General features: G+C 57.8%; 1 protein-coding gene across 4 annotated transcripts; it reads left to right on the top strand.

The window, feature by feature from the left end:
* Nucleotides 1-23,554: 23,554 nt before the first annotated feature.
* SLX9 (SLX9 ribosome biogenesis factor) lies at nt 23,555-57,609 on the top strand. Of its 4 annotated transcripts, XM_044913270.1 has the most exons (7): nt 23,555-23,739; nt 25,987-26,103; nt 42,591-42,598; nt 42,865-42,968; nt 49,922-50,072; nt 54,724-54,789; nt 56,192-57,609. In XM_044913270.1, the coding sequence occupies exons 1-7, from the start codon at nt 23,602-23,604 to the stop codon at nt 56,313-56,315; spliced, it is 708 nt and encodes a 235-aa protein (XP_044769205.1). In that variant the 5' UTR covers nt 23,555-23,601; the 3' UTR covers nt 56,316-57,609. The 4 variants fall into 4 exon arrangements, with proteins under 4 accessions (XP_044769205.1, XP_021534812.1, XP_044769212.1 ...); XM_021679137.1 differs by lacking the exon at nt 42,591-42,598 and having other exon boundaries at nt 25,987-26,095; nt 42,900-42,968; XM_044913277.1 differs by lacking the exon at nt 54,724-54,789.
* Nucleotides 57,610-67,809: the final 10,200 nt, after the last annotated feature.

Here is a 67,809-nt window from a genome sequence, read left to right as displayed (position 1 = left end):
GAGGAGGAGGAAGAGGAGGAAGGGGAGGGGGAAGGGGAGGAGGAGGAAAGGGAGGAGGAGGAGGAAGGGGAGGAGGAGGAGGAGGAAGAGGAGGGGAGGAGGAAGGTGAGGGGGAGGAGGAGGAAGCGGAGGAAGGGGAGGAGGAGGAGGAGGAAAGGGAGGAAGGGGAGGAGCGCAAGCTCCAGGGTTCGGCCGGCCCCTGGCCCAGCCTGTGGGGCTCGGGCACTCCCCGCCGCCCTGCCACCTGAGGGATGGTACCCCGCTCCACCACGGGCCCTTCGGCCTCACTTCCCCCCGAGAGAAGGGCGGGCCCCTCACAGGCCAAGGTGCTTGAGAAACCCAAGGCCATCGGCTGTGAGGACTTTGCGACAGTCACCCTCGCACACCCCTGCCCGCCAAGGGGATGCTAGTGCAACCTGAGGGCAACTGCGGGAAGTCGTGGGTCTGGGAGTGCCCCACGGGGTGGCTTCCTGGAGACCCCTGCAACCCGGGCCTGGCGCTCTCCCCGCCCCAGCCCCAAGCGCCCCCAAATGAATGCAGTGAACCAGGGTCACCTGCAGAAGGAGAAAGCTCTGAGCAGCCAGGTTCTCTGAGCGGAGGGAGTCTTAGAAGAACAATGTAACACATTCCTTCCAAATCTCACACACACACACCCCATATTTGGTAAAAGACAAGAAAAAGCGGAAACATTAGAAAACACATGGGGCAGCAGGCAGAGGGAGGGCAGAGCGTCTGAGTCAGGACAGCAAGCTGATGTCAGATCAGGCTTCCTGTCAAAGACGAGGAAGGGAACAAAGACAAAAGAAATGCAGATAAAATGAAATCTTACTACCTGGCAGGCAGCTGGGGGACAAACAGGGACAAACAGCTGAGACAGGAACTCACAACTACATGGATGCTCATGCTTTGCTGGAGACAAGAAGCAGCCCCAGCTTCCAATAGCCTGACCTCCAGGATCCTCTAAGTCTTTTATGAAAATCCCTTTAGAGACTTCCTTTATCTCTACGCCCCCACTGTAAAAGTTTATACCAACAGCTCCTCACAATCCCAGTGCGGCTCTTCTGCCTACGGGTCCCGTCCCCGGGCTTTCATAAACCCACCTTTTTGCGTGGAAAACGTCTCAAGAATTCTTTCTTGGCCATCAGCTCACGTCGCATCAAAAGAAGAAGGTTTTGCAAAAGTGCAAACCCTCAGACCAGGCCACTCTCGATCCCAAGGGCTCATTGCACCTGCAGGCTGGTGGGGTCAAAGAACCAATCCACCCACCGAGGCTTACAAGGGGCACGCCCCAAATCGGGTGACAGGGGCGGGGTGGGGGGAGGCGCAGGTGGCAAAGTTCAAAGATTGGGGGCAGAGCAGGGAGGCAGGTGGGCGGTTGGGGTAAGTGGGTGATGGGCACGAGGGAGGGCATGTGATGTGATGAGCACTGGGTGTTGTATGCAAGTGGTTAATCACTGAATTTCAGAACCTCTGAAATTGAAAAAAAAAAGGAAAAAGATGGGAGGCAGGGGACCCCTTCTGTACTCACTCCAGTAGCTGCAGGACTCAAAGCGTTTTCATGGAAAAAAAAAAAGCCAATGTCTACAATGGATCTGAACTAGGCATCAGCCTTTTTAAACCAGAAGACAAAATGTGGAGCTTCTGGTTCCTACAAAAACACCCAGAATTGGGCAGAAGCTGCATGCCGCAGGGAGGCTGGAACCAGCGCGCTCAGAGCTCGGAGGCTCCGGACAGACCCAGGGGACAGAAGGGGCAGAGGCCGGAGGAGGCGAGACCTGCGTGTCCTCTGAACCCAGCCCCACAAGTGTCTGAGGGACCTGTCCACGGTGTGGAGTCTGAGAGCAGACCACAGTTTGTGACCGCAGGGAACATGATGAGATTCTCCCACGTATTCACTAGAAAAGGAATATCTCGTGAGCCAAAGAGGAGTCAACATTGTATTTACAGGGAAAAGCATGTGTCCGCAATGAGGACGTGAAGCCGATGCCCTGTGGGCCCTGGCCGTGGACAAGGACAGAGGGGACCGGACAGCACACAGATTCAGAAGTGGCGGAAAGAGCAGGAAAGCTTTGGTGAGGGAGGCAGGAAACACGCAGAGAAGGGTGCCCATCGTGAGTTGGAAAACAAACAAAAAAGCTAAAATCGACAAACGCATCAGAACCTGTTCCCTTGAAAAAGGCAACAGAGTTGGTCTGAGGATGGTCAAGCAGCTTTGGGAAAAGCCGCCTAGAGGGCGGCTGTGCGACCGTGGGGGGCTGGGCAGCGTGGCCGTGGCTGAGTCAGAGACCGTGAGTGGGCTGCGCCCCAGCCTTCAAAGGGGACGAGCAGAAGTGGGGGTTCCCCAGGAAGGGGCCCCTTCACACCGGAGGCCCACGTAGACTCCGTGTGGGGAAACAGGATGATGAAAGAGCCAGAAGAATGTGCATCTCCAAATCGGGAAAACTGAGCGTAAAAACTAAGGAAGAAAATGTCAAGACAGATGGACTCTAAAAGAACGAATCTGCATAAAACAGAGGACATGTAGTAACTGTAATGCAAAAGGGCAGGGGTCATTGCGTGGCAAGGAGGTGTTAGAAGTCTGGAACAGAGGCAGATGCCCCGGCAGGGGGCGGGACGGGAGGGTCATCACAGCGGCTGGTGCGGCGTCTCTGGCTGGCTGCCCGCTCCGTCTACCCAGCCGACGCGGCCGCCTGCCCAGCTGTCCGGCTGGAAAATATTTCTCCCACTTGGGAGGCCCTCCCAGGGGGCCCCCCAGCAGAGAAAGTGTGGGAGCGCCTGTTAGGGCAACTCAAGTTTCCTGGAAAAAAGTAAAAGCGAATGTGCCCCAGGGGCCTACGTTTCTGCCTGGGCGGTGGCCCGGGGATGTCTGTGCTGAGCGGGGGACCCGCGCCAGGGGCTCCCGTGGAAGCCGGGGTCTGCTGGCTGCCCGACCCCCCAGGGAAGGGGGCAATCACGTATTTGATTACAGAGTCAGGGGGTGTTTGAGCTATGGGTCGCCCCCTGTTGCAGGGGGAGGCCTTCCTCCCGGGTGCAGACAGGTCCCTCCCATCCCCAGAGAGCGGGCAGCGCCCTCCGCAGGACAGTCTGCAAGGTCCTTGCTGGTCTCAGCGCTCCATCCCTCACGAAATCTCTAGGCAATGCCCGTATTTGCCCTGGGCCTGCGCCCCTGTGTTGCACCCAGATTTCGTGAGGGCCCAAGGCCGAGCCTTCGGGAGATGGCCTCACGGACTCCCTTCCCAGGGCGAAGCCCAGCGGCCATGCTGAGCCCCCTCCCCATGCTTGCACACAGGCGCCTCTGCTCCTCGCTCAGGGATCCACCTACTGGCGGCTCCGCGGAGAAGCAGGCGTGAGCCCCATTGCAGCGACACCGGCCAGAGCTGGTCCCCCACCCTCACAGGAGCCCTGCCTGGGCCACTCGCAGCCAGCCCAGCCCGCGGTTACCTGGACGGCAGGCGTCCACAGAGGGAGGCCCTGTGCCTGCACAGGATGCGGAACTGAGCGAGGGCTCGGCCACTGACACCGGAACCTTCCGCGAGGACCACGGGGCGAGCTCCACCCTCACCCCTGGCTGCCCCTCCTCCTCGTCCACTCGGGGTCCCAGGTGCCCTCCACCTCCAGCAGGTGTGGAGAGCCCAGCTGGGGACAGCAGGGCAGGATCCCAGCCCTGGGTCGGGGGAAGAGGACAGGGCGCCAGGAGGACGTGAGACCAGGGGACGGGGCGGGGTGTGCAGTGTCGGCTGGAATCCAGGGGGACCCCAGGGTCCTGACCCCCCACTCCCAGGAGACTGGCTGTGGGACGTTTAGTCACGTACCTAACATCTGTCCCCTAAAACCCAGCTGTCACGTGACACCTTCACAGCATTAGGCCGCCGACCCTCTGAGAGTCTGGGAGGTGGACCCAGCAGCAGGAGAATGCACGCGCACACACACCTGCACACCTACACAAAGCTCACACAGAACACTCAGCTGCGCACCTCACATACTCAGATACTTCAGTGAACACGCTTACAGCTCCGTGCACACATGCTCACACACAGTCTCACATCACACGCTTACACACAGTACGTGCATCCTCTCACACCTGCACACACACTCACACACACACACTCTGTGGGAGGACAGACCACCACAGCCAACCTTGGAGAGCATGGAGAGGACGGGGTCTCAAACAGGAAGAGGAAGGCGGGCTGGGGCCCCCAGACTCCCCGTACGGCCCTGGCTCCACGCACTCTGGCCCCTCCGGGAGGGTCTTGCCTCCGGGCTCTGCAGGGCCTCACGGCCCCCACGTCGGGGGCTCAGTAAGTGTCTGGGGCTTGTCCAGAGACCCTAGACCCCGTGGCCAAGGCCTGAGCCCATGCCCCGTCCTCCTGCCACGCTGGGTCCTGCCCCCAGTTGCAGACGCTCACACTGCTCTGTGTGGCCCTGCCCGCGGTGGGCACAGCACTCCCCCTTGCTGGATCTTGGTCAAAGGGGGCCTGGAGCGACAAGCCCAGGGCGGGTAACGGGGACCAGGGCTGCCGGGCCCTCTCCAGGGCTGGGCCACTCCCGGGTGAAGAGCCGCAGGGCCCACCTGTTCCCGCTAGAAAACAAGCCTGGACACAGAGGACCCCCTGTCCACTCACCCCGCTGATGCCCTGGCGACCTCGGTGGGTGTCCTGGCCGGGCAGGGAGGGGGCGGCAGCTCCGTTGGTATCCAGCAGAGCTGCTGCCCGGGCGAGCCGACGGGCCAGTGAGCCCCGATGCTGAGGGCACAGTGCTTCCTGTTCCAAGCTGCTTTGGAGGAAGTACTTACATGTGGCTGATTGCACCACGGGTGGCCCGTCAGACAGCAGCCCTGCGCGCTGCCCGGGCTCCCCGCCCGGGGGTACCCGAGGGAGACCCCACAAGCACACGAGGGACTTGCCTTTCCTTACACACCTCCCAGTGAGGAGCAGAGCAGCACGAAAGGAGGGATCAGTACGGCGGACCAGGTACGCTGGTGGCAACAAGGACTCACCCCTGTGTGAGGAGGTGGCCGTGCCCTGCAGGGACGGAGGACCACGGACTTGCACCCTGGGACAGGCGCCCAGCCTGCAGACTGCACCCAGTGAAGATTTTGGTCATGGAAATAAAAAGCAGAATGACACCGTGAGCTGGTGAGCAGGCAGGATCGGCCCCAGCACAGAGGCAGGAAGACGCAAGATGGATGCAGATGCACGATGCCCACACCCATCTGGCCAGCAGAGCCTGGGAGCAGAGACCCGTGGACAGAGAGGAGCAGACACCCAGTGACGGGAGAGGCTCCAGATCCCGAAGAGGGGACGGAACAGGCCGATGCATGCCCCCTGGAGGCTTCCGATGCTCTGGCAGGACAGAACAGATAGCAAGAAAATACCACGAGGTGGGGGGGATTCGGGTGGGGGATGGGGACGGAGGAGAGGAGACATGGATTGATTAGGTCCACAAAGAAACAAAACCAGACATCTCCAGATGAACCAGGACGCAGACACCTAGCTCCCTACACTCTGTGTGAAAGATGCTCTCCAGAAATAGGCAGACAGACAGAAAAATAGATCCAACAGGGACACGAGGGTGGGTGACACAAAGGTGAGCAAGGGAATAAGCAGAAGTGAGGAAGCCTAAGTAACTACAGGTTTTAAAAACAGAGATAAAAATACTAAGAATCTGAAACAAAAATCCCACAGGCCTGGAACAGGAGATCAGGGGAGCATGTTGTTGTTTCTGATACTCATCAGTGGACATTTTGATAGGAAGTATTTAATATTATATGTAAGAACAATCAAAAAGCCTTCTTAAGGATACAAATAGGATGTATACATCTAAAAAAAATATGACAATTCTTGTTTTAAAAAAGGCAAGAGAAATGGAACAAATAAGAAAGGATTACAAGTTAAAAACATACAATATCAGGAATGATTTTTTTTTAATCTAAAGCTTTTATTTATTTATGAGAGAGGGAGAGACAGACAGAGCATGAATGGGGGGAGGGGCAGAGGGAGAGGGAGAGGAAGAGAGAGAATCCCAAGCAGACTCCCACTGAGCACAGAGCCTGGCTTGGGGCTTGATCCCACGACCCTGAGATCATGACCTGAGCTGAAACCAAGAGCCTGATGCTTAACCGACTGAGCCACTCAGACGACCCAGCAATGATTTCAAATGTTCTAGAATATTCCAGAATTTCAGGAATCACAGCACCTAGGAGTGAGTTACAGTCTCCCTCTTTGAATAAACAAATTATTGCATTGGGTTTTAAAAATAAAGAGACAGATAAGTTCCAATTAAATGTTCTCTATCAAGGGAATCTGCTCTTTATAGAATGATTCCAGAGAATAACAAAGAAGGGTAGACTGAGAATGTCCCCATATCACACCAACTGCTGGCTCACTAGATAAAGCAATGGCTATCACCGGCCACCACACCACGGAGACAGATACCCCATACTGGGCACATGACTTTTATGGAGCAGTCTGGGTGAAAGAGCAGTACAAATTTAGATACTATTAAAATAAACATAACAATTGTTGCTACTGAACCCAGTTCGACCAAGACTTTAGATCTAACTACCAGGTTATAGGAAGAACAGAGGACAGAGGGATGTGTTAAATGACACCACAGGGATGCAACCAACAAAACCCCACAAGAGTAACAACAATCAGCAAGGGACAGAGGGAGAGGAAGAAGACATGTCCCAGGAACCCATAGATTAGAGATCTAGGAGAAAACCAAACAATCACAACACATGGACTGGGTGATATTAAGAAACTACCATTGGGGCACCTGACGGGCTCAGTTGGTTAAGCCTCCAACTCTTGGTCTCAGCTCAGGTCGTGATCTCAGAGTCCTGGGGTCGAGCCCCCCGTTGGGCTCTGCGCTCAGCACAGAGTCTGCTTGAGATTCTCTCTCCCTCTGTCCCACCACCCCCTGTGCTCACTCTCTCTCTCTCAAATAAATAAATAAATCTTAAACGAAAAAGAAGAAATTACTGTTAATTTTTTTAGGTGTGATAAAGATTTTGTGATTATATTAAAGAGTTGTCAGCTTTAAGAGTTATACATTGAAATATCTACAGATGACATGATATGATGCTCTGGATTTGCTGCCAAATAATAAGGGGTGGGGAGGGATGATGGAGGAAGGGTGGGAAAATTAAGGAGATGTTCACCTTTTCATGCATGTGGGCCCTGCTTCTGGGCTCCCAGGGAAGCTGTACCTTAACATTTACCCAAGGTCAAAATGACTCAGCAAAATCTCAAAGCATGGGCTCTATTTCTGCCCTGAGCACATATGGTATATCTGCTTTGTTGAAAAATAATAATAATAATAACCGGGGGCGCCTGGGTGGCTCAGTCGGTTGGGCGCCTGCCTTCGGCTCAGGTCATGATCTCAGGGTCCCGGGATCAAGCCCTGCATCGGGCTCCCTGCTCGGCGGGAACCCTGCTTCTCCCTCTTCTTCTGCCGCTCCCCCTGCCTGTGCACGCGCTCTCTGTCAAATAAATAAATAAAATCTAAAAAAAAAAAAAAAAAAAAACAACCAAAAAGGAGCATTCTAAGCATAAAGAGAAGAAAAACAAAAAAAACCTCCTTGGCTCCCATAAGATTAAACTTATATAGCCTCGCACATACTAAGAACATAAGATGAAGTCTGTAGTTTTCTGGAATGCACTTTGTCATGGTGATTGGTAACTCTCTGTAAAAACATACACAACTCTGCACCAAATGCTCCTTCCCTGAGCACAGTCTTCCTTGTGAGCACTGTGGAGCCTGGACAGCTGTCCTCACTTGGGCCCCAGTAAAACTCTTTTCTTTTCTCTTTAAACTTTTTAAAAAGTTTTGTTCATTTTGCATCAGCAGTGGGTAAGGGTACAAATAAAACAAGATTGGCCAGGAGTTGAAGATTGTTGAAGCAGATGTTGAGGACATATGGATTCATGAAACTATTCTGTCTACTTTTGTAACTGTGTAAAATTTTCTGTAGTAAAAAAATTTTTTAACTTTAAAAAGAAGTGTAAATTTGCTTAAGGAGGGTACTTTCAGTTTTGCAAGATGAGAAAGTTCTGGAGATTGTACACAATGTGGACATAACATCTGAACTGCACACTTAAAAATAGGAAAGATGGTTGGTTATATGGTTAAATTTATGTGCTTTTTTAAAGATATTTAAAATATTTATTTATTTGAGAGAGAGAGCGAGCATGAGCAAGGAGCAGAGGGAGAGGGAGAAGCAGACTCCTCACTAAACAGGGAACCCAACTCAGGGCTCAATCCCAGGACCCTGGGATCATGACCTGAGCCAAAAGCAGAAGCTTAACCAACTAAGTCACCCAGGTGCCCTTGTTATGTGTTGTTGTTGTTTTTTTTATCCACAGTTAAAAAGGAAAAAGTGCAAAAAAATGCTGTCTATCAGATAAACTGTTAAAACAGACACTGAAGGTCAAAAATAAAGGACTGGAAGACAGATGTATTATGTGCTGGGAAATACTAACAATTATGTAGAAATGATGTTGAAAGGTATACCTCAAGGGGCGCCTGGGGGGCTCTGTTGGTGAAGCCTCCGACTCTTGATTTCAGCTCAGGTCATGATCTCAGGGTCCTGGGGTGGAGCTCTGCACTGGGCATGGAGCCTGCTTAAGATTCTCTCTCTCCCTCTGCCCCTCCCCTCTCCTCTCCCTCTCTTAAAAAAAAAAAAAAAAGGTATAACTCAAGGCAAAAAGCATTAAATGCTTAAGGAACGATAGAGGTAATGGAATTTATAATCCACAAAGAAAGCTGAGCCTGTCACGGGTATTTCTGTGCTGAACAAAATAGCTACAAAATACATAGAACAAAAACTGACAAATTCGTAAGCCAACGGACACAGCCACAAATGCGGTGAACATCTTTAATGTACTTCTCTCAGAAATGAACACATCAAACAGAAATGCAGATGAGGCCCATGGAGAATTTGAGGAATATGACCTCTTCTCTCTAACTGACAAACAGATCATGTATTAAGCCACAAAGGAAATCTCAAATGTTCTAAAGCACAAAAGTCACAAGGAGGCCAAATTCACGGACACAGTATAAGAAAATTAGATGTTAACCAAAGGGTGACGTTAAAGAAAAAAACCAGCATCCTGAGACACTGGCAGCAAAGCTAATGTAGAATTGGTGGACACACCAAAGAACGTTAATACAGTGGGATAATACGCAGCAACTTAAGTATTTATCTGGGGTTGGATGTATCCGCAGGACACATCTCAAAACCTTGACACTGAGGTTCTCTAATGCACAAGTCACAGAAGGATGTATGGTGTGACACCACACAGCCTGCTTGATGCAGGCGACACCCACGTGCTCATGAGTCCTGAGTTCAGGACAGTGGTCACCTCTGAAGGCAGAGGGGACGGTGGTCCTGGGAGAGGAGTGCAGAGGCCTTCAATTTTATAATTTTAAGAAGAAGAAATTCTGGGCAAAGTAAGGCGAAATGTTAAGATCTGACAGACTAGGATGGTGGGTATGTGGGTGTTGATGATGCTGGTCTTCACACTTTTCTGTAGTCTTGAGATATTTTATTTTTTTAAAAAAGGAACTGACAGGGAGTGACTACAAATGAGCAAGAGGAGTGTGTGGGGTGATGGAAATGTGCTAAAATTGGGCTGTGGTGATGATTTCACAGCTCTGTAAATTTGCTAAAATCATTAAATGGTACACTTAAAGTTAGTGAATATTGGCATGTAAATTCTACCTTAATGAAGTTGTAACAAATGAAACAAAATAAAGAATATTTAGGAGAAAAAAAGATGCCACCAGCAGCTTCCAGTCCTAGCTGAGACCAAGCAAGCACACTGCACTCCATCTCTACCACTGATCACAACTAAAAATATCACACAGAATGAAACAGAGCAATTTTCTGAAAGATCGGGGTGAGAGATCAAAACTTGATGAGAGGCTGATATGGGGGTGTCCTGCCCCCTCAAGACCCCTGACTTAGTTCAAGGTAGCCTTCACTCCAGGAGAGCAGGTGCACATGGCCAAGAGAAGCCCTCCTTTCTGGACCCTGAGCTGGGAGGGACGCCCCAGTGTGTGGAGAGAGAGGGAGAAGTGCCTGCTTCGTCTTCTTTGTCTTAGTCTTGTCCCAGAGGCAATTCTTGCCCCAACCTGTGCTCCCAAGAGGCTGGTAGCAGTAGCTATAGCAGCAGAAGCTCCTGCGATCCTCACTGGGGCCCAGGGTGCACAGTCACAGGAGGTACTCAGGAGTGTGTGGGGGACTACAACTCCACTTCACAGCCAGAGGAGCAGGGACGGAGACCTCTGGGCTTAAAAAGTATAGGGGATAAGAAGGAGGTCAAGAAAAAGATCTCATAAGCTTAGTAGGATGTTCCAGACTCACCCCTGAGCTGGACATGCATGGAGAAGCTTTGAGCATTGAATCATGGTGTAGACCACTGCTGAGGTCAAAGACTGGACCCAGGGGTATGCAAGTGTGAGATGGATCCAAATAGCACTGTGAAGACTGTGAAAATTGAATTCACATGGGAACCCCAGCCCACAGGAAGCAGGTCTGAACTTGTGGTCTGCCCCTGATCTGGCCAACCTGACAGCAAAAACAAGATGAGCAACATTGGAGAAGATTTTGATAAGGTCCAGAGACTCATTAAGTAATATTCAAAATGTCCAAAATACAATCCAAAAGTACTCACACAACAGTAACACCAAAGAAAATCTCAAGAATTTGTAAGAGAAAAAATAATGAACAATACTAACTCTGAGATGATCCCAATGTTGGAATTATCACAGGAAGCATTAAAATCAGCTATCATAAATATGCTCCATTAAGTAAGGAAAACACTCTTGAAACAAATACAAAGGTAAAAATTTCAGCAGAGATAAAAAACTATGAAAAAGAATAAAATGAGTATTTAAATTAAAAACACAATAACAGCAATAAAAAATTCACTGAACGGGCTTAATGGGAGAATGGCGAAGACAGAAGAAAGTGAGTGAACTTAAAGACCATTATGAATGACAAAGAGAAAAAAAGAGATTGGCAAAGACAGAGCCTGGGCACCTGCAGGATAACATTGAGAGGTCCAACATTTGCATCATTGGAATCCCAGAAGGACAGGAGTGAAAGGTTGATAGAAAAAGCATTTGAAGAAATAATCGATGAAAACTTCCCAAATTTGGTAAAAAATGTAAGTTTTTGGATTCAAGAAGCTCAGTGAACTTCAAACAGGATAAACCTGAAGAAAATCAAGCCTATACACATCATACTCAAATGGTTGAAACCAATAAAGAGAAAATTCTTGAAACCAAGCAGAGAAAAATGACACATTACATGCAGAGGAATAAGCATTGAGTAGCTGCAAATTTCTCATCAGAAACCATAGAGGCAGGGGCACCTGGGTGGCTCAGTGGGTTAAGCGTCTGACTCTTGGTTTCAGCTCAGGTCATGATCTCATGGGTCATGAGATTGAGCCTCACATCGGGCTCCCTGCTCAGTGGGGAGTCTGCTTGAAGATTCTCTCCATCTGCCTCTCCCTCCACTTTCTCTCTCAAAAATAAATCTTAAAAAAAAAAAAAAGAAATCATAGAGGCTGAAGACAGTGGCACAGTGCTCAAAGGAAAGGGCTGTCAGTCTTGGATTCTACTGCAGCACAATTATTCCCCACAAATGAAGAAGTAAAGACATTCTCAGATGGAGGCAAAGTGAGAAAATTAGTCTCCAGCAGATAAGCTCTAAAAGCAATCTTAAGATTTCAGAGGGAAATGATGCTGGAAATGTGGACACTTAGGAATAAAGACAGAGTAACATGTAGGGATAGAAGAAGAAGGAAGGAGGAGATGTAGCACAGAAATGCTAATCAGCAGAAAACGGGATTTACTATGTTAATTTCAAGCAAAGTAGACGTCACAGCAGTGAAAACCATCAAGTGTACCATGGAGCTTTACTTAACCCTAATGCGCCGATTCCATGAGATGTAAGGATTGTAAACGGGCACACATCTAACAACAGGGCTCACAATACACAAACACTACAAGAGCTGAAAGAACAAGGCAGACACACACTTACAACTGGAGACGTCGGCGCCCCTCTCAGCAGTCCCTTAGAAAGAAGGAGACAAGTGCAGCAAGTGCACAGAAGATCCGAAAACACGTCAGCCAGCAGCCACAGATGTGCTCGTGGCACATTCACCAAGGAGGACTGTCTCCTGCACACATCGAAGAGAACTGAAATCATGCCCAGTATGTTCTGTAGCCAGAGTGGAATTAAACCAGAAAATAAGCAACAGGAAGATGGAGAGAAATCTCCAAAGAAACAACACGCTTCTGAATAATCCATGGGTCAAACGGAAGCCTCAAGGTAAATTAGGAAATATTTAGAACAGAAAGAAATGAAATGCTGCATATCATATCTACAGGATGAAGGTAAAGCAGCACCTAGAGGGAAATTTATGGCATTACATTCACATATTAGGATTCAACGACATGAGTGAATCCCAAGCATTATGCCAAGTGAAGAAAGCTGGGAGGAAATACAGAAAGCCAGCAAAACAGAGGCTCAGTGGACACTGGGAAGATAGACATCAAAACCACACAAGATACCATTTCCCACAGGGGCAAATTTGGAAAGACTGTGAGGTAATGGGGGGTAACTGGCATATTTAAATTGTTAATGTGCACACCATTTGTTCTTCCTGGTATCTACGACCAGGACCACAAAGTGTTTGTGTCTTTATTGGGGCATTATCAGTATACAATGTAATTAAATTACATCTAGTGACAGGGAAATGGCTAGATGGACCATGGTGCCTCCAATCTCCAACACCATGGAGCAGCTGAGACCAGGGCTTGGTGCCAGTGACTCTGACAGCAAGGTGGTGAGCAGGGGGTCCTCGGGCATGTGCCAAGGGGTTTGTCCATTCAGGAATAATGGTGTGAAACAGAGGACATGATGGTCCACCAGTGGAGGCCTTTGTGGGGAGTGACCACGAGAGACAAGGCTTTGAGCTTTGAAGAAAGCTGAAGCCAGGGATGAAAGAACAGAATTCTGGGAATAATCTTTTCCCCGAAGTTGCCCAATAAATTCCATTTGCAGTCGCTTTCACCTAACCCTCCAGTAAATCAACTTCATTTCATCAGGTGTTCATTGAGGACATGGTACCTGGCCCAACACTGTGTTAGATGCCCAGAGAGCAGACAGCCTGTGCCCTCCAGGATGTCACGGCCCAGCTCAGGGACAAGCACGTCACAGTGACATAAGGCAGAATGAGCAGGGGGTCCCTCAAAGTATTCTGGGCATGGGGTGAGGGGCAGTGGGCAGCCAAGTGACGTAGAAAGGAGGAAGAAATGCGAGAGGCAGGCTGGTTCCATTTCCTGGCTGTCCTGAATGCTGGCTTGGGCACCCCCAGTCTCACTCCACTCCCCCAGTCACATCCCCACAATACACAGCACCAAGAGGACTAGAGGACTCCTTTGTGAGAGTTTGAAGATTAAGAAATATTGTAATGATGGAGAATGTGAGGCTCCCTTTATAGAAATCCCAGGCAAGGCTGCAGCATCTTAGCCGATGCTGGGGAAGGGGCTGGAGAGTCAGGCAGTACAGCCCACGGTGCTGAGTGGGTATGATGAGCAAGGCACGAGAACTGGGGCCACTCATCAGAGGAGGCACCGGAGGAAAAACAACCCAGCACTCAAAAAGCAGAAAACAGGGGCACCGGGGTGGTTCAGTCTGTTAGGCGTCTGACTCTTGATTTCGGCTCAGGTCATGATCCCAGGGTCCTGAGATCGAGCCCCACGTCAGGCTCTGTGCTCAGCCGGGAGTCTGCTTGGGATTCTCTCTCCCTCTGCCCCTCCCTCTGCTTGAGCAGCAGTGTGCGTGCTCTCTCTCTCTCTCTCTCTCTCTCAAATAAATAAATAAATCTTTAAAAAAAAAAATAAGAGGCAGAGAACAAACTTGGCCTTTGAGAGGGTGCCGTGAAGTGATGGCATTCGGGCCAACAGCAAGGCTGTGACAGCACTTTCCCAGCTCACACCCTCCTATCTTGCATCCCTTTGCCAACTTCCTTCTGCCCCAATTCTTGTCTTTTCGTGACCCCTCCCCCATCTTTGCTTTTATTTTCTTTTTAATTTCTTCCTACCAGTAACTTCCTTCTCCATGTTGATTCAGCTGTTGCTCCCTTTGTGGGGGAGGAAGGGGGTGGAGGAGTTGGCAGAGGCAGCTGCAGAGGCGGGTGCAAGCATGCTCCAGTGGGGGTGGGCGGAACAGAGCTGAAAACAGTGTCTGCCCTGGCAAGGGCTCCAGACACTTCTCTCACTGGATCTCCCACAAATCCATACCAACAGGCAGACAGTCACCCTGCCAGGGCAATGGACATCCTTACTGTAATCCAGGCCACATGGGTGCTGGAGCAGCCAGGCGAGCATAGAAAGTAAGGAAGATATTTGAGAGGTTGGGGCCATTTCTAGCCACCTACTGTCCTAGATGCTGGCCTATGTATCCTCATCCCCACTTACTACCCAACTACTGCCTTCATGTCAAGCAGAGGGCCTTTTCTCCTTAGTCTTCCTCTTTCTGGCTTCCTCCCTCCAACTCAACTGAAGGAAGCACACCCTGAGGAGGCTGGGGCAAGGGCCCAACCCTCATCAGAACAGAAAGATTAACCAACAGATTTGACTCTGTGGAAGGTCACACTGAGAACCTGTTGGAGGGCAGAAGCCTTGGCTCTGGATTCAAAGGAGATTGAGCCAGAAAAAGTTAAGCAATTATCAACTCTGGGGGAAAACCACAAGTTGTATAAGGAAGAAAATGTAATTATAGAATGTCCACTTGGCTCATTAGTGCACATTTACATTGTCAGAATAACAAAAGCACTGAGCCCAGATTAGAAATAAAACTGTTTGGGCGCCTGGGTGGCTCCGTCAGTTGAGCGTCTGCCTTCGGCTCAGGTCACGATCCCAGAGTCCTGGGATCGAGCCCCACGTCGGGCTCCCCGCTCTGCGGGGAGCCTGCTTCTCCTTCTCCCTCTGCTTGCCTCTCTGCCTACTTGTGCACATGCTCTCTCTCTCTCTCTCTCTGTCAAATAAATAAACAAATCTTAAAAAAAAAAGGAAATGAAACTGTTTGGGGGTCATCTGGGTGGTTCAGTCACTTGAGCATCTGACTCTTGATCTCAGCTCAGGTCTTGATCTCAGGGTCATGAGTTCAATCCTCATTTTGGGCTCCATGCTGAACATGGTACCTACTTAAAGAAAAATAATTTAAAAATGAAACTATTTTATAGTTCTACAGAGATGTGAGGAATGGGCGGGGGTGTGAGGAGCTAACATCTTCATTACCACAACAGGAAGGGCATAATGCCTTCCCAGTCCCCTGGGATCTAATTTCTCCTTTCACTATGAAGATCAGGCTGAACTATGGGGCTCCAGTAGGTCAGGGGAGTCACCTAACCCTAAGCCAGGTCCCAGGGTCATTTCTCTCCTTAAGGTACCTATTAAATTGCCATTTCCTGTTCAGTTTGTCATTTCTACCAATGCCAAATAGAGCCACTGTGGACATCTTTAGGGATGTGTGCCCACTGAAAGTCTGGGCTACCTTTGTCAAAGCAACTTTATACCTTCCAACCCTGGATTAAGGAACTCAGTTTCCATGATTGCCTTCTAAGCTCCTCTTGCCCCAGGGGCATGGTTTGGGGGCATGGATGCTGAGCTAAGAGAGGAGCTTGCACTTGGGGTCCAACAGAGAGGCCCACTGGTAGTAGTAGTAGCCTCTAGACACTCAATCCCTTCTCTTCCCTGGGCCCCAGTTTCCTTCACCCCCGCCCCCATTGTGAGGACAAATGAAGATATATGAAAGGGTCCTCCAAAGGGCCTGGCACACACAGCAGGTGCCCAATAAATGTAAAGTTACAAATCATAAAAAGATGATAGAGACAAGGTCCCAGGGATCATGGAGCTTTCAATAAAACTAAAGCAGACTTTTTTTTTGAGGGGAGTGTCTACACCTGGATTTATAGAGAAATTTCTTTTGGGGGCGCCTGGATAGCTCAGTTGGTTAAGCATCTGACTCTTGATTTTGGCTCAGGTCATGATCTCAGGGTCCTGAGATCGAGCCCTGTGTCGGGCTCTGTGGTCTCTGCAAGGTCTGCTTGAGATTCTCTTTCCCTCTCCTTCTGTCCCTCCCCACTCCTCCCTCCCTAAAAAAAAAAAAAAGAAAGAAAGAAATTTCTTCTTGTTGAATTTTCTGCTTCTACCTTTTAACTTTTGAACCTGGGAGAACAATTTACTTTTTCTGCATTTGTTTCTTTGCACATAATAGGTAGGAATGAAATTCTTCCCTGCCTTCCCTCCCAGAAGTGCAAATGAGAACCTGGCTTCCCTGCATGTTGACAGCGTGAAGGAAGGACACACAGGAAGGCATGGCCTCTGAGGCCTTCCTGGGTCGGTGGGGGTGGTACACTGCCCATGCCCAGAAGGTGTGTTTCAGGGCAGGTTGAGTTTTTGGAGGAATATGTGAGAGACGTTCTCATGCCTCTTCCCAACCAGGATCCCTGGGAATGTCTACACAAACACTTTGAACTTCCCTCCCCCACCAGGGATCCTGTGCTTTGGCCAAATCTAATTACTGCCTCATCCCTGAACTCATTGGTGTTGTCTTGCTTGGATGGCCAATTCTAAAGCCCCCCCAACCTGCCCATGCATTTCCCATCATAAAAGGTGCAACCCAAATGCTGTCTCCCCATGGGCCTCCCTGCTGCGTCTGTACTTGGTAAGGAGCCGTCCCTTCTTTTGGCCTCTGGGTGACACCTTATACCCCAATGTGTCAGGAGGTAGAGGTGAGGGACAAAGACCTGGGCTGCTCCCTCGCCTCGTGGCGGGGGTGACATGCACGCAGCCACTTCTGGCCTCGCTGGTCTGATCACTGGCCCAACATCCGTGGGTGTGAGGTTATGGGCCAACGGGGGACCCAGAACAGTGCCTGGCACAGGAAAGTGCATGACCCACAGGCAGCGCGTATTTTCGGCTTTGCTGGTCACAGGCCAGCTGCAGAAGCTGCAGAGCTCTGCTGCTCTGGCCGCAGGGGCCATCTGTGTGTAAATGTATGTAAACGTATGCAAACGCACGTAAATGTATGTAAATGAGCTGAGCTGTGCTCAAAACCAGGCAGAGCCCTGCTGTAGACCAGTGATTCTCTGGGGACAGAGGACGGTGGGTGGGAGGGGAGGAAGTATACCCAGGAACCTGGAAATCCCGGCCTAAGTGCTGGTCAGGGTGTGTGGGAGGAATGCAGATCCACTGGCCCACGCCCAGCCCACTGATCCAGAGCCTGATGGGGTGGGGCCTGAGCGGCTGGTCAACACACTCCAGGTGGGCTGACGGGCAGCAGGGGACGTAGCCCCAGAGCAGAGTCTTCACCCCAGGCCCCACTGGGCCTGCACCTAGAAGGCACTTGGCGCTGGGGAGGAAGGGGAGGACCTCAGAGCCCGGGACAGAACTGGAATCACCTGGAGCTGAAGTCGACCCTAGGGGCCTTTTCTCTCTCTTGGCCTCCTGCACCAGTTTCAAGACTCCTTCTCCCCTGCAGAGGAGAAAGAGGCATCTCATTTGGCTCCCCAGTCGTCCCCCCTCCACCCCAAGCCCCAGAGGTGGGTGTTCCTGTGCCTGTCCCACCTGGGTCCACATCACCCTTGCGGGCATCCAGCTGGGGCCAGGGGCCTCTTTTCCCAGTCTCCCATGAAGTGCTCCAGCTCTGCCCACCTGCTTCCCGTCCCCTGCCTTGGTTCTGGGCCCTAGTCCAGAGCTGGCCTCTCAGCCCAGAGGGATCTATCCAGAAAGATCTCACCCTCCTTCACCTGGGAAGCCCTTGCAGGCTGGGGGGCAGTCTTCTCTGTCTTCTTCTTCCTGGTTTCTCTCTCAAGGGAAAAGCAGCACCTTTCCAGCATGGGGCCCCATGGTCAGTCTTGCTTCTGGCCCGCAGAGGAATAGGGCAGGTGAGCAGTGGTGGGCCACGTGCCTGGGCCCTGGGAACCCTGGACTGCAGTCCCAGGCACCTGCTGGGCAGGTGGCTGCAAGGCCTTAGCCCAGTTCCTGAAAGGTGGGGGTGATGGGTCCACCTCTCAGGACGCTGAGATGAAAAACCTGAAGCTCTCAACAGAGCCTGGAAAGGTGGAGGTGGCAGGGGTCAGGGCCAAGTGCCCAGCCCACTAGGGCTGGTGAATAAGACACAGAGGAGGGGTAGGAGAGGAAAACCCCATTCTGATGGCAAAGCACCCAGGAGCTAGCTAAGCTGGGGTGAGGCTGAGGTTGAGCAGGGGGTTGGAACATTTGCCCTAATCTGGGTGTGACCCCGTCCACGCAGGGAATTGCCTGCTGAAGGTTACACGGGTAGGAGGGGGGCTGGTCTGAGATCCAGGGCTGTGTGCTGGGTGGGCGCCAGGGAGACCTAACCCTTCTCACACCTGAGCAACATGAAAATTCCAAGTTTTTAAAAAGGCTGCAAGACCCAGACAGAGGGGGGAAAAGATGCTGGGAGGAACTGGCTGTTCACTGCAGACACCTCTGAGCAAGGGGATCAAAAGGATTTTAGCTGTTTAAAGTAGTTTTCTGTATTTTCCAAATTGTTTATGATAGCCATGTATTAATTTTATAATCAGAAAAGGATGTTAACTATAAACTAAGTTAATCTGACAGTCAAATGTCAGAAGCGGCTCTCTAGCTAGCTCCGGGGAGGGAGGGCTGGAAGGAATGGCGAGAAACAAAGCTGGAAATTTGGGGCCTGGGGCTCTGGGACCGCCCCCAGAGGGCGACCTCGGGGCCCCACCCGGCACCCCCGCGGGGCAGAGCGCGCTGGCGAAATCTCGACTTCCCTGGGCCTCTTCCTCCCACCCCTTCCCTCGCCACTTCCTCCAATCGCCCCCGGCATCACGCAGTGAGTTGGACACATTATTTTTACCCAGAGAGTTTCCAAATTCGGGAACCGCACAGCCCCAAATAGTTTGCATCTGAGCTTCCTGTCGCATTCCTGGGCACGGACAGGCACGGACTGTCCACCCCGCGGTAGCTGGGCGCGCAGGCTGGGGACCCGTCGCGCTGTCCAGGAGCCACGAGGGAGGCATGCGTGCCCGATTCCCAGAAATTCGTCTGGTTATGGAGCTGTTCGGACGACAAACGGCCCTGCAGAAATTCAAACCGACCGTTTTTAACTCCAGAAGTCACTGAAGCAAAGCCGAAGTTCACGGGGCTGGAGGCGACCACGACCCCAGCTCGCTGCTGTCGGTCCAGCGTGCCGCGTCCCCCCATCCGCGGGGGGCCGGGGTCGCCTTGGTCGGGCGGTAGGACCGAGAGGCAGCTGCGCCCAGGTGCCAACGCGTCTACGGGGCGCTGCTGACCCCCATCCCCCTGCCGGCAGCCCCTCTCCAGCTGTGCCCTCTGGGTCGCGGTGAAGGTTCTGGGCGTGGCCTCGGCGCCCTCGCCCAGAAACCAGGCCAGGCAGAGGACGGCGGGACTTGGCGTCTGCCTTACTCTCCCAATTTGTAGCCAGTGGATCGAGCCCCCTGCACGCCGAGTGGGGCAGGTCTCAGCTGCTCGCCCTGCACCGTGGATCTCCTTCCCAGAGTCGCTTGGTCCAGCACGCAAGGGAGGGTCCGGAAGGTGGAGAGGGGGGAGGGAAAACGGCCTCCCATCCCTTGCCCTTGAGCACCTGGGCGGGGCAGGATGGGCTGGGGTCGCGCTGAGGATTCTTACCCTGCCAACCCCACACCGACCCTGAGGCGGGAACCAGGCCGCATTTGCTGCCTCCCTGTTCGGGGCCCCTGGAATCTACTGAGCGGGTTGCCTGCAGGCGCTCCTGGGGCTCTACCTGTCTCCTCAAGGACCCCGCAGTGGCACCCCCATTGCAGGGATGGGGAAATAGGGCCAGAAATTCCTACTGATGAGGGAACAGAAGGCTAGCTGAGGACAAAGCAGAAGCTGGTACCCTACCCCCCCCCCCATGTGGTATGTGTGACATTCCTCAGGCACTCCTGCCTGCCCTAAAGGAAAAACAAATGGTTAACTGATAGAGATCACAATCCTGCAGGACAGGAGTCTCCCTCGGTTTACAAGAGTCCTAGTGATTTACAAGGAAGAAGCTTTCTCATCAATAACCTAACTTCCAAGGGACCCATAACTCAGTTTCCTGAAGCCCTACCATCACCCTCCCCTCCATAAAATGAGGGGAGGCTGAGGCAGAAGGAAATATAAATAAAACTGAATTTCTTTTGAACCTGAAGCCCATTGACAAGGACGTGTGATAGGAAGAATGTAACATTCCTCCAGGAAACTCCCAACTGTCTTCATGTTAGTGCCTCATTAGAGGGGAAAACAACCTTGGCTTGACGATAACCAGGCCTCCAGTACCCTGAGAGTCTTTAGCATATGACAGTCCTTCTGGACACCCCCTTTGTCCTCACCTCAACTCCTGGGTATGTAACAGGCCACTCCTCAAGACCACAGGGTAGCAGCTCTTCCTGCCCACGGATTCTGTCCCCGTGCTTTAATAAGCCACCATTTTGCACCAAAGATGCCTCAAGAATTCTTTCTTGGTCGTGGGCTCCACACTCCACCCCAGGGAACCTCACCTATATTCCAAAACTGCATCACTGCCTGGCCCAAGTCAACCCCAAGCCTGGCCGGCCTCGTGCACGGGCCTTCCTTCTCAGAGCGAGGCCTGGGGGTACCCTGAGGCCCAGACTCAGGCCAGGAAGGGGTTGAAAGGCGCAGAGTGTGCAGGGAGAGGGGCGGAGGCGGGCTGGGAGGACACTTTCCCAGGGCCGAGGGAGGAGCGCTGGGGAGAATTTATCTGGAGCCCGGTTCGCCGGGCTGGGCGCTGCACCCGGGAAGCTGGTGCCCCCCGCCCCGTGACGACCCCAGGAAGTAAGTCCTGGCACTGAGCACTTGGCGAGTGCAGGGTTGGAGCAGCGGCCCAGGGTCAGGCAGGGTTGGGAGTCCCGATCCCAGGACTGTGACTGGGCGCGGACGGCGTCGGGGCTGCAAGGCGCTGCCCTCCGGGGAGCGGTCGCTGGCCGCTCCCATGCGCAGCTTGGTGGGGTCTGCGCAACAGGGCTCTTCACTAGGAAGTCCCTCACTGAGGGCCCCGGGGGACCGTGAAGAGCAGCGGGGGAGCCTGCACCTCCCGGAGGCCATCCTTCCGCGGCTGCGTGGGACCCCAGGCCTCGGCGCGCGGCGGTCTTGAGACGGCCTGTGCGCAGTCCGCGCGGCCGGAGACCGAAGGGGCTCCAGGCCCCGGGGAAGCGGATTCTCCCGCAGCCCCGCGGCCAGCCCAGCTCCGCCCGGAAACCCAGAAGCCCAGGGTGCGCCCACAGCGGGCCGCGAGCGCCCTCGGGCGACAAAACAGTGAATCAGAGAGAAAGCAAAGAATCCAGGTCCCGCAGGGAGGGGACGCACCGAGGCGTGGTTTAGCGTTGGGAAGGGCAGAGCGGATGGGGCGGAGCCTCCCGGGGAGAGCAGGGCCAGGGTCGCCTTTCCAGGCCTCTCCTCTAGGGACGTCGGGTGCTGTAAGCAGAGAGGGACTCCAGGAGGGCCAAGGGTAGAGCTAGAGGGCAGGGAGACCAGTGAGGAGGCCAAGGCAGGAGCCCCCGGGTGGGGGTGGAGATACGGGGCTCTTGGGTTGAATAGGACAGGGAGAGGGGGAGCCAGCGAAGATGACGCCTCGGTTTTTGGCTTGGGCAGCTGCATGGGTAACCGTGCCATTTTGGAAGGCAAATATGGTGCTGGGGCTGTGGGACAGATTGGGATCAGAACCAAGAGTTCTGTTTTGAGATTTTCACTGAATTTTCAGGTGGAGCTGGAGAGATCCAGCTGCAGATAGAAATGTCAGGATAGCAGGGTAGGACATGGAAAGCGTGGGTAGGACGAGGTCACCCAGGCGGACCATGGGACAGATGGAGAGAGGAGAGGCCCCGGGACTTTCGAAAACTCCTAGCTGATCCATTTTGTTGGACGTTGTTTTCCCTTTACTGAGAAAACTTGCACTGCACAGAAGAGGCAAAAAGCAGACCCTAAAACTGAAGCTGTGACAGGCCTCGAGCTGACCCGGTGCTAAGTACAACCAGTGCTGCTCACAGACTTGCAGGAGGTTCTAGCCAGAGGAAGCTGGTCTCTCCTTTTGACCAACCTGGTCTGGCAGATGCTGGTCGGACATCCACGTTGGCAGCTCTTAAAGCGTGGGGATGTCAAGCCTGAGAGGGTCTTCTGGGGTTTCTTCCAGGGACATTTCTCTGTGGCTTCAGCCTAGATCTGTTCTGTGAAGTCACCCCTGTATGTTCTGGCCTGATGTCTCTGAGCTGCCTTCTTCATCTACAAATGGCCTCATTCCCTGTTGGGACATTCTGGAACTGGATAGGTCAGCTCCTGCACAGCCCCGCCAAAGATACCCTGAACAGACCTGCTATCAACCCAAGTAGGATGTGTTGACTAGCCATAGTCTTGCCTTTTCTAGAATATCACATCCTCAGTAAAGCCTTAAATATGTAAGTGGACACAAATTCCAGCTGGTTATGTGGCCTTGAGTCAATCACAGATCCTGTCACCTTGGCCTTAAGCGGTTGATGTGGTCATCTGTCCGATCTCCCGCTGGGGAGCACCTCTGTGTCCCTCCTGAGAAGTGGCACCCAGCTCTGCCTGCAGCTGGCTCTTCCTCTCCAAAACTCATCTGTGTAGGTGGGCTTCCACCCGGCTCCTGGACGTGGTTGAGACGTGGGTGCTGGCACCCAGTGTGTGTGGGGGGACACAGTGTGGCTAGTGCCCTGGCTGAGTCTGGACTCCTGCGTGGCCCCAGCCACTGCCCGTTTCAGGCTGTACGTTGTTCTAGATCCGTCAGCTTTTTGTCCCCAGCAGCACAACGGGCTCCCTGAGGATGGGAATCACACCCACCCCCAGGTTGCTTTCCTGAACGCACCCGTCCGGACTGGATGCACAGAAAGCAAACCGCGGATGTCCCAAGAGCAGGGCTTCCAGACTGCGACCCTGCACCGCTTGAAGGCTGAAATTCGCGAGTTAACACCAGTTTCCAGGAATCGTTCAGAGGACTAAATGAACAGTGTAAATGTTCGACCAAAGTTAATGAAAGCAAACGGACTAGGTGGATCAAGGGCTGTTGGGGTTCCCCTTAGTGTCAGGGTGTCCCACTGCAGACGGGACTCCACTTCTCAGCACACGCAGGCCCGCACGCCCCAGTCCTCTGATTCCTGTTCTCCACCCCTCCCCAGGGGGCGTTTCTGAAAGGCACGAGGCCGTGTGGCTAACACACTGGTGTATTTCCAACATGCTTGGTCTCCGTGCAGGCTGTATCCATCCATCATTCCCCGGATCGCAGCACGGCCGCCTGGACCACAGCGATTACCACCACCTGCCGGGCCGACGGCGGCGGGGCGGGGCCAGGGCGGGGCCGCGCGTCCTAGCCCCGCCCCCGTCCGGGCGCCTGCGCGGCGGGCGCGGGAGGAGGGCGGATCCCAGCCGCCCCGCTCCTGTTTCCGCCCGGGCCGCCGGCGCGCAGGAGCAGCTTCCGGCCCGCCAGGCGGCGCGCCCGGGCGGCTTCCGGCGGGCGGCGGGGTTCGCGGGAGCATGGGGAAGGTGAGGGGCCTGCGGGCCCGCGTGCACCAGGCGGCGGTGAGGCCCGCGGGGCAGGCCGCGTCCGGCCCCGCGCCCCCGACCCGGGAGGCGGCCCCTACGCCTGCCGCGGCCCGCGGGGTCGGCGCGAAGGTGAGTGGCGGTGCGGTGGGCGCCCCTGGGCGTGGGGGCCGCGCGGGGTCCGGGAGGCGGGCGGCGGGGCTGCGGAGCGGAGAGAGGCCGGGGGTCCGCGGCCGCCGCTCCGTGTGTGTGTGCGCGTTCGTCCGGCTGTCCCTCCCTCCCGCGGGCCGCGCTCCCCGGCTGCTTTCGGGGTCGGTGGGGGTGCTCCCGGGATCCCGGGATCGGCGCCTCTCGCCGTTTCGCGGGGGGCCGACTTCCCCCGGCGCGGGCACAGCGCGTTTCAGCGCTGCGGGCGTGTACCTGTGCCCGTGGGCCGGGGGCCGGCGAGCGGACGCGGACCGGGCCGCGCGGGTCGGGGGGGAGCGCCCCGCTGCTGCTGGCGGAGCTGCTGTTCTAACGCGGGGTCTGGCACCGGGGCCCGGGCTCTCGCAGGAACTCTTGAAATGCCATTTGCGTGTCATAAAATTCGCTCATTTGAAGTGTACGATTCAGCGGGCATTTTTAAGTATATTCACCGAGGAGTGCAGTCGTCACCACACCTTTCAGAACATTTCCATCGCACTAAAGAGGAACCCTGGCCCCGAGGGGGTGGCCCCTCTTCCTGGCGCGTTAGTACCTCTGCCGCACAGAAGCTGGGGTGAGCGGGGAGACTGCTGTTCCCAGCCTTCCCTGCTCAACAGGTGGGGGCGCGGTGGGGGAAGGGAGCCCCATCGTCTGGCTCAGCTTGGACTAGAGCCCGTGGCACATGGTGGGGGATGGTGGGCGGATCGTTGGCCGCTGGGGCACAGGAGTAGAGCTCCCAAGGGAGTTTCTGTAAAGGGGGGGTTGGAGAACAGGGCAGAGCGCCTAAGCCATAGGTTCTTCGGGTTCTTTAGCTCCAGCTAAATGGTGCTGGGAGGTGGTGTGCCGCACCCTCTCCTGCCCATCTGACCAGGGCTCCCGTGCAGCCCTGGCTGTCCATCCCTGTGCTGACCGGGCCAGGTGGGAGTCCCACGAGGGTAAAATCCTGCTGATCTCAGGACTGCAGCCAAATTAGAAGGAAACAGCCCGCCGTGAACGAGCGTCGGCATCAGAGTTAGATGCTGTGAGGGCAGAAAGTTGAATTATCCGACGGAGATGTGGAATAAGAATGTCCAGAAGGTAGAAGAGAAGGAAGCAGAAGAAAACCTTGAGGAGAGTAGGCAGACTTGGAAGAGAAGAGCAGCAGACGGACCTCGTGGAGACGAAGATTACGGTTCCTGCGCTCTGACACGGAATATAGGCAGTCAAACAGACCACTGGTTTCTCGTCACATGACATTGCAGATCTCGAAAGACACTCGCAGCAGAATAGCGTCAATACCTGTTACAGTAAGTTCCAGAAATTTGAAGCACTGAGATGTAAAGCACTCCTGTGGACAGTGTCCGAGTGGCCATGTGAAAAGAAGTGAGGATTGGCTGTGTGCACACTGCCCTGGGCAACCTGGGTCTGTACGCTGCTCCTCCTCTCCTGTGGCTCCTCCTTGGCGGGAGGGCTCAGCTGGGGTGGACTTCCCTGCTTGGTCCTCCTAGCTGCCTCCCATCCAGCACTGTCCGTTGTGAATTTTCTGATGTCTCTTGCTGACTGACTTTTTCTCCAATTCTGTGAGCTCCTGAGGAGCGTGGGCTTCTTGTTCAGGTGCTCTGGGCTGCAGGCACTCAGGCTAGTTTCTGCGCACCGCAGTCCTGTCTTGGTCTGTGACCCCCCTGTGGGTCGATGCTGCGGTCCCTCCGCGGTTGGGCCTAGAATGAGCCAGGTGGGTCTGGGAGGTGGGCTCTGGCTCAGCGCAGTGTGATTGGCACTGTGACTGGGAGGGTTCTGGAGTCTCACTGTCGGAAGCAGGCCTGGGGAGACACTGCTGAGGCGGAACAGTGGTCATGAGACGGCAGAGTGCTGTGGGAAGAAGAAGATGGTGCAGGTTCGGGAGGAAATCTTATTCCTGTCCCAGTGTTTCTGGTTCATAATCACTACCTCTCCTGAGTCTGGTCTAAGATGGTCCCCACAACAGGAGCAAAGCCTGTTTGGTGGTTTGAGGCAGGTGGGAGGGAGTGCTGCCTTAGGTTCCTGGGGCCCTGGGCTGAGCTCTGGGGGGCGAGGGTTACCCCCCCCAGGCTCTCCGCGGAGGAGCTGGTCCGGCCTGGCTCATCCGGAGGGCCCGTCAGGGGCTCTCCCTGCTTCGTGACTGGCCTTGAGTTGTACTCTGCAGTAATGGAAAAATTTTATGTCTTCTTTCCTTTTTAGGAATGGGCTTTCATGAACACTGATGTTTTTGCTGGGACTAAGATAGACCCCAGCGCCTTGGTGCAGAAGCTGGACCCAGACACGAGGAGCGTTGCTTCTGTCAGGAGAGGTGAGAATGTGCGGCTAAGGTCCGGGGGTTTATAGCCCTGGCCCCAGGCCGGGTCTGACATACTCATGTGCGGGCCAGGGCAAGTTTCAGCTAACCTGTACGTGTTTCAAAGGTTTTTTTATCCAGTGGAAAAATTTTAAGGTGTACTAAAGTAGAAAGAATGGTGTCAAGGTACCCCGTGTATCCGTCACCCTCTTTCAACACACTGGATTATTTTGAAGCAAAGTGTTTTACTCATAAATTCTTTTAATACATATGTGCGGAGTTCTTAAAACAAAAATGTGCAATACCATTATCACGCCTAAATCATTTAGTAGTCCTTATCATCAAATAAGCGCACGGTGCTCACATCTTCGTGATCACCTGAAAATTTCTTTGTAGAAATCAGGGTGCACTTGAGGCCACCTGTTCCGTTGCAGCTCCTGCCCCACTTTTTCCTTCATGTCTTACGATGTGGGGCAGGTCATTTTCCCCAGTGTACTTCCCCCACTTGGGACTCTGCTGGTTGTTTCTCTGACGGGCTGCTGCCGGTCACCAGCACTCGCATGCAGTGGGCTCTGGCCTGGGCAGGGCACGCTGCCGCTGCCGTGCCCGCCGCCTGAGGGGAGGCCTCTGCTGCCCCGGGAGCCGCGCTCACAGGTGAGGGGTTGGGGCGATGGCGGCGTGTGGGCCTGTGCGGGGCCGGGCTGTCTGTGCCGGTCCGTAATCCTGCTCTGCTGAGACCTGCCCATCTTTTTACCTTGCTTGAATCCTGCTCTGCCTTTCAGGCTTGAAAGTTGTAAGTAGCAGCCTTCTCGTCGTCATGCTGCTGTAAGCACTGATCTCTGTGGCCCCACGATACTCTGTCCAGTTGACCTGTTCTGAACTGTTCTCTTGTTGGGTAATTATGTGGCTTCCAGGTTTTTCATATTGCTCCAGGTTGCATCTCCTGTTTGTAAGCCATCCTTAAGTGTTGTAAGTTGTAATTATTTCACAGCTGTGATTTGTATCAAGCCCTTTGCTTGGGGTTATGTTGTTTACACGGCACCTTGGGGTTTTTATTGTTTCATAGGGGGGATATGCCCATCCCAGTCTCCTTGCCCTTCTTAGTACATTGAAACCTGTAGGGGGATCCCACCCCCGGGATCTTGGCCAGGAGCCTGCTAAGTAAACCAACAAAAGACAGTCAAGAGAAAAACAATGTATCTTCCGGGAGAAACCTCAGTGAGAGGTAACTCCAAGGGGCTGTTGGAACCAAGGCTTCTCTGGAATCTAACATAGAAGGCTAGTTCTGTAGGCTTCCAGGGGCACAGACAAGGTAAATCTGGGGGGAACTTACCGGAGGAAAGTTCGTTGGCGCAGGTGCATCTAGGTGCTGATTTCCCGTCGTCTTCAAGGCCGGAAGATGTCACAGGACAGGGACCCAGGCAGACATTTTCAGAATTTTCTGCTTTTAGTCAGATAAGGGAAGCTCTGGGAGGGTTGCCTTCCGCATCTGTTGATCCCATTTGCCTCCAGCTCCGAGGAATCCTCATGGTGGCCAGAGTGGCATGTTTGGGGGTAGCGTGTTCTCGTCCCTCATGGACCCTCCTGCGACTGTTTCTGCGGATGCACACGGCAAAGCAGATTGCAGCTCGGGCTGTGTCCTGCCCTGGTGTGAGTCCCTGTGCTCCCGCAGGGACCCAGGGGCCGGGGCAGGGCTGTGCCTGGAGGCCACGGGCACTCAGGCTTCTTTGTTGACCAGCAGACGGTTTTCCGCTTCTCTCAGCCTTGGATGAGAGCTTTCTGTGTTGTACAGGTCAGCTCTGCTAGGGTTTTTAAGTTGCCGCGTAAGTTACTCCTTCAGAGAGCTGACAGAGGCTGTCTCTGACAGTGTCCCCCTTCTGCGTGCCACCCTGTGGCCTCTCCCCTACTCCTCCCGCCTCCCTGGTGGCTGTGGGGCTGTTTGCCTTCTGCCCGTGGGACGGGCTCTGGCGTACTGGTCTGGCCCTGGTCTGGCCCCCACAGGCTGAGCCCTCCGCAGGGCGGGCATCTGCAGGGTTGGCGGGCCGCCAGGCAGGAGATGGGACTGCTTGGCGCGTGCTCTCACCTTCTCGTGTGCTCCTCATGGTTGTCCTTCTGCGTGAGCATCCCGTCTGTGGCTAACAGCTGGAGCGGTGCGGCCCGAGGCAGCAGGGGTGCTCAGCCTGGAGCGACTGAGCCCATCCAAACCCGTTGCCACGGTGATGTGCGCCGGGCACTTGTCCCCTCCATCCAGGGGCATGGTGGAGGTACTAGTGTGTGGCTTTTGTTCCTGTGGCAGCTGACAAACAGCTCTCAGTAGTAGCCCTGTCCGTGGACGTGCACACAGATTCCCACTTATCTGAGAGGGTGAGCCCTGCAGGGGAGAGGTCAGCTGGGCTGTCCATGGGCGCCGGGGCCCCTAGTCCTGCGCCCGCCTTTGGCCTGCCTGTAGTGGGGCCTCTGTGAGGGGCTGGCTTCAGGTGAGGACCCAGGGCAAAGAGCGGGAGAAGCCGCCTGTGCTTCAGTGTCCCCGGATAGTCTGGAGGGAGTGGAGGGGACAGAGCCTTCGTGTGCAGTTATAGGACCTGTGTTGGACCACTGGTGATACAGTGTTGGGTCTGCTGGAGTTTGGAGCATCTGTTTAACTTCGGCTGTCAGGTGAGCATGACATCTGCTGGGTAGGTGTGCCATGTGGCCTGCCTGGGAGTTGTCTGGGACTCCTCTGGCTGTGGTGGCCAGGCAGCGCTCCCATGTCTGTGAGGGGCTGGCGTACTTTGTCCCCCTTCATGGATGGAGGTCAACTGGCGGTGTAGGGGTTGGACCCTCCCTTTGCTGAGCTCAGTGGGAGTGACAGCGGGGCCTCCCTCTGCCACTGTTTCCTGCAGAGCACGGTCACAGTCGCCTCTCCCCCCATGTCTCCCCTCCCCTCCCCTCTCCTCTCCTCCCCTCCCCGCCTCTCCTTCGCAGAGAGCCTCTGAGGCTGCGCGCCTCCTTTAGGGTGGTCCCCAGCCAGCACCAGCATCACTGGGACCCCACCCAGACCTGCTGAACCTTGTTGCCACCACCGTCCAGTGGTCTCTGATGCTGCCACATCAGGATACGGACCAGGAGTCTAGCGGGTCCTGTTTGGCAGCTACAGGAGTACAGAAGCCTCTCCCATCTTTTCTTGGATCCTCTTGAAGATCCTAGACCCCAGCCCGGACCTCTGGGTTCTTAGCTCTGCATGACCACGTCCTTCCTGACCTGATCGTGTCCTAGCAGCCACTGCGGTCCTGTGGGAGCCCCCGGAGTGGCAGCACCTTGGTGCATCAGCCGGTCTGCCAGCAGATCTGGGGCCTCACACTCGTGTCTCTGCTCAGTGGGCAGAACTCAGTTACCTCTTGCCTTCGAATTGAGTCTGAGGCATGTTTTGGTGAAGGTGGGTTAGTAGATGGCAAGTGTTGGACCCGGTGCTTGATTTTCGTCAGCACCCAGCTGGGGCTGCAGAAGCCGTGGCCCCTTCCCTGGTGGCTTGACGTGTCCAGACAGCTCAGGTGTTGGGGCTTCGGCCTTCCCCCGACACCATGCCTCCCTCTCGGCCAGCAGCTCTTCCGTCTTGGCCCGCATCATCTCCCGACGGGCCAGTGCCCTGGGTCCTACAGGAGATGTCGCACTTTGTGGCTTCCCAGGTTTGAGCGGGGGCTGGTGGCCTGGGGCAGGTCCTGTGCAAGGTGGCATCTGAGGACTCAGCTGCTGCTCAGTCACCCGCTGGGACATGAAGGCAAGGGTGCCTGTCGGCCTGGATTAGCGCGGACATGGCCGTCCCAGAGTCCTTGCCCTGGGCTGAGTCACAGACAGAACCGCTGCCTTCCTCTGGCCGCTGTACTGCGCCACACAGCGGGTACGGTTGGGGGGGGGGCCCTGGCCCGTTGTACGTCCCTGCCACGTGCACGCGTGTGGCTACCCTGCCCCAACACGCACACACGTGCTCCTCCCCGTGTCAACTCGTGCTCACGCCCAAGGGGCCTGTTTTACCTTGTGGGTGCTTTGCTGCTGGCATCTTCCCTGAGTCTGCACAGAGCCTTTGGGAATCCTGCTGGCCTGTGAGCCAAGTCTGCCTCCTTGGGCCCACCTTCTGATTCCAGTGCGTGCAGGCCGCTGGACTCTGTGCGGTGGGTTGTGGGGCTCCTGTGACGCTGTAGCTTCACCTCCCACCCTGGGGGCACGTGGCTGTGGTGTAGAGCCAAAGGTCGCCCCCAGTTCCCGCTGCAGACACCCCCCCCACCCCAGCAGCAGAACTCGGCTTTGCCGCGAAGGTCAGGGTCTGTGGGCTCAGGGACCTGCATGTGAAGTGGCTTTGAAGCTCCTCTGCATCGGTCTTGGGGGGCACACGGCCGGTCCAGGGTGAGTATGTGGCTTCTGCGTCCTTCCCCTGCAAGGGACACCGCTCTGCCAGTTCTGGGTGTCTAGTTCCGTACTCGTCCGTGCTGGAAAGTTGCAGATAACAAGCCCGGTCTGTTGTCACGTAAACATGCAGGGCGTTGGGCCGGTACTCAGTCCTGTGGCCTGGGCTGCGCAGTGCTGGACGCCGGACTCAAGCCCAGAGAAGCAGGCACGTGAGGGCAGGCCTGGAAGAGGACAGGCCTGGTTAGGGAGGGAGTCCCTAGGGATGACCAAAGAGCACGGTCAACACACTGGATGGCCAGCACGCTGGGCGGTGTGGAGGCTGCCAGGAGGTGCTCTGGGGGCTGATGAGGCTGTGGCCGAGAGGGTAGGGAGGTGGCGGTGGTGAGCGGCCCAGGCCAGCCTCCAGGCCGCAGGGACTCCGGAAGCAGAGCGTGGGGGCCTGCCCTCCTCGGCCCGGCTCCAGGGCTGGACTGTGACCTTTGCCTTCAGTCTGGAGCAGCTGCAGGTGCGCAGTGTGTTCAGCAGAGGGCGGCAAAGCTGCGTCTCCCGGGAGGCCAAGCCTGGCTTTGGAGAGGCCGGCCCTGCCTTAGGGAGAGGAGCTCGGCAGCACAGATTCCGAGGGCTTTCTGGCGGTTGTCTTCAGGGATTTTGTAAAGCTCCCCCTTCAGAGACATTTCACAGCTTTTCCTCCAGCTGTGAGGTAGGGGTGAGACACAACGCACCCAGAAGGTTTTCAGCACTTATCTGCAAGCCACCCCGAGTGTGAAATGAGCAAGGAGAGGGGATTACTGCTCTCTGGGCCAGGCCAGGGGCCTTGCCGGTAGCTGCCTGGGACTGCGTTGGCTGAGGGGGTGTTTGAGGCCCCCGTGGCCTTCTGGCCCTCTTGAAGGCTGTTGCAGGGAACTCCCGGAGGTCTGCAGTGGCTGGTGGTGTTTATCAGGCTGGGGAGCCAGAGAGCCTTCCTGCCTCCTCGCTGCGGTGCCTGGCGCCCGCCCGCTGGAGGTGACCGCGTCTCCTGTGACTGCAGCCTCTGCTGCTGCCTGGGCATTTTTTTGGTTCCTTGCTGAGGGGTAGGCCGTGGGCAGGAGCGCCTCCGCCCAGCCCCAGGGAGGGGCACCCAGTGCCTCCAGAGGCAGCCTGGCTCGCAGGGCCCGAAGGTCTGTGCTCCTGACCAGGCGGAGGGTTGGAAGGCGGGGGCTTCTGCTCTGGGCCTGCTGGCAGCCGTGGGGCCGCTGACCTGGAATGCTGATGGCGTCTGGCCCTGCGGTTGCGCGGTGCCAGGGCAGGAAGGGGCCCACTGCCTGGCTGCTTGCGCCTTGGTCTGCCTCCAGCCGGTTCTTTTTAACAACAGGAAGCAGGGAAGGGCAAGGTCAAGGAGGCAGCCTGGAACAGCCCTGCTTGGATGGTTTGGAGAGGGTGTGGGCGTGAGGCTGTGGGGTATGGGGCCTGCATCCCGCTCCCTCTGTCATCAGGGCTTTGGGAGGAGGAATGTGGGAGTACTTGGTCCCATGCTTGAATTCCCCTTCCTCCGCACTTTGGAACAAGCCATGGCCACTTCATTTCCAGGACCTTTTTCCAGCCTCTAGACGGCTCTTTGTGGGAGGTGAAGCATGGGAGGACCTGGCTGATGCCCACGGGCGCTGCAGCCTGGCCGCGGGAGGACTTGGCGTATGCAGTCTGTACTGAGAGGGATGAGGTGTGGAGCGGGAGCACCCCGGAGTGGCCGCAGCTTGCCGTCTGCCCACTGAGCTCTTATGCTGGGGGCCTGCCTGTGGTAGGCTGACCAGCCAGAGCCTCTGTGCCCATCCCAGCAGCCCTGAGTGCGGTGTGGGGGCTGAAATCCATGCTGGAGGAGGCCTGGTGGCTTTAGGAGGTGTCTTTGCTGGGCCAGAGAGGGTAGGGTGTGGTGTGGTGAATGTCTGCTGAACACCCACGCCTGCAGGCCTGGGCTCAGGGTGTGCAGCAGGCAGGGCCCGGCCAGCCCCTCGGTGTACCCTGCAGGTGGCTGGGGCAGCCCTCCGGCCGGGACCTCCCTGCCCAGTTCCAGGCCCCCCCCCCTCGGGTGTCCCTCTCTGAGAGCCCCAGCCCAAGCCCTGTCCCTGCGCTGTTGCCCAGCCCTGGTGACGCAGATGCCAGCGGGGCTGCACAGCCCATGTGGGGGGTGGGGGAGAGATGGGACACGCCCAGCACAGCGGGGCTCCCAGAATCAGTGTGAGCCATAGCAAGGTGTAGGCCCCATGCTCACCGGGTCCAGGGCCTCCGCAGTGGTCACAGCCCCTTTGAGCAGGGGGCCCCTCCTTCCTCCCATCAGTGGTCCCTGGCTTGGCTCAGGGTAGACGTGGGAGTCCGTGTCTACCTGTGTCCACCCTCAGGAGAATGAAGGGGACCATCGGGGTGAGCCAGGCAGCCACCCCGCAGGACTGAGGTCCAAGATCCCGCCTGGCAGTGGGAAAGAGGACCAGAATTGGGACTGGGAGGACCGTACCCCACTCTGTAGCCAGGCCGCTGGGGTGCCACACTGCAGGGCCTCGGTGTGCCTGTTGGCTGAGGCCCCAGGTCTAGGTCTGGATCAGGCTCAAACCCTGGGGGTGCTCATGTTTGTGCTGCTAGATAGCTCTGGGCATCCGCCCCACCCCGACCTGTGCCCGAGCCGCCTCCTGCCGCAGTGGGCATTGGCTGGTGCGAGGATGTGCCTGTAGTCGGATGTTCTGTTCACTTCCTTGGGGACCTGGGAGGGCGAGCTCTTCTGCTCAGGAAGCAGTGAGATGCTGTCCTTTTAGCCTGGCGCGCTCGTGAGTGACATGCCATGGAGACGCTGGAGTGGGGCGGGCGGGCGGGCCGGGCTCCCATGCCGGGCTCTGCTGTCTGTCTTCCTCTCGTCAGCCATCTGTAGTGCTGCTGCGTTTGTCCCAGGCCCTGCGTGCTTCAGTGACCCCCTCAGCTGTGCTGGCGGGCAGTCGGGAGCCAGCCTGCTGGGTCATGTGCTGCCCACCGTTTTCTTGCTGGCGGCCTGAGGCTTTCTGTGATTGGCTCCCTCATCTGCAAGAAGGGCTGCTGGGGGGCTCTGTGAGGTCATCCTTGCAGAGCTCTGATGGCAGAGCGTGGCCCAAGCAGGTGACAGGGAGGCTCATGGCGACCTCCTCCTCTGTCCTGGAGCCTGTGACGGCGGCCCCCTTTCTGGCAGCATGGCAGGCGGAGTGTTCCCTGCGATTGAAGTAGCTTGTTGGATGTGACTGTCTTAGGAATGGTTGACACATGCATGGGGGAGAACATGCAGCCATTCGGGGGGCCAGCGTCTCGCTGCAGCGGACCTTTCCATGCACAGGAGGTGGGGGGCGTGGAGAGCTGGCGGGGGGAGAAAGATCTGGGCTCCCTCTGGAATCTGGGGGGAGCAGGAGGGGCCAGGCTGTGGAAGAAGCCCCTTCGCTCTGTGCTGTTCCAGGTCTTGGCTCCGTGAAGCTGAGCTGACGCATGAGTGGGTGCCCCAAGTCCTCAACCCTGAACGACCAGGCTCAGCCCTGGCGGAGGCTCGGAAGTCAGGGACTGGCCTCCCTCTAAAACCGCTTTTGTGAAAGGTAACACTTGATAATTGGAAAAGCATGTGCGCAGTAGAGAAAAAACAAAGCCTCCTTCTCTACCCAGAGACTGCAGTCCCTGTGTCCCTGTGTGGGATTTTGCATTTGTGACCCGGCTGTGCCCACAGACTGACCTGGTCAGAGCGGATGCCACCTGCCCCGTTCCTGGAAGCGGCCGGCGGGCTCCTTGGCCCAGCGCGGCTTGCTGCCCTTCGTGCAGACGGGCCCCCCTCCCGTGGCCGGCTGGGTGGAGCCGCTGGCCCTGCCTGGGGGAATGTCCCTCTGGGCAGAGCCCTGGCTGCCTCCTGCAAGGCTCGCGGAGTGCCTCTGTCTGCTTCTGCACACCTGAGCGGCAGGCCTCCCTGGGCACGCAGAGAGGTGGCGGGCCGGTGTGGAGGGACGGTGCGCCGCCTCAGCTCCCGGAGCTCCTCCGTCAGCGGAGTTGGGTCTGGTCGCGGGCAGGTCCTTAGGTGCTCCTCTGTCACCAGATACCACCTGAGAGCCTTCTCCCCTCTCCCGCCACTCCAGAACCTTCCTTCCAAGGGGGGACGCTGTCTTTACAGCGCCATCCACCAGCAGCGGCCTCTGGACCCGAGGGGGCAGGTGGGGTTAAATGGCCGTTTGGGGGTCATTCCCTTTGTGAGGGGTGCTGCTCCTTGGGCACGACTGTGTCACATGCTGGAGAAGACGGGGTGGGGAGGTGCTGTCTGGGCACGCGGCTTGCTATTTCTAAACCCGGCGCTCTGGACTTGGCGGCAAGCAGCTATTTCAGGTTCTCGGCGCGTTTCTGCTGCTTGTGGAGCCTGGCAGCTGCACCCCGCCGAGGCCGTCTGCTGTCACTCATGTCCCCGGTGGCTGAGGGGGGCCGGAGGCCTGTGTGCGGTCTCTGCTCATGCAGGCCGTCCGGCCCTCTCGGCGCTTGGTGCCCGCGGGTCTGGCAGCCGTCCCCCTTTGGGCACCTGCACGCTGGTGGGTTTTCCAAAGCCCACCTCAAGATGCTCAGGCAGAATCTGTGAGGTAGGGGCCCTCCTGGCCTCTTGTGGACGAAGGGTCCTCACATCCCTACCGCTCAGAGGGAGGCACTGTCCAGTGAAGGTGCTGTGACCGCTGAACCTGAGCATCACCTGCGCTTTCCTGTCTGCCTGTGACTTTCCCCTCCCTCTGCCGGCTTGCTGCTCACCACGGTCAGGGAGGGGGTGTGTGGCCTGTCCGGCAAGGAGCCTTGAGCAGGGCCTAGCCTTACCCCCTGTGGGCTCATCCTGGGCACTCCGTAGATTGTGGAGAGGAGGTGAGGAGGGGACACCCCCAGAGCATGTTGAGTACATGCTGCTTGGGGGACCCTCGGGGCACCTCGCCCAGTGTCCCCCTTCTCCCTGGCAGATGTAGAGGCCCCTGGAGGGGGGAGGCTGAGCTTGGCTTGAGCGTCTCCGGGTGGAGGCGCCGCCTGCAGGCTTCCTTCCCTGAGAGAAAGGAGCCTGTAAGGATGAGCTCTTTGCCTCCATCCTTGGAGTGCAGCTGTGCTGCTCGCCGTCCCTCTGGCGCCTTGTTACCTAGAGGGTTCCCCCACCTGGTCTGTCCTGGCAGTGGCCTGCAGAAGGCGATGGAGATGGGCCAGGTTGGCGGGGGTGGGATGAGGAGTTACAGAAGGAGCAGGCAGGGGTTACTCGTGTCGTGCTGGGGACGGGGGCCCAGGCGCCGGCAGGCCAGTCTGTCCCGAGGGGAGCACCGCAGGTTGGCCCGAGCCCCCCACGAGCCCCTCCCCTCTGCCCATGGGTGCTGCTCCTCGTTCCCTCCCATCAGTCTGTTGGGCCTGTAGGGCCACCTCTGAGAGAGGAGCAGCTCTGCGGCTGCAGAACCAGATCCACCGGTGGCCCTGTCAGCCTTCCGCTCCGAAAGCTGCACCAACGGCCACATCACCATGCGTCTTTATGTTAGAAGTTGGTCCCAAGGGTTTTGAGTCTGTCCTTTTGACATATGCAACAGTTTGGGGCATCTGGGAGTTCATCATGGGAGAGGTTTTCATCAACAAAAAGGGTGCTTTAGCAGTAGAACTCGGTGGGTGTTTTTGAGAATATGTTGATGTGGCTTCTTTGGTTAATAATCTTGTTATTTTTCTTCCCAGACACGGTCTCTGATTAGGGAAGTTTGTCCCTGTTTTTTTTATATCTTTGCTTTTATAAAAATTTCTAAATGGCTGTCTGCAGGGTGCAGCATAAATAATTAAATGGAAAAATGAAGGGAACAAAATCTAGCTGCACCGTCTGTAGGCGACCACCTGTCTCAGGCTTGCCGAGGTAGGGGGCTCGGGCCCTCCTTGTTCTAGCTGCATCTCCGGCCATCGGGCCTGTCCTCTCCGTCCTGGAGAGCCCACAGTGCTCGCCCCCCCGTGGCACACCACTGCCCTCTCGTTAGCGTGGCGTACACGAGCGTGGAGTACACGAGCGTGGAGACTCTGTGCAGGGACTCTGGTGCGGCTGTCCCCCCTGCAGCCTTCTCCGTTTCCACAGTCTGCATACCTGGCTGGTGCTGGCCCCGTGCTTCCGTGAGTGCTGGGCATGGTTGCCCGTCAGCACAGGGTGACCTCGCTCCTCTGCAAGGCTGTTGGGGTTTGTCGTATGATGGGACCTACGCTGCAGGGCATGTTGTGTCCGCCCATCTTTGTGGATGCTAGTAAACACCTCTGTACACAGAAATGTAGAGGTGGAATTGCTGAGTCAGATGTGCAGACATTTAAAAAATCCATAGATGGTTTTGGGAGCCAGATGGCCCCTTTGGCCCTGGGTTTGCATCACAAGTCCCCACCTGTGGCCCAGGGTATTAGTACATGCCTCTGACTGGGGACCGAACACGAGAAGCCCATAAAACAACGACGAAAGTCAGTAGCCTTCTCAAGATGCTGCCCTGTGGGAGCCCTTGCTCTGCGTGTGAGAGTCCGCCTCTGCCTCTGGTCTGAGCCGGCTGGTGCTTCCTAGGTCTCTGCTGATGTCGGGGGCGGCCAGTGTGGGCCGGTTCGTAAGATGTGCCCTTTAGAAGTTCCATTAGCCATGTTTCTCTGAAGGCAGTCCGTTTTTGCGCCTTTCTTATTCCTTTATGCTGTTTGCCTTTCCTATTGATTCAGAAGCGCTTTTTTGTTGCCTGCAGGCGTCCCCATCAGTGATGCCTTTTGAGTTTGTTCACGTAACTTTTTTACTACAGTTCTCGTACATAGTCAAATTGCTGTTTTCTTTCTATTTTGCGACTCATTTGTGTTTTTTGTAGTACTTTTACGGTTTTGTTTACATATTTTATGCATTGGGACCTTACTTTGATGCACAGAGGGACGGGAAGGACTCCCGCTTTATTCCTGCAAATCTCTGTCTTTGGTAGCATTTACTGAGAAGCTGAGGTGTGAGCGTCAGTGTCCCGGGATGCCTTTGTGCGAGGCTTTAGTCACGTCAGCCTGCTCCTGAAGCCGCTCTGAAACCTGAGGCTACCTCCTCCTGTTACTTGTGCTTGGTTTTTGCACATCTTTGTTGATGAAAGGAGAGCAGGTTCTTGGTGTCATTTATGGGAAAGCTAATTGCGTATTAATTCTTCCAGTTCCGTTAGGATGTACGTCCTGTGATGAGGCATCACTCATGTCCTGTCCTTTGCACGTCCTGCCCAGGCTGTAGACCGCATGGGAGGCGGGCCGCTGGGGCGCCAGCGCGGGGCCCTGGACCTCTCATTGTGCACCGGCATTCCGCTTACACGGCTGGGAAGACTGTTGAGTCTCTACCGCCGAAGACCCAGAGCTTGCTGTCTTGCCGCAGGAAGCTGCATCTTAGCGTCAGCTTTTCTGGTTGGAGCAGCCTATACCTGAGCTTGTGCCCATCCGTCCTCCCTGGGATGCCCAGAGCCCGTTGGCCTGCGGCTGAGGTCACTGCCCCGGGGCTGCGGAGGTGCCCCAGGCCGGCTGGAGGGTGGGGCTCGGAAGTGGGTGGGTTGGTGGGGTGCAGGCACGGCGAGGGTGGGAGGCCACGCGGCCTCCTGTGCTCAGCATGGTCACTGGGTTGACTGTTCTTAGGTTCTGGAGAATTTTTCTGATCCTGAAGGTGAGAATACGCTGCTCGCTGGGTCACGTGGACACCTCGGGTTGGCGTTCCTGGCACCTGCCCTGAGTTCTGGCTGGGCACTCGGGTTGGGATGACGCACCCCGGGGTGCGCAGTTGCTGTCACTTTGCCACTTGTCGGAAATGCTGCTGGACACCTCTCGTTCCGCTCCCCCAGGCGGCAGGGCTGTGGTGTCGACTCGGGGGGTCCTGGAGGTGAGGGCACACCCAGGACAGTGGCCCTGGGAGGGGCTAGGACCCAGGTTTGCATGCGGCACTCTTGAGCCTCCTGCCTGGGACCAGAGAGGCCAGCGTCATGGCGCCCGGCCCCAGTTTTCCGAGGCTGGCGTTTCTGCTGTCGTGGGTCACGTGGAGCTTGCTGCCCGGAGGCGGCGACTGGAGATTGGGTGTACTTCTTTGCTGTACATGCGAGAACTGGGACAGCCCGCGCTGACACCGCACGGGGGTCTGTCGGCCTCGGTGCGGGCGGTGCCGCTTGCGCTGAACTGCCTGGCTCTGGGTAGGTTCTGCTCTGGGCCTCCGTGCCTCCTTTGTGGTGTGGCACAGCCACGTGCGGGGCGTCAGGAGGAACAGGGCCTGTGGGACCAGCGGCCACAGGAGGGAAGCCCACAAGGTGGGGTGGGAGTAACTGAGAGCCAGAGCAGGATTTGGGGGGGCGCTCCTGGGTAGGATGTGAGTTGGTGCCGCCTGGTTGCTGGCCCCTGTGGCAGAGCCCCGTCGGCCGTGGTGGAGAAACCGCAGTCGGGCAGTGCTGCTGGGATTCCCGTCCACCTGGGAAGGTGTCCTCACTCGGGGTCCTGAGGGTGGCCTGCCCAGGGCTGAGGCTTGGTGCTACGGCTGGCCAGGCCACCTCCGTGCGCCCCCGAGCATCTCCTGACCCATCTCAGGCCGTGCTCCTGGCGCCAATGCTGCGGGCGGGGCCCCCTTCACAGGAGTTGGCTCAGGACAGCCCGGGCACTCTGGTGAGCAGACACGGGCGCAGCAAGGGGCCTGGGGGCGGAGGTCACGAGAGCGGGCGTCGGACGTGCGTTGTAGAGTGGAGTGGGGGCTCGGAGCGGGTGCAGCTGGAGGTGCTCGAGGGCTCTTGACCGCCTCCCCTCTCCTGCGCGTGCGTGCAAATCTCCCATAAGAAGGCTGCCGTGGAGCCTTCCCCCTGCCGGGATCTGTGCTTCTCTTTCTTCCGAGGCTGCCTCCGCTCTGGGTCTGACGCTGTCCGGGGACAGCGAGGTGCGCCTGGGCAGCTGTCTTGCCTCGCTCAGCCTCAGGCTCTGGCTGCCCAGACCATCCCGGCACTCCCAGAGACCACCTTCTCTGAAGCCTGTGTTTACATGGCTTGTCTGTAGGGCCTGTCTACCTGGCCCACTGGCCACCACGCCCCTCTTGCCCTCTTGTCTGTCTCATTCGAGGCTGTAGCCTCAGTGCAGAGTGAGGGCTTTGCCTGGTCCTTGGGGGTTTGGGCTTTTGGAACCCTCCAGATGTGCTGGGGACCCCCGTCAGGGACACTGAGGTGAGCAGGGCTTATGGTGCCCGGGGTGGGCCGCGTGTTTGCCGCCTGCGGCCTGTGGGGCCCACACTTCCAGGCAGCTTCTGGGGGACCTCACTCTCCGGGTGCTCGTCTGTCTCACAGGGACGGCATGTTTGGTTCCTGTTTCCCCGGTGCCGTGGGGACAGGCTACTGGGCAGAAGCCCCCAGGGGTGGGGTCTCCCTGAACTTTGTGAGCCGCCTTGACGTCCTCCTGTCGGATGCTTCCCTGGGAGGGCACCCTCCTGCATTCACCTGCTGGACATGTGGGTCAGCTGTGTTCTTGTCACTGGCCTCCATTGCCCAGACTGTCACCTCAGTCAGATGCCCCCTGACCCCATAGTGGGCACTGTCATCACCCAGCTGTGGCTTGACATGGCACCAGGACACGTGGACATTCACCCCCACCCCAACCCCCAGAGGCCTCTGGCGCCTGCACGAGGCTGCAGAGATGCCCTCCCCGCCTGTATCAGGCCGGCACCTGGCGGCCGGATAGCATGGTGGGTGTGGTGCCAGGCGCAGGGGGGCGGGAGCTGGAGCAGCTGGAGGAGCAGGGTTACCCTGGGGGCCCGCACCCTGCAGCCCCTTCTGTCCACCCTCTCACACCCGCCCCCGTTCTGAGCAGCTGAGGGTGACTGGAAAGACACAAGGTCTCCGCTCTCTGGGCGGGTGGGGGGGGCAGTGAGAGGTCAGGGCCGCGAGGAGGAGAGTAGGTCAGCTCTAGCGCATCTGGAAGTTTCAACGCAAGGCCACAGCGTGCAGGGTCTTACTTTTGGATAAGGGATTAATCCTCTTGGGAGTCCCGGATTACAGGGTTTTATGCACGTTCCTGAGCTGAAGAGTTTAACAGGCACACCCCCTTTCTCTTGATGGAACTTGTTTCCGCTCTGTTGTGTAGACATCATGGATCTCCCGTAGGAGCTGGGAAAATCGGCGTGAAGTAAAGACACATCGGGAGATGCGAGTGTCTCGTAGCCTGTGCTCCGGGTGGGCTATGCCCTGGGCTTAGGCCACTTGATCTCTGGGGAAACCGGTTAAGGCCAAGGAATTGGAGCCAGCCTGGAGACTGCTCTGTTTGTAGAGCAAACTGGAGGCAGAGACACTGTCCGCAGCGTCCAGCGTCTCCTGGCCCAGCGCCCTCCCAGCCTGTGTTCCCACATGCCACAGCCCTGACGTGGGGCAGATAGCAGTCGGTCCACTCCGTCTTTGTGCTCCCCGAGCCTGGCAGCGACGCGATGCTCCCTGCCCCCAGGTCGGGTCGGGCTCCCGTGCACAGAGCCCAGGGGACACCTGCATGTTTCACCCATGGTAGCTCCCCGGCTGGAAGAACTCCGAAGGGGTGACGACGATCTCTCAGGGTTTGTATCGTAAATTTATAGATCATGCCCAAAGTTACCCTGCTCTCTGTCCCACGTGTTTACCCTCGAATGCAGAGGCTCTGAGAGGCTCAGTGACTTGTGAGGGGTCCCTCCTTTTGTGGTTGTCCCACTGCCCAGGGTGTAGTTCAGGCCCCGTGCCAGCGTCCTGCCCTTGGAGAAGGAAGGGCCTGGAGAAGGGGAGGCCCAGTGCTATCTGATGCACCAGCAGGCCCTGCCTGAGCGTCCTCGGGGCTGTAGATGGCTTCTGCTGACACGGGCTGACCGGCTTTGTCCAGCTGGGAGTCAGCATCTGGTCAGTGACGTCAGGCTTAGTCCTCCCACTCTGTGTGCCTCCTGGGGGCAGGGGCTCCTCTGTCTCGCTCCCATCCCGTCCGCCCGCTGAGGAGAGAAGCCCCGTGTCCTGCGGCCAGGGCCGTGTGTGATTTTTGTGCCTACGTGGTTCAGGCTCTACTTCAAGTCTCGTGTCTCCGTTTCCCCTCCAGCAGTGTGGTCCCAAGGCAGCTCCTTTCCGGTCCCGGTCCCTAGCAGTTCCCATGACTTGGGGGGGTTACGGCCCCCTCTGTTGGGCTAGTTCGTAGGGTCACTGACAGAAAGGTGCCTAGTGCTCCTAAAGGTTAGCAGGTTTCTTCAGGTCGTTCGTGAATGAGTGTTAACGGGTGCCCTTTCCTTGGCGGGAGATGGGTGATGCCATGTTGGTGTCTGGTAACCGCAGTCCACGTGGGGGCTGAGCAGGCAGGGCCACACTGGCCTGCTGTCTGGCTGATGGCGGAAGCACAGGGCTTTGCCTTATTCCCGAGAAGATGGATGTGGGGGCCCACTCGGGCGGCCGGCACGAACACCACACCTGTCCTGTATCCCTCACGGTCTGGAGGCCAGGCCTCTGAGGTCAGGATGCTGGCAGGCTTGGTTCCTCCTGAGGCCTCTCTCGTGGGTGTGTAGACGGCCGTCGTCCTTGTATCATCGTCCCCGTGAACGTCTGTGTTGTGATTTCTTCTTATGAGGACACCAGTCCCGTTGGATCAGGGCCACCGTTGTGCCCTCATTAAAGACCATGTCTTCAAACACAGTTGCATTCTGAGGGCCTGGTGATTAGGACTTGAGCATGTGCATTTGGGGGACACAGTTTAGTCCGTAAAATGGGGGTGAGGGCAGGCTTATGAGGGAGGGGAGGCCACTCACCCACTGAGCTGGGGGGAGCAGGGACGGTGGTGGGAGGGTCAGCCGGTGGCCTGCGTTCTGATGATGGAGATGTTCTAGAGACAGAGGAGAGGGCATGTGTTGCACTCTTTGCCCTGACCTTGGGTTAGGGTTAGGCTGGGAACGTCGGAGACACGTTCCGATGCTGGCAGGCGAGGGTGGACAGCAGCCCCTCACGGAAGGCACCATGTGAAGAGAAGTAGGTTTTTCTTACTGCCTTGGTGGAATCAGTGACAAGATCTGGGACCATCTCTTGCTTCGACTGGACTCACCTGAGACCCTTGGCTTTGGGCAGCGCCTGTGCAGAGAAATTGCAAACAGGTGGGGACCGTGAGCCTCAGCTCCAGGGCTCCAGGGCTCCAGGGCTCCAGGTCCCAGGCTTGGGGGCATGGGCCTTCCCCCTTGGTGCCACCAGGCTTCTCACCGTCAGAGCGTGCGCTTCCTCCTGGTGAGTTATGTGGCATCTCTGGGCTGCCTGGTCACACTGCAGCCTGTTCTGGAGGTCGTCCTGGGGTCAGGTGTCCCAGGGCATCCCCGTAGGAAGTGCTCAGGGATCCCTCCTGATGCTGGGCCACCATGCACCTGGCAGCGGCCTGGCCTGGGGCACAGTTCCCGGCTCCTCCCTGTGGGCACGGAGCGCCCCACTCACCCCCATGTGTTCTCTGTCCTCAGGTGCAGAGGCCAGGGCTGTTTTGCCCAAGAAGGAGAAACTGAAGCTGCGGCGTGAGAGGTGGCTGCAGAGTAAGTTCGGCCCCCGTGCACCTCCCCCCCCCCCCCCCCCCCCCCCGCGCCCCCGGCCGGGGCCCCCCCCCCCCCCCCCCCCCCCCCCCAGCACCTGCAGTGGCCTGGGGCAGGGCCCTGACCCTGTCTTCCCCGAGCGCCATGGTTCTGGGCGCCTCGTGTGCAGGGCTGGCTCATCAGCACATAGGCAACCGTGCTGTTGCGAGGGATTTACAGCAGAACTGTCCCCGGGCGCTCTGGGTGCGGCGGGGCCCCTGCTCCTTCCTTCTCAGGGCCTGTCTGAGGGGCGCTTCATCCCGGGCCTCCAGCAGACGCCTCCCCACGCCCGGTGCCTCGCTCCCTAGAGTTCGTTTTCATGATGCTGAATATGCACTGATGGTTTTCTAAGGATTGCCCTATGAGGCTTGCTTTGCAATTTTTTTCTTACTGTTCTCATCTTAGTCTGATTCTGCTCACTTTTATTTTTATTTATTATAATCTTTTGGTTCTCTTGACTTTTTAAAATTAATTTGTGTTATGTGGTATGTTCTGTCATGGTTAAAATTCTTTTTTTCCTTTAAGGTTTTAAAGAAAATGTACGTTTTTAATTTCCTAGAGAAATTTGTCAACTTCTTCCACAGTTATTTTATGTTTTGTCCCTCTGTGGGTGTTTCTTACAGAAGTGACTCATTCGTGCATTTTCTTTCGCACAGTCCCTGCGTGGGGTTGTGCGGAACGTTCTCTGTAAGCTGGACTTGGGGAAGCAGACAGACTGGCCTCTGGGGCCTTGCGCTTCTCTGTGCTGCTGTGTGCCGAGATACTTAAAACTCGCTCCTCGCTCCGTGCTGGTTGGTCTTTCGTCGTCTCTCCTTGAGCCTGGCGTGGCCACTCCTATTTTCCCATAAAGGCATCTACTCTGATGAGATCTCCACCCTCATTGGCAAAGGGCTCCTGGCCTCTCATCATCGATACCCTGTTTGTTGTCCTTCATTTGCATCCCTTTCTTGAACTTCTCTTTATTTTCTTTTCCATTCCAAGAATTAAGCCTTGTATTTGTCAATTCTACTTTCTTGTGCCCTAAATTATTAGTTTCTGGTTTTTTTAATACCCTATTCTTGCTTTCTTTAGGTTTGAGTTACCTGGCTCATAGTTTTTACAGTTTTGTTTAGGAATGGAGGGCCCCTCTCGGGCTTACCTAATATCTTATCATGGAAAGTGTCACATGGAAAAGCAGGGAGGACCTGACAGTGAACACCTAGATTTGATGTGGACACTGTTGTTTACCACATCTGTTCCTCTGTCCATTCCTGTCCGTCTGTCCACCACCCTGTGTTCCATCCACCCATTGCCGAGTGAGTGGCAGACGTCAGGACGCTTTCTCCCAAACGATTCTGCTACAGTTCGGCATCTGCAGATGGTTCTCCTTCGTTTTGAGGTACGGCCGGCCTACGATGACGTACCAGTCTGGGTGCCGTTGCACACACACGTGCGACCAGAGTCCCTGGGAGGGACGGAGTAGCCCCAGCACCGAGGCGCGACCACTGTTTCCTCCCCTCAGAGTCACAGTTTAGATTTTACTGCTCTAGACGTCCTATGAGTGGAATCGTGTAGGATGTGTTCTGTTTGTGTCTGGATTTCTTTGCTTCGCAGGAAGTCTGAAAGTCTGCTCTGTGTGTGTCGCTGTGGCCCGGGCCCTTCTCTCGCTGAGAAGGGTTTATGTGGACAGACCGATTGCTACCCCCTTTCCTATTGATGGACACCTGGTCTTTTTTCTCTTTCTAGCTACTATGAAAAAGGCTGCTACAAACATTCTCTTCAGGTCTTTTTGTGGAGAGTGTCGTCATTTTGGAGGAATGGTTGGGAATGGAGCGCTGGGTCATAGGGCAGGTGCATGTTTAGTTTTATAAGCAGCTGCCAGACGTTTCCCTAGAGTGGTCCTGTGTTCACACTACCACCAGCCACGGCTCCCCGCAGGGCAGCGCGTCGGCAGCTCCCCGTGGCGTCGGCTCTCAACCACCGCCGAGCACTGTGTGTGCGCCCCAGTTGGGTGTGGTTTTGTGGGGGCCCTGCCTTTCTGTTACCTCGCTCCAAGAATGGTTCTGACGTCCCGGAGGCCAGCCCTGTGTCACGTGCGTGCTTGCAGATTTTCTTCCAGACCGTGACTTGCCTGTTCATTTTCTGAACAATGTGTTTTTGACGAGCAGAAGTTTGATTTTGAGGCATCTGATTTATCTTTTTTTATATGGTTATTTTGTATACGTTTATGTCTTGTCTAGGAAAACTTTGCCCCATCTCAAGTCCTCAAGGTGCTGTTCTGCTTTTCTAAGAGCTGTGTGGTTAGGTCAGTTAGGTTTCTGGTCCATCTTGGTTGGTCTTTGTTGGTGGCGTGTGGTCCTGGCTGAGGCTCTTTCCCCCTCAGGGTGGATGTTCGCTTACTCTGGCACTGTTTGTCCTAAAGACTTTTCTCCCCTCGTCTGCTTGTTGCGGTGTCTTGGCGAAACATCGCACGGCCTCCTGAGTGTGGTTCTGTTTGGGGGCGTCTTCTGTTGGCTGCTGCAACTGTCCTCACACGTGCCGGCAGCTCCGGAGGAGGCCGTGGTACACAGTGGGCGCCCTCCCCTCCTCGGTTCTTCTGTGGGAAGGCCACGTCCGTGGCGCTTCCGTGTAGGTTTTACCAGAGGCCCGCTCCCACCAACGGAACCTTGGCAGGCTTACGACTGCGGTTGCCTTGAGTGTGTAGATCAGTTTGGGGAAAATTGCCGTGTTAACAGTAGTGAATCTTCAAGTCCACGAATATGGTATATTTCTCCATTTTATGTGGATTTTCTTTAATTTCTCTTGTCAGCATTGTATAGTTTTCAGAGTAGTTTTCTTACATGGGTTTTTGTTTTTGTTACGCCTGTTGCTAATAGTTTCATAGTTTTTGGAGCTGTTATAAGTGAGATTCTCGAAAGCTTCGTTTTCTAGTAGTTTATAAAGGATGGAGTTTTAAGAATACTGTGTCCTTTGACAGTGCTAAAATCATGTATTCTGATAGTTACTCTGTGGATTCCTTAGAACTTTCTACATAAAAAATCATGCCACCTAAAATGGATACAGTTTCATCTTCCTCTCCAAGCTCATGTTTTCATGTCTTCTCATCGTCGGGCAGGGCCTCGAGCCTCTGGTGGGCGGTGATGGAAGGGGTGCGAAGGGTCCCAGCCTGAGGCCAGGGGTTGGGACTCAGCGGCACTGGTGCGCATCGCAAGGAGCCGTCATGTGCTCCCTGCTTCAGGCCCGGTTTCTGAGGAACTTCCCTTAGGCTTCTCATCAATGGGCAGATGTGGGCACGGAAGTAAGGACAGTGACGGGGGCACATGCCTTGCCCCCTCCTCCTGACTTCTGTGAGTGGGATGTGGACTGGCCTTCAGGGAACCCAGCCTTTAGGACTCTCCCACGGTCAGCATCCCAGGTAGCCGGTGAAGTTGTTTTTGGAGGCCCAATTAGCATGTGGAATGGTTTCTTGGTTACTCTTCAAGCTAGTTTTAAATTAAGCCATTTAGAATGAAGGAGTGTCAGTCCCTGGGAAACTTCCAGAGCCAGGGGAGGGGGAGTGGTAGGGGCAGGAGGAGCCTCCCCGCCCCCAAAATGCTCAGAATCTGTTGCTCTAGAACACACAGTTGGTAGAAGGGACCTTTCACTGCCCCTCCCCTTGCTTACAAGTGGGCTGGCCATGAGATTCTCCCCGGGGAGAAACATCGGTGTGTGGTCTGTCTGGTCCTAGCACCCCAAGAAAGGTTTACCTGGAGAGGAGTCGATGAAGGGGGTGATTTCCAGCCCAGGTACAAGGATGTGGAGGGGAGGCCCCCTACCTCTATCTGGCCTGGAGGGTAGAAGGGAGACTTCATTGCCAGAAGACGGTGTAGCAGGGTCCTGGCCTCAGAGGACACTCCAGGTGGGCACCCCCCTCCCCCTGAGCCCCTGTCTTGGCTAGAAGGCGTGGAGTGGCTCTGGGGCAGAAAGGGGAGAGTGGGTGGGGCCCGTGGTGACGTGGGCACAGTTGTCCTCTGCGGAGCGTGGCCAGCCTGGAGCCTGTGCTGAGCCCAGGCGCCCAGAACTGCAGCACTTTAAATTCACTGTTCACATGTCCCCCCAAGTCTCCAGGCTGGAATGAAAGGCACCCAAATCTGAGGACATGTTAATGTTTCAGTCCCACGTAAAAAAAGTTATAAACCTGTTTAGGTAAGACGGACAGAGCTGAAGACCCTGTTCACTAGCAAGCTGGTTGCTTGTGCAGGATTGAACTTGCAGACCTTTCCCCTTTCTCCTGGGGGTGTGGAGCTTTAGAAACTCATGGTGTGCGTGTGTGCGTGCATGCACGCCTGCATTTTGTGGCTTTTGATTCCTATTTGTTACATTTGTGGTGTTTAATTCTTCGCTTTTAGGGCAGGCAGCAGGGACCCCCCTCTCCCCAGAAGGATGTCGGGAGCCTGCCCTCCACACCTGCCCGGGACGCTGCCCTGTTGGGATTTCTGTCACTTCCTTATTTGCTTCAGCGTCCAGTAGGCCCACTTCCTTGTTGCGTGTTCCCTTAAACATGTTCTGGTGGTTACTCTTACACATTGAGTCTTTTTTTCAAAGTAGGACTTGGAATTAGCTTCACAGGTTCAGGTGAAAATCCTGTTGAAGTTTGAGGCTGTGTGAGCTTTGCGGGTTCTCAGGGTCACCAGCCCAGCACCGTCTGCCCTCCCTGGGTTGCTGTGGGGTCTTGTGATGTTTTGCTAGAGAACATGATGTTTCTGGTAGACAATCTCTTGTCACATTAAGGAATTGGCCTCCATTCATGGCTGTGTTGTCATTTTTACGGTGAGTGGATAGTGAATTCTGTGGTGTTCCGTTTGGCACTTCTTGTGGCCATGGTGGCCTTTGTGTTTAAACAGACCCCCAGTGGGGTGCCTGGCAGATGTCCCCATGTTGAACTGGCCTCATGTGCCTCGGTTACACTCCCGCTAGGTGGCATGTGTTACTAACTTAAAGCACTTCCAGCTTGGATTTGTGGACATTTGTGTGGCCGTGTTCCTGTGTCCCCCAGGAGCCTGGGCCTGTGCTTTGCTGTGCTTGGTCCCAGTGCCGGTCTGCTGGCCACTGAAGGGGCACCTGCCCTGGCCTTTGCCGCCCTCCCAGGATGCTCGGCTCTCAGGGAAGAGGCATCTGGTTTGAGGAGATGCTCAGTAAGTTGTTGATCCTCTTACTGGCAGGAGGGAAAGCACTGAATTGTCCCCTTCTAAGTCCTGATAATCCAGAGCCTTGAAGGCTTGCTCCACGCACAAGGAGCTGACGAGTGGAGCTGTCCTCGTCCCCTTGAGCTCCGCTCTTTGGGGCAGGGGGAGCAACCTCACTCCCCAGGGGCCCTCTGGGGCTCTCTTAGGGGCTGTGGTTGGGGGCAGTATGGTGTCCCTGACTTTGGACCACGCAGGGTGGGCTTTTCAGAGCTTGCCCTGGGCAGCCGAGGGGTTTGGGTGGGTGGCCCTGGCCTAGCACTGCAGGCTTGTTGAGCGGCTGTTGCCTCTGGGAAGCCTTCCTCGGTGCCTCTTCCCGGTAGGTGAATAGTTGCAGTTTCTGGAAACTCCCCCCTTGAAAATGCCTGTTGGGGTCACCATGTATGACTCCCCTTTCACGTGTGCTTCCTGGGGCTCGGTGTGGGGTTCCCCTCCTGGCCTGCCCTGTGCCTGGTGGTCACTGCCCTTCTGCGGGGTGATGGACGGCCACAGCATTCTGAAGGACCCAGCTCGCGGAGTCAGGGGTCCCGTACCTGCCACGTGCAGGCCGCTGGCTGGTGGCGCCTCTGGCTGTGGACCCACCGGGCGCCGTGTCAGGAAAGCGGCGTGTCGCAGCCTTTGAGGTGTGATTCCTCGTGTGGCTGGCCGTTCCAGTGGGGCAGGATGGGCTCAGGTCTGGTCGTCCCACAGCCGCTGTCCTGTCCCAGCTTTTCAGTGAGAGCCTGACAGAGCAAAGGAACAAAATCCGTGAGCGTGGAGTCCGCGCGTCTTTCACGTACAACGGGCCCCGGGCCCGCCCGCTGTCTCCCCGGGTAAGAGCTGAGCTGGCGTTGCCCACCGGCTACACTGGAAATACTGCATTTGAATACATATTTTATTAACAACTGTGAAATAAGAACATTTCTAAGTGAAAATCCGATCCCCAGGCTTTGGGTCGCCTGGGAGGCTCCGTCAGTTAAGTGTCTGCCTTTCAATTTTGGCTCAGGTCATGGTCTCAGGACCCTGGGATCGGGCCCTGTGTGGGGCTCCTTGCTCAGCGGGGAGTCTGCCTGAGACTCTCTCTTCCTCTGCTGCGCCCCCACTCGCGCCCGCGTGCTCTCACATGAATAAATAAATCTTAACAATTCCCGGCCGTGCCCCCCACGCAGGCCCTGCCCCCCACGCAGGCCGTGCCCCCGTCCCTCATCCTCCCGCTCTCTGTGCTCCTCTCAGCCGCGCTGGCCCCTGGCCTACCCCGGTGCCCCCTTCCCAGTGGCTGCGCTGCCCCTTCCGAGGCCTGGACCACTGTGCAGAGCTTTCTGGGAGCCCCATGATCAACTGCTGTATGTGGGGGCCCACTTTCTCCCTCCTGGTGCGTCTCAGGTGGAACTTGGGCGGCACAGGAGAGCATGACCCTGCCGCTCAGTGACTCACCGTTTACATCGTTCTCCCCTTGCCCACTGACTGCGCAGCCCACACCCCCCACGTGCACAGGCCCCCGAGCCAACGTCCCTTTTCAGAAAGAGAAAGCCTCAGCGCGTGCAGCTCAGGCTCGGCATCCTGCGATTACGGTGTCGGCCTGCCTCCCAGGTTCCCAGGGCGAATGTAGGTGCCACCTGCCGGCCCTGCTCAGGAAGGAAGCTGGTTGCTTGTGTGCTCATCCCTTGCTCTCTGCTCCTCTCACTAACCCATTGTCCCCCCCCCCCCCCACGCCCACCCTCCCCTACCTGCCCTCAGAAATCGAAACCATAAAGCTGGCCGAGCAGAAGCGCAAGGCAGAGCAGAGACGGAGGGCCACGGTGGTGGTGGGGGACCTGCAGCCCCTGAGAGACGCCCTCCCCGAGCTGCTGGAGCTGGAGGCTGGCGGTCGGCAGCCACGTGCCAGAGGGTGAGTGTCCGTCTGTGGCTGCCTTGGGAATGGGAGGCCAGGAAAGGGCTGGCTCTTCCAGAGTGGCAGCTGCTGACCTGTGTCTGGAGCCCCGAGAGGAACCAGCAGGGGAGGGGAGGGGGGCAGGGAAAGGCCGCAGAGGTCCCCGACCTCCTTGTTGATGCAGAAACCCTTGCTTCCGTGGTCCAAGCCTTGAGGTAGGCAGGTGGTGTGCTGACTCCCTCGCTGGGGCCTCTGCAGGCAAATGGCCTGTCCAGCATGTTGACGAGGGGCACCTGTCAGCCCTCTCCAGAGTGGGCCTCGGAGCAGCTTAGCCGGGAGGGCTGCAGTGTGGTGGGTCCTTCCAGCCGCCGGGCTTCACCCCCTAGGGACACGGCCTGCTGCAGTACCTGCTGCCTTCAGCACCCTCTCCTAGAAGTACACGTTCTTGTAGCGCTTCCTGCCTCCCTGGGACATGCGTGCTCTAGAGAAGCCAGTCCCTCTGCTAACGCTCCCTGTGCCCCTTCATCAGCTTGGAGGTTGGGGGTGTCCAGCGACGTGCTCAGGGCCACTTGGCTGCAGAGCCAGAACATCCCAGGCCAGCTCCCCGGGTGGGAGCACCCAGAGCCTTTGGTCCGGACAAAGAATCGAGGAGTGGCCTTCACAGTTGAGATTGGTGATCGAGCCAGAGCCTGAGATGCAAATTCCCCCCCCCCACCCCCGATTCTTGATAAAAAATGTGACCCCAGTCAAGTGTCCTTCCCTGCTTTCAGTTTTCTCATCTGAAAAATGTGCTCAGGGCTCCCTGAGGGGGGAATTGCTGCGTAAACACCCGGTTGGCAATCTGAGGAGGAATGTGTGTGGCCTCGGGCAGCCTGGGCTGCTGAGCTGGGCTGTAGCTGAGGTTGCTTCCGGCTATCTGGGTGCGGGAAGGTCCCCAGCTGGTCTCCTAGCTGGGCGGTCACCATCACCTAGCTGGTCTCCTAGGGACGGGGGGTCACCGTCCCTCCTCAAGTGCGTCTGGCACTGGGGAGCTGTTTGTTTGAATAAATGTTATTTTAGAACAGTTTTAGATTTACAGAAAACGATGAGAGGATACTGAGAGTTCCCACGTCCTTCACATCCAGCTCCCCCTGTCAACGTGGGGCCCCCAGGGCCCGTAAGGAATCAGTATTGATATGTAAATAATAGTGATTGAATAAAGTCCCTGGGTTATTCAGATTTCCTCAGTTTCCCCTAACATCCCCCTTCTGTCCCAGGATCCCTTAGGTGTGGGCTGGGTGTGGCGACTCCCTTCCTCAGGGGACAGGGCAGGAAAGGGAAGGAGCCACGTGGGGTGGGGACACCGTGAGGACACCACGTGACGCTGATCATGTCCCTTTACATCTCCTCTTGGCCATGACAGTTTCTCTGATGATCCTGACCATTGGGAGGAGGACCAGTCAGGCGTTTGGGGGATGCCCCTTGTTTGGAGGAGGACGTCAGGCATTTTGGGGTGTTGCCCCTTATTTGGAGGGGGACCAGTCAGGTGTTTGGGGGCTGCCCCTCGTTGGGAGGAGAACCAGTCAGGCATTTGGGGGGATGCCCCTCATTGGGAGGAAGACCAGTTAGGCGTTTGGGGGATGCCCCTTGTTTGGAGGAGGACGTCAGGCATTTTGGGGTGTTGCCCCTCGTTGGGAGGAGGACCAGTCAGGCGTTTGGGGGAATGCCCCTCGTTGGGAGGAGGCCCAGTCAGGCGTTTGGGGGGATACCCCTTGTTGGGAGGAGGACCAGTCAGGCATTTGGGGGGATGCCTCTCATTGGGAGGAGGACCAGTCAGGCGTTTGGGGGGTGCCACTTGTTGGTAGGAGGACCAGTCAGGTGTTTGGGGGATGCCTCTTGTTTGGAGGAGGACCAGTCAGGCATTTGGGGGATGCCCCTCGTTGGGAGGAGGACTTCAGGCTTTTTGGGGTGTTGCCCCTCGTTGGGAGGAGGACCAGTCAGGTGTTTGGGGGATGCCGCTTGTTTGGAGGAGGATGTCAGGCATTTTGGGGTGTTGCCTCTCGTTGGGAGGAGGACCATTCAGGCGTTTGGGGGGATGCCCCTCGTTGGGATTAGCATGATGTGGTTTCTCATGAGTGGACTGGGGGTCAGGGGTTGTCGGGGGGAAGACCACACAGGGAAGTGTCCCTCTCATCCCATCCGGCCCAGGTGCCTGCTGTCAACATGACTTGTCCCACTGCTCATGTTGGCCGTGGTCACCTGGCAGAGGTGTGTCTCTCCGGTGTCCCCACCCCACGTGGCTCCTTCCCTTTCCTGCCCTGTCCCCCGGGGAAGGGAGTCGCCACGCCCAGCCCACACCTAAGGAGTGGGGAGGTGCGCTCCGCTCCCCGAGGACGGAGCGGCTGAGCAGACACTGCGGGATTCTCCTTCGGAGGAGGAGATAAATACCGTTTCCATATCAGCGCATGAGTGAATCGTTTATGGATGTCCGTATGGACTCGTGGATATTTATTTTATACTGTGGGCTAGGATCCAACAGGACTTCACTCTGTTGCTGGGACTGGTCCAGCTCTGGCCACTGGGAGCCCCTTCAGGTGGCTTCTGCGCTGGAGGGGGTCACACCAGGGGCTGACTCTTGAAAGCATGCAGACGGTACAGATGGCTCTGCTAATCAGTGTGTGTTGTTCCCCCCCTCCTCTAGGCATGTCCTGGGGTTGGGGTGGGACAGGATGTGCTGTGGGGTTGGCCTTGTGGCCCTGGGCACCCGGACCTGAGTGCAAGGGTCTCCAGTCACCTACCGGGACACCCTGACCAAGGCCCTGGGCCCTTTTCCAAGCTCGTCCCACATCCGTGACATGGCCTCACAGGGCGGTGGTCTCGGAGCCATCGGAACACGCCTTCCCGTGCTGTGTCCCTGGCCGTCTGGGTGGGCACAACACAGCACGGTTGTACACAGTGATGCTGCTCATCAGTGGAAGGTTAGAGTCTCTAGGAACTTGGCAGAAGAGCGTCAGACGAAGGTCGCCGTGTCCTTTCTGCTGAGCTTTGTGCAGCTAAGCCACCAGGCCAGCCACCCCTTGGACCTCATGTGGTCCTGGTGACCTTGGCCACGTTTCGAGGCTGCTGCCACAGATACTCGGAGAGCCCCTGGGCGGCAGCCAGGGTCGGGGTGCTTCCTGCCGGCTCAGCCCTCCCGGATCTTACAGGCCAGCAGGTGCTGGGAATAGTGGGCTGGGAATAGCACCGTGGAATCCACTGGGCCGCCCTGGGTAGACTTTAGGGCTTTGCCCACCGGGGCTGTGGATTTGGACAAGAGTCCGTATTGTGTGGGGTTTCTTACACCCACTTGGTTTCCTTGGCCCCTGGGGCTGGGACATGCCATGTGGGCTCACTCCCATCAGCAGGTGAGTAACAGGGCTGGGCCCCACCGCCTGCAGGAGAGCAACAAAGCTGGGAGTTACCGGGGTGCACCTGCGCACTCACTTTCTTGGACTGCAGGCCCGCTAATGCAAGTTTGCCAGGAAAGCATTTGCCTGTTTGACGGGGAAACTGAGGCTTCAGGGTACAGTGGTTTTCCCAAGGTTCATCCCCGGTCAGCCAGTGTCCAGAGCCACTCCCTCCAGGGCTTTTGGGGCTGGGGTCACATCTGCGGTACTTAAGCAGCAAGCAGGCTGTGGGCTCTGAGCTGCACATCGTTCCCGGCCGGAGGTCTCAGCCCACCACTGACCCTGCTCTGCCTGCAGCCAGAACCAAGTGAGTCTCCGCCTTCCAGGGGCTCTCCACCTGAGAGACTTGAGGTCAAAGCCTGGGCCTGTCTAGACGGAGGCGACAGGACGGAGGGGTTGGCTATGCTCACCCAGACAGCCTGCCTTTGTCCACAGGACGGGAGCCTCCCCCTGGAAGCTGCTTACCAGGTCCTAGCCACGCCCTGAGGCTCCGTGCGCGCCCTGGCCACCCACCGTGCTGGGGGGTTTAAGCCACAAGAGACTGCACCTGGCCCCTGGGCACCGAGGGGACTCTCAGATGCGTCTACACGGGCACTGCTATCAGAGCTGGAAGGCCGTGGGTGGCCTCAGTGGATTTTACGTTTTTATTTTTATTTTTTTTATCTTTTATTTATTTATTTTTTTTAAGAGAGGGGGAATCTCAAGCAGACTTCCTGCCGAGTGCGGAGTCTGACGTGGGGCTCGATCTCACGACCCCGAGATCATGACCTGAACTGAAATCAAGCGCCAGATGATGCTTAACTGACTGAGCCACCCAGGCGCCCCAATTTTACCTTTTTATAGATGGGGGTGCAGGGGTGTTGGGGTGTGGAGGGAGGTTGGATCAGATCCAGGGCTTAGGCTCCCTGACCTGCCGGCACAGTGTCCTGGGCATGCCAGTCAGTTCTGCGAGGGGCCTGCTCTGGGGTGAACATGGAGGGTCAGCAGTGAGAGGAGCGGAGCTGCGGTGGGAACCATCTCGGTCGCACGAGACAGGTCTTTCATTCATATTTTAACAGAAACCATGAATAAAGGATGAGGTCTCCTGGTCCGGAGGCTAAATTTAGGTGTTGGCCTGGGCTCTGGTTTTCTCGTCCTTCCTGCTGCTGGCGTGTAGACGCGCGTGCCTCCGGGGGACAGCTCCCCAGGCTACCGTGGGGCCCCACAGGGGGGCCTGTGCGGACTTGCTTCTCTGTCCCTCGCAGGGTGAGCAGCAGGCCCCGGCCCGCCGAGTTGAGCCGCATGAGCGCTGCGCAGAGGCTCGAGCTCCTGTGAGTAGGCCCGCCACCAAAATGAGACTCCAGTGCGCCCACCTCCTTTCCTCCCACCTCACGCCAGTACCGTCCGGCCTCTGGCCGAGCGCCCCCGGCCCTGGCCCACTCGGGCACCGCGGACAGCTGGGCCAGTGGCGCCTCTCATTGCCATGAAGCAGCCGGTTGGTAGCCGGGCCGGGGAGCCCCTTTGCCCAGGCAGCGAGGGGAGCAGAAGCTGCCGGAACAAGACATGCCGGCTCTTAGGGGATCACTCTGGGAGCCCAGAGCCCGCTGCACTCCCAGGCATCTTGGGTGTGGACCCCTGGCTTGGGCAGTCGGTCCAGGGGTTCAGTCTCCCTGCCAACAGCCAGGAAAGCCGGGCACCTCGCGGTTCGGCCTTGCCCTCTGTCACGCACACACAGGGCAGAGCACAAGCTCGGCTCCACTCCACCGCCCCTGGGCCAGGGCCGCTCCTGCTGCAGCACCTTCCCCAGCGCGGTGCCACGGGTGCCACGGTGGCCCTGCCCGCACGTGTCCTGGAACCGCCGTCCCGAGCTTTCCTCCCTCAGGGGCGCCTCGCCAAGGCACCTGCAAACGTCCAGCTGGCCCCCGTGCTTCTGAGACGCGGCATGAGTGCCGGCTCCCCCGGGGCTGGCTGGGCTTAGACACCCACGTGCAGAGAGTGGCAGCCACCGCTGTGGACTGGGGGCTCAGGTCCTCCCCTGGGAGGAAGCCCTCCAGCTCCCATCAGAGGCAGCCGCTGCCTCCTCTGTCGCCGGGGCACCCCATTGCGGGCAGGGCCGGTCTCGGGCCCGTGGGTTGGCAGCGCTCGCTTTTGGCATCGCTGGCGGGAGGGTGCCTCTTAAGTAAGCCCGCGTGTCTGCCTCCCCACGTGTGTCCGCTTCTTCCTGCTTTGAGTAGCAGCTCCGTATCAGAGTTGGGGATGGGGGGCCCAGAGCCCACTTTCTGGCGGAGGGCAGGGGTGCTAGTCCCCCAGACCCACGGGTGGGTCTGGTGGCTCCAGAGCCTGTGTGTGATCGTGAGGAGGCTGGCCCCAGGGCAGCTAGTCCCTTCCTGCCCAAAGTGCCTGTTAGCTCTCATAGCCCCCCTCATCCCCATTGGGCCTGACCCAGCAAGGCCGCTCCTAAGCCCGCTCCCTGCCCTGCTGCCTTCCTCATCCCTCCCCCATACTGCCACTGCCCCTGCCCACTGCCCCCTGGTGACCCTTAGGCCCCAGGTGCTCTGCCCTATGTAACCCCTGGCCTACCCACTCCAGTGGCTAGCCCACTCCAGTGTCTAGCCCGCCCTGAGGTGCCCAGGGATAGGATGGCCGGGCTGGGGCGGTGCTGGTGCTCATCCCCACCCCTCCCTACACAGGGTTGTGGGGTTTGCTGACCTGTGCTGATCTCCTTTCTTTCAGGGAGGAAGAAAGGGCTCGGTTTCGGGAGCTGCTGGCCAGTCCGGCCTACAGGGCCAGCCCCTTGCTGGCCATCGGGCAGCAGCTGGCCCAGCAGATGCAGCTGGACGGCGGCAGCCAGCTCTGATCTCTGATGCAGCCTGGAGACGTGCCGTGAGCTCCAAGGATCCACCGCTTGCTGTCCTTGCCCTGAGCCTGGCAGGAGAGCCCACCGTGAGGCGTTGGGATGGGGGCAGTTCCTCTGTGCCCCCGCGGCCCCCTGGGCTTCCTTCCAGACTGCTCTTGGGTTTCTCTAGGCGGGCCACCACGCAGCAGGCTCTGGGGATGCCCAGCTCCTCTGCAACCCCAAGACGCGGTCATGGTGGGTTCTGTGGGCGCTTGCTGCCCTCCCGGTTCCCAGGGCTCCTGTCTGCCCTTCTTGGGTTGCGGTTCCTGTGCTCCTCCCCAACCCGCTCCCCACCGTGTGTCCCTTTGGCTCCGAGCCCAGGTTGCTCCCCACCTGCCCTTGTGATTGAGGTGAGCCGGGCCGCCGTAGTCTAGCAGTCCGGAGACTGGGAGCAGGCCTGGTCCCGCCCTGGAGCGACACAGCTGACCCGGGAGCAGGATGGTGTCTACGGTTAGAAACCTGGGGCTTGGGGGCCAGACTGCAGGAATAGACTTCAACCCTAAAGGGGAGCCCCTTTGCCCAGGCAGCGAGGGGAGCAGAAGCTGCCGGAACAAGGCCTGGGCTTGCCTGGGGAGTGGGAGTTGGGAGTGTGTGCTGTGTGGGGACTCGCCGCCCATGTCCTGCGGGGTCAGTGGTGGTGGATGTGTGGCCCGGAGGCCTGGGCACCCACGGCAGCAGCTCTGGACCCAGTGAGCGCCCCGTCACTCTTGGGGCCGGGGCCAGGATACCCAGCACCCCTTCACAGGCTGTGGTGTGGGGGTGGGCACCAGTGTGTCCAGGCGCCAGGCACTCTAGGCTTTGTGGCTGAGCCGGCGTGAGCTCCAGGTATGTCCCTGACCTCTGGTGCCCTGGCTGGTGTGCTCGCGACTCATGGACACCTGGGCAGCGTCTACCAAGGCTGTCCGGGCATGGGTGGCTGAAGGGATCCGAGCCCATGCCCCACCCCCATTGGGCATCCTGGGCCCCTTCTCTGCACAAGAGCACACGGTGTGGCCGCCTCCCAGGAATGGGACACAGAAAGGGACAGATGGGACCACCGAGGCTGCAGGTGGGAGCCTGAGTCCCCTGGGCCGGAGGTCAGCACAGCCGTCTCGCCAGGACTGCCAGCCCCTAAGTGACGGTGCACTCTTGTCCTCAGCACAGAAACCAGTTCTCGATAAGGGAGATGAGTTGTTTACAAAGTGGTATTTGTGACAAACTCATTTTTGCAATAAATAAGTGCTGGGAGAAACTGGGGTACAGGCTGCCCGGAAGGTGACGCAGGCCCCTTGATGTTCCTCCGTCATGTTTTTCCGAATGAGTTTGGTGACAGTGAGTGCAAGGCTGGTGCGTGTCATCTGGAGGGAAAATGTACTTCCCGGCCTCCAGCGACTCCAGTGTGACCCCGGCCGGCCAGCTGGGCTCCCCTTGTGTCCCAGCTGCCCGGGAGCACGTGTGCTGTGGGAGAGGGAGGGGCCGCACGGGGGAGGGGCGGGCTGCTCTTGAGGCCTCAGATCTCACCCCAGGAGGGTCACCAGAGAAGCCTCAGACGTGTGGGGACCTCCGCCCCAGAGCAGAGTGCCGGGCCCCAGTGACAGCTTACAGGAGAGGCCGTCCCCTGGGTGTCCCCTGGCTGCGGCCGGATGCCTGCCGCTGAGCGGGCGTGTGTGTGGTTTCTGATGTGTGTGCCATGGGCGTGGCTGCCTTGGTGGCAGGTGTACGTGGTGAAGTGGAACAGTTCCTGGTGTTGGTGCCTCTTAAACCCTGTGCACTCCTGCTGTGCAGGGGTGCGTGGGTCTGTGTCTCTGGCACCTGCCTGCAGGGTTACCTCTGAAGGTCCCCTGCCCCAGCCGGAAATCTTCAAGACCCCTTTTTAAAAGTACTCCAGCAACCCACGTGGATCCTCCTTCCCCATGAAACACCCCTCTCATCCTCTTCCCTACTGGAGCCCCTGGTTGGTACGAATGCTGTCGCATTCTTTTGGTGGACGTGTGCATCGGTTATCAGCGGCCGTGGTACCTGTATGACAGACATCCCCCAAACGTGCAGCCACGTGTTCTCCCCACAAGTCTGGGCCAGGCCGGACTCTTGCCTGAGGCACCCACTGAATTTGTTTCTTGGGTAACAGATCAGCAGACGGGGTGACATCAAACACTGGGAATGCATTCTGTCATGGAGTCTGGTCATGCTGGCAGGCCCACGCCGTCTCCGGAGGCCTCCAGACAGGGGCAGACAGGGGCAGTCCTGTTTGCCAGCCCCTCTCGTGTCCCCTGGCTGGTGGCTGCATCACTCCTGTCCCTCCCCCTGCCTCCTATGAGTCATTGGGTCAGGGCCCGCTCTCCTGCAGGACGACCTCCCCTTAATTAATTCCATTGCAAAGATCCTATTTCCAGGTACAGTTGCATTCTGAGGTTCCACGTAGATGTGCATCTTGGGCGATGCCCTGGGTCTGGGGGGTGGTCGGGGCAGCGGGATCCTTGGAAGCCCCCAGGTGAACCGAAGATGCACATCCAGAGTCGGCTACCACTCGCCAAGTGGGGCGGGGAGGAGGTGAACTCGCCTACAGGGCAAAGCGCTGGGTGTTGGGAGGCTTCATGGGGTGGGACGTTGACACGGGCGAAGGACTGGAAGGCATGGGGCAGTCGTGGACAGCAGAGCATTGCACTGGGGCTTTGGGTGGTGGGCTGGGGTCCCCTCGTGGTGACAAGGGCCTCCTGGTGCCCCACCCCTTCCTGCGCTCCCCCAGACGGCACCCCAGCCCTTCTTTCTGGCACGTCTGCCCTTGTCCTGCCTGGTGTTAACATGTTCTCCAGGCTGGCTTGCTTCCCCTAGGACGGAAACGATTGAGGGCAGGGTGTGCTTTGCGTTGCTGGGGGGTCAGCAGCCCTACGTGGCAGTGAATGAATGAATGAACCAGAGGCAGGAAACAGTGGGCTGCGTGGGCCCAGGTGACCAAGCCCAGGGCCCAGGTGGGGTGGCCTCGTGTCTGCACGCGGTGTCCAGTGGGGAGAGGGTTCCTGGGGGCGCGGACTCAGGCGCCTGGAGGGGAGGAAGGAGTCGGTATGAACTCACAGCCCTCGGGGTCCGTTCTGGTTCTGGGTGCGCCTGCAGGCCGTAGGTGTTCGAGGCCGGCCGGCAGGGCTGGCCCATGTTTGGGTTATTCTCTCAGGTGTCTGGGTTGGTGGGCTGATGATGGCTGCACCCCGTCTGTGTGGAGCTTTGTCGACAGGGGCCTGGCTCTGATGCCAGGCGGATGGTGACGCGTGAGCCTCATGGAGCCCCACAGCCTCAGCGTGCCGGCCTTCATGCGGACTCGGGCTCCCTTGCTGCTTCAGAGCCTTTGTCCTGGGCAGAGACGGGCGTCAGTGCCGGGCAGCCTCAGCTGGGTGGTGAGTCAGGCACAGGCAGCCGTGCCTGTTGGTCCCGTGTTGCTTGGAAGTCCGGTGTCGTCCAGACTGCTCCTGGAATGCTCTTGGGGCGGCGGTCACACCGGTCCGTGACCGCTGCTTGGGCTGAGATGCTGGAGCCCAGCCCCCGCCTGGCCCCGGTGGGTCCTTGGCCACCACCCCATGACCCGGGCTCCAGGGTGCTGCTATCACTGCGTGTCTCCAGGATATCGGGAGAGCCAGCCGGCTCCTGGAGATAGCAAGACGCCAGCCTTCCGGGCCTTTCTCTGATGTCCTGTTCCCGGGCCAGCTGGTCCCCTGCTTCTGGACCTGAGACGCTCGGCCTGCGTGGACAGCTTCCTTATTTTGAGGTCAAACAGACTCAATAAACTGCATTTTCTTCTAAAGGTGTTAAAATAACACGGGTTACAGTGGTAATTACAAACGTGTTCCTGATGTTGGCTTGTGTTTCTTAAGGCTTTGTTAAGATTGGGAAATGTTATTTTTCAGATTCTGGGGAGAAGATCAGTGATTACTCGTGTCTTTGAATTCACACGTTCTCTGGTGCCACAGAGGCTGCAGGGCCGTGGAGTCTGCGGGGCCTCCTGCCAGGCTGAAGCCTTTTCCCTTCCTGTTCTCCTGGGCTCTGCTGGCAGAAGAGGGGGCCTGGGGGCTGGGCCTGCTGAGCCCCGGCTAGGACCTTCTCTGCAGCGGGGGAACCCAAGAGCCTGGAGAGGGGAGAGCCCCCCCACCCCTGGGCTGGGGCTGGAGCTGGAGTCTTTGGTGCTTTTCCTGCTGAGGCTGAGGTCCTCAGGAATGCAGAGCTTCCAGGTACCCCGGGACCCCCGTGTATGCCCTGACCTCTGCCCTCTGCAGGTTCAGGTTCAGGTCAGTGCCTGAAGCCACAGTACAGGGTTGGGGTGTTCTTCTCCCTGCTTTGGTGCCCAGGGTTCTTGCACAGTGGTAATTATTCCAGCCTCCAGTCTCCTAAGTTGGGAGCAGATTCTAATTACATCACGGTGTGTAATTAGAGAATCTATCCTGGTCAGCCCCCGGGCTCTGGGCACCTGTGTGAACAGCCTTCCCTCTGCCTCCTGCAGACGCACGCCCCTGGGTCTGATGGACCTGGCCCTGGCTGGCCAACCCACGTCCCCCCACCCGACAGGCTAATGTGCCCCATCCTCTGGCCTGCCACCTGGCAGGGTGCCCCCCCCCCCCATTCCCAGGCAGCCTTTCTGCCCCAGTCTGTAGCTGGTCCTCACACCACACCCAGCACATCAGGAAAGCTCGTTCTGGTGGGGCAGGCAGGCACAGCTGTGTGCAGCCCGTAAACTCAGTGGGCGCCCTGGGCCCCACCAGGAGGTCTCTAGGGGAGGGGACAGTGGCAAGTGTGAGTTAGGAAGATGTCAGCTCCTGCCGGCTGAACTCCCGTCCCAAACAGACTGGTGGTGGAGGCCCTGGGTGGGTGGGTGAGAGGCACACGGGAGGTTGGCTTGGGGCTGGCCCAGCATTACTGCAGAGCACCCTGGGGATGCCATCTGGTGGGACGCCTGAGGAGAGGGGTGCGCTGGTCATCTGCCAGTTCGCTATAGTGCTTGTGACTGAAAACCCAAGTCGTGGGGGCTGATTATGTTGAAATGGGGTGGGTTGCCCCTCCCAGAATGAGAGCCTGGATGCAGGTTGCTGTCAGCAGCCCAGTCCTTTATTCCTTCTGTTGCTAAAGCAGCTGCTAGCACCCCAGCCATCACGTCCACATTCCAGGCGGGAAAAGGGGGAGGGCCAAGGGTGGGTGGTGGTTTCTGTTGCAGTAGGGCAGGGCAAGGCCTGGGCTTCCTCAGCAGAGCCGTCCACACCACTGTCCACCACGGCCCCCAGCGAGCCGGGTGGGTGTTGTATCTCAGCATCATGTGTGCAGTGAGAACTCTCGCCAGGTCCTCGGTACTGCTGACCCTGCTGCCAGGGGTTCCGGGCTGTGCTCTGACCTGGGGCCACGGTGAGCACTTTTGTCGATAACTGGACGCACAGCAGTGCAGAGGAAGGGCCAGTTGGGGGGGTGGTGGCAGCAGGGTGATCAGGAAGGTGCCCCTGGACGCCTGACTCCTCGTCCCTGGGCCCAGGTCAGACGTCCAAAGGCAGGACGAGAAAGTGCCCCCTGAGAAGGAGGTGGCCGGCGGTCCTGCGCTGGTCAGCCTGCACAGATCCCTCTGGCCCTTCAGATGGGGGCGAGGGATGCAGGGAGGGGCCAGAGCTGCATCCAAGTAAATTCTGGGGCCCCAGCCTGGGTTTGGGGGCAGCCAGGACCTGGGCCTTCTAACGGGGCGTCGGTGGTTTGCGGTCAAGCTGCCTCTGCTTGCGTCTTGCCTGACGAGACCTGTCCTGGCAGTGCAGCGGGACCTTCCTGGTGCCTGAGGCTGGTGGGTTGCTAGAGACCCGGCGGCCCTCAAGTCCCAGGCCTCGGCTCCGGCTTTCCCTGGGGCCGGGGGGGGCGGCCGGACACGGCACAACTTGGCCACAGGGGCGGCCCTGCGGGGCTCAGGTGCTCGCGGACCAGGCCCCTGCCGACAGCGCCTGAGTTCGGGTAGGGGTTGTCCAGGCCCCTGGTCTTCAGACACTCGTGTGTACCATGACGTCTCACACGGAGTAGCACAGTGTGGCTAAGTGCACGCACACGGGAATACACGGGTGTGGACGGACGTGGGTGTACACGCGTGGGTAAATGCACATTCTGGGGAGGCCTGTAGGAATCCCTACCATGCTGCCTGGCTCCCGCACGCCTGGGACGCTCGCCTTACCCGCCCCAAGGCCCCGGCTGCCATGGTGGGACAGGCCTGGACAACACAGGAGGACTGCTACTGGAGGGGGGAGCGGAGGGGGGGAGCGGAGGGCCGGAGCTGTCGGCTGCAGCCCCAGATCGCTGTCAGTGCCGCAGGGAGTGGCCGGCCCGCTGTCCCCCTCTCCCAGCGCCAAGGGGCACCTTCTCTTGGAGCTGCCTGGAGCCTGAGGAGGCTGCCGTCCCTGACAGCACAGGCCTCGGGTGGGGACCATCTCTTGGCACCAAGGGCGGGCTAGGGCCCCACGTTGTGGATAGGCCCAACCCTGGGAGCAGGTGGGGCCCCCTCTTCCAGAAGAGCACAGGGCTGCCTGGGGACACTCGGGGCTGCTTTGGGGACAGCTCAGCTGCAAGGCCTCTGGGTTTAGCGGTCAGCACTGCGGACTTAACCTGGGCTTGGCCAGAAGCCCTCAGAGGACCCTGTGACCCTGGTCCTGCTTGGTTGAGGGTCCTGGCGAGTGCATGACCTTGGCTGGGGGTGAGGGGCAGTAACAGCGCTGACCCTTGGCCGTTCCCGCCCTAGGACGAGGTGCCCTAAACTCCTCGGTCAGTTATCCCCTGTGGGGGGTGGGGGGCGCTGGTGAGTCCAGATTTGGACAGGAGGCAGCACTGGGGCACATCTTTTGACCCAGGAGATGCTGCTGCTGGCTGGGGTCACATCCTGTGGGGGGCCAGGCGGGGGTGGGGAATAGACAGGACACTGGCCTGGGAGACCTGGGAAGTCCTCACCCTAGCCCCACGCGGGGCCCGGCCGTCCTCTGGAACACTTGGTCCCACTTGGACATAACTGCCTTGGGGCACACGCGTGGGACTGTGAGCGTGTGTGCGCGTGCAGTATACGAGCTTACAGGTGCAAACTCAGACATGCTCTGTAGGCGTTTGCGTTACGCGCATGACTTCCTATCAGAATGGGGCGAAAGCTCTCATTCCAATTCAGGAGCGCTCGTATCAAGAAGAGATGAATTTTACTGAATTCCTTCTTGGTTCCTGTTGAGAAAGTCATGTGTTTTGTTATTTTGTTATTATTTTTCCCGCTGGGGGGCGAATGGTGGGATTACTTTCCCTCATGCTGCTCGGCTTTGCATTCCTGGGGTCACGGGCTTGGCTCGGGTTGTGTTTTGGTTGCTGGGGTTTCCTGAGCGGGGGCTGCTGAGAGGGGCAGCTTGGGCATCGCCTTTGAAACCCGCGGGTCTCCAGGGAGCTTTCCACACGGTGTCTCTGAGCTGCCACCCTCTGGAGGGGGGAGGGGTGGCGGGGAGGAGGCAGATGTGCCTGCCTTTGCCCTGCGCGGAGCCCGTGGATCCCCGAGGCGGGAGCCCACCTGCCCGCCGGGCTCCCACCAGCCCCATGCCCAGCCCCCAGGTGGAAGTCAGGACACAGGCCTCGTGCTGAAGCCCCGGTGTGTGTGGGGGGTGGCCCAGTGCAGCCTCCAGCCCCGCCTTCCTCCTGGGGAGGGAGCCCTGAGGTTCTGCAGAGGCCACTGTGGGCCCAGCGGGACCCCGGCCTGGCCTGCCCCACGGATGTCCTGCTCCCAACATTCCAGAAGGAGCAGGTCACTGTGTGGTGGTCAGCACCTCTCTCTTGGGTCCTGCCGTGGGTCTTCCCCTCACAGTCCCTACCCGGACAGAGCCCGCCCTCCTCCCTGGCCCCTGAAGCCTGCGGGGGTCTCCTTGTCATCTGTGACAAAAACCCGCCGCATAAGGAACGTCTCCATTAGTCAGTCACATTCTCCTTCCCAGCCAGCTGCGCGGGGCCTCCCAGCCTGTCTGCGCCGAATAACTGGAAGGCACGGCCAGCCCCCGTGCCACCCTCGACCCTTCCCTTGGTCTTGACTGTAAACGCGCTCAAAGTGAGGTGTCCGCTCAGGAGTGGGGGGCTTGATCTCAGGGGATGTGGAAGGTGAGAGTCGTGGGGGACGGGCAGCCTCAGGAGGGGAGCCCCGAGGGGCCCACAGAGGACCGTGTGCCCATGGCCGCCTCCTGGGGAGGCCCAGGGACCCGGTGACCGATTCTCAGAAGCCTGGGCGCGTATTGACTGTGTTGGCTCTGCCAGAGGCGCTTGGGGCCAAGTGGCATCAGGGGTCCCCGATGTCAAGGCCGCCGGGGTGGGGAGACCCTGTCCTAACCCTGCCCCACCGTCCCCAGCTTGTGTTGGGCCTGCACTCCCTCCCCTGGATTTGGGCACAGCCGTGGACTTGATCTGGCCTCGGGTGTGAGGGACACGTGCCACTTTGGGGGATGCTTCTGGAGTCCGCGCGTGGTGCACCGTGCTGGTGTGGTGACCGGCAGGGCTGCAGACCGTGGCCTGTCCGGCAGCCTGGGCTCCCACTGTGTGCACCACAGGGACCAGAGCTCCGGCCCACCCGCAGCGGGGTGGAAGCCACTGGCTGTTTGGGAATGTTCCTTCCTGTGACGGACGCACCTGCTTTCTGGTTCCCACCGAGAAGACCGAGGAGTGAACAGAGAGCGCTACTCTGGCTCCTGAGGTCGGGAGCTGGTGCCCTGCCCAAGCCAGGCCAGAAACACCGGGAAACGACAGGTGTCTGCAGCAGCGACCCACACACCCTCCCGCGAACTCAGAGTTCTCTCTCGAGCGCGGTGGGGCCGGAAATCCACCTCTGAGGAAAGCCCCACTGAGGCCGGCGGGACAGCGAGAAACAACACCGATGCTCTGCACCTCACTTGAGTCCAAGAGGCGGCAACTGCCGAGTGCAGAAGACATTGCCCAGTGAAGCTTCTAGAAGGCGGCCAAAAACGCGCTCGGAGGAAAGCTTACCATCTTAAAGGGCCTTGATATAATCAAGGGAGAATTAAAATAGGGGCGCCTGGGCGGCTCCGTCCGTTGAGCATCCAACTCCTGATCTCAGCTCAGGTCTCGATCCTCAGGGTCATGAGTTTAGGCCCCGTGTTGGGCTCCATGCTGGGCGTGAAGAGTCCTTAAAAAAAAGAACTAAAATAAAATGTGAATTAAACGTTCAATTCCAGACTGTAGAAAAGAAAAATAAGATAAAACCCAAGGAAGCGGAAGGAACATGTGAACAAAGATAAGAGGAGTGGCTGGTTTGGCCAACAACAGACATCGGAACAGAGACACCAAGTCCATGAACGTCCCCTGGGAGGAATCTGGGGGCATGAGCTTTGGGAGTTGGGTGGCCGTCAGGAAGACTCCCCCCTGCGCTGTCAGGGCAGCCCTGGGCTGGTGCCCCTCGGCCTGGCCTGTGCCTCACCCAGCAACCCCCGCCCCACCCCACTGACAGCGACAGGCCCCGTGGTCTGCTGTTGCCTCTGAGGATGGCACCGGGATCACAGGCCTGGCCTCCCTTCCCCCCTCCCTGTCCCCCTCTACCTCCCTGCCCCTGCCCTGCCCTCCCCTCCATCCCCTGTCCCCTCTGCCCTCTCCCCCCACTCCCTTCCCTGCAGACCGTGTACTAGCCAGGAGCTCTCTGCTCTGGTCTCTGAGATGCCCTTGGGGGCAGACAGTGGGGCCCTGGTTTCTTGCCTCCTGCCCTTCCTACCAAGGGGAAGGATTCTGGACTGAGCCACAGGGAGCTGGGCTCCCAGGATGGTGCAGGGGGTCAAAGACCCTGGCTGCCAAAGGGATCGTTTCTCATGGCCCAAGCGATCTCGTGGCAATCTGGGAAGAGAGCCAGAGCCCCTGGTGCTGGAGTGCTTGAGCTTAAGGAGCCCCAGTGGGGCCCGCGGGCCGGGAAGGTGCCCTGTGCACCCCTGTCCAGGGCCGACGGGGGCGGGGTGGTCCGAGGCCAGGGGCCGGTGCCCAAGAGCACCCAGCTCAGCCATGCCAGGGTGAGTCCTGGGAGCGGCCTGGGGACCCCCAGCATGCCTCTCCTCCCACCCAACCCCAAGAACTGAGCTTGCTCTGCCAAGTCCCCTTCCTCAAGAGAAAGCGGGGCCCTGCGGAGTGTTGTTGGGGTGATGCTGGCTGAGGGATCCTGTCTGTGCACGTGGCCCCTCTCCCAGCTGGACGGGTGGCCTCAGAGCGCCTTCTCCTTCATTCTGTCCAGCTCAAGGCTGTGAGCAGAAAGACAAGCAGCCGCTGGAGACGAAGCAGAACTGTTTGATGAAAATAACAAGATGGGGGCACCTGGGTGGCTCAGTTGGTTAAGCGACTGCCTTCGGCTCAGGTCATGATCCTGGAGTCCCTGGATCGAGTCCCGCATCGGGCTCCCTGCTCGGCGGGGAGTCTGCTTCTCCCTCTGACCCTCCTCCCTCTCATGCTCTCTGTCTCTCATTCTCTCTGTCTCAAATAAATAAATAAAATCTTTAAAAAAAAATAAAAAAAAAAAAAAGAAAAAGATGGCCCTGCAGCCCAGGCAGCCGCACCGCAGGGCTGAGCCTTGTGGCGGCGTCTGGGTTTTGTTTGCAGTGTGCTCACCCAGAGAAACGTGAGCGTGGCCGCAGCCCGGCCCGGCAGCACATTCCACAAGCACAGCTCCTGGGCCCCAAATTCCGAAGGCCGTCCCTACTGGAAAGGGGGACACGACTGGGGCGTCCTCCACGGCCGCGCTGTCCAGCCGTGGCTGGGCGTGTTCAGGACGATGGTAGGGCATGCCAGTCCCGGCCTCGGGCAGTGCACACGTCTGCGCACGGAGCCCTCCCAACCCCGCCAAGGAGTGCGGAGGAGGAAATTGAGGAAGGGCACCCTGGGTCTCCTCACCCATGGAGCAGAGCCTGAGGCCCAAGATGGGCCCGCTGCCGCCTCCACCTCCCGGGGTCACCCTTCCCACATGGCTTGGAGCTTCTCTGAGGACACAGGCCCCAGGCCCACGCAGTGGAGGCCGACCTGGCCCTTCCCAGGGCCTGCTGTCCCTGCAGGCCGGACTCTCTCTCCTTGTGCCCCAGCTCTGCCAGACTGCGGCCCCAGCCCCCCTCCTGCCCGGCTAGCCCCACCCCATCTTTTCCTCCCTGATGTCCCTGGGACTCCGTCCTGCCCTCACTGGTCCCCTTGCCCCCATCCCCACCCCACCCCAATCACCTCTGCACCTGTCCTGGGACTGGAGGAAGTTTTCCTGAATCCCAGCCCTGCCTGGAGTGTCCAGAACCCATGCAGGCTATGTGTACTCCTCCCCTCCGACCTTCCCATCCCCACACCTGTCTCATCCCTGACACCTGTCCCATCCCCACACCTGCCCCATCCCCCACACCTGCCCCATGTCCCACACCTGATTCATTCCTGACACCTGTCCCGTCCCGCACACCTGTCCCATCCCCACCTGTCCCATCCCCACATCTGTCCCATCCCC

This window comes from Neomonachus schauinslandi, chromosome 1 (assembly GCF_002201575.2).
Source record: "Neomonachus schauinslandi chromosome 1, ASM220157v2, whole genome shotgun sequence".
In the NCBI taxonomy this organism is placed as follows: domain Eukaryota; kingdom Metazoa; phylum Chordata; class Mammalia; order Carnivora; family Phocidae; genus Neomonachus; species Neomonachus schauinslandi.
The sequence above is the reverse complement of the archived record's forward strand: the minus strand, read 5'-3'. Positions and strand labels throughout refer to the sequence as shown.

Bases quoted from the DNA above. Each gene is read 5' to 3' on its own strand.
- SLX9 (XM_044913270.1), top strand. From the start codon at position 23,602: ATGGGGAAGGTGAGGGGCCTGCGGGCCCGCGTGCACCAGGCGGCGGTG. The intron at 23,740-25,986 runs GTGAGTGGCGGT...TTTCCTTTTTAG, and splicing joins CCCGCGGGGTCGGCGCGAAG to GAATGGGCTTTCATGAACAC. The intron at 42,969-49,921 runs GTAAGTTCGGCC...ACCTGCCCTCAG, and splicing joins GCGTGAGAGGTGGCTGCAGA to AAATCGAAACCATAAAGCTG.